This window comes from Camellia sinensis, chromosome 12 (assembly GCF_055761805.1).
Source record: "Camellia sinensis isolate YWXY chromosome 12, ASM5576180v1, whole genome shotgun sequence".
NCBI classification, from domain to species: Eukaryota; Viridiplantae; Streptophyta; class Magnoliopsida; order Ericales; family Theaceae; genus Camellia; species Camellia sinensis.
Window position 1 is genome coordinate 66,543,187 of NC_138972.1, and position 72,089 is coordinate 66,615,275.

The window sequence follows — 72,089 nt, forward strand, 5'->3', positions numbered from 1 at the left end:
CTCTCTTAAATATTGTAACAGCGACGATGGTAGACAGTGATAGTATGAAACTTCTGAAAAAAATGATGGAAAGAAAGAAGATTAAAAAAAATTGATAGACAATAATTTAATGAGATAACATATATATTTAAAAAGTATTTAAATCTAATTAATGGGACTAGTGAGTGATTAACCTTAGTTTTTTTTTTTTCATTTATTCAAGGAAAAACCCCAAAATCAAAGGCTATATTTGGTAAAGTTTTTGAAGTTTAACTTTGCCTCTTAGTTTGAGTGTGTTGTTTGGTTACAGTTTTAAAAAATTAATTTCACACACACTTTTCAAAACACTTTTCAAAACATCTACTTTTCAATATTATATGTTACATTACTCAATTCAAACTCTTTTTAAAACTCATAACAAAATAAATTTTCTATAATTAAATCATAATTTTAAAACTTACAAACTCAAAATATAATTCTATTACCAAATAGTCCTACCAAACGCAACCTAAGACTTCTTAAAGACGGATAAACAAAAGAACAAAACGCATATCCTACACAGTGAGGTATGTCTCTCTCTAGATCTTTTGAATAAATAAAAGAAGAAAACAAACAAGAACTGGAGGATAGCAGCATGCGTTGACTGGTTGGTAACCACAGATTGTGAAGTTAGATGTGGTCTTTCAAAAAAGCAGTTTCAAAAAATAAAATAAATCATATATTTGATATAAATATATTTTAATTCACATAATTTTTTATTTTTTGTTAATTTTTTGCTAGTCGTGATTCATGTCATGAAAAAAAAAATTATCATATTTTTTCTCTGAAATATATATTTTCTATTGATTATTTAAATATCTACACAACGTCTACATTAATTAAAAAATAAATTATAATTATTTCAAATTTATAACACATTATATTTTCTTAGAAAGAAAAAAAATTGAAATTACTTAAACATGGGTCCCACTACAACAACTATGTAGGACAGAAGTAATGGGTAGAGAGACCACACCTGGGATAAAAATTTAAAAAGTCATTATAAAAGTTAATTTTGATTTTTTTTTATTTTTTTAAAATATATAAAAAATATAAAAAAATGATGTCATCTAACCTCCGGTAAAAAAAGACATTATTTTTTATATATATACTTTTATAAAAAATTTTAAAAATTATTATTAAAATAATCTATTCTCAACTATGGCTTTAAAGTGTCATCACGTGGCTCCAAACTATTTGTGGACTACAACTGAACAGTAATAAATAGGAGTGAGGATGGATGAAATTGGTTGCCTTTTGAAGTAAATTAGAAACAAATAATTATGGGCATGATTATACAAATTTAAAAATTATATTTAATTTATGACAATTAATTAGGATATTTGAGGCAAAATTCTTTCTTATATCTTTTCAATTATCAACTAATTATATCACTTATATATCATTGGTTCTATAAAATGGATTTGGAAAGTAGATTTATATATCATTTTTCAATAATAATTTATAGTTTCATAAAATTTGGAATCAAATTAATTTAAAAAAAATTAAAATCAAATCAGATATGAACCAGTAAACCATGGTTCGATTCGATTTGAAGTCACAATTGTTAGAAATATTGTTATCATTCACAACATAATTATAAAATATTGTTCATATCTTATAAATTGTTGTTTAGAACTGATTTTACTACTATACAAGAACAAACTTGTATTTATCTAAACAATCCAGTGCAGTCCCAAATCGAATTTGTAATTTTAAAATCATGAACTAAATCTTTAAGTACAGTTCATCTACTTTAAGAATTAGCACCGAATCATACATTAAGAAAACCAAACCAAACCAAACTATGCCGTTTGATTTAAATCGGATCAATTTATGATTTTTTTAATTTTTTTTACTCAGCTCTAAGTAATAAAACAATTGAAGAAATTTAGATCAAATTTATAATTGATAATTGGGAAAATTATATTAAAAAAAATCTGAATTTAATCCCAATAACAAATAAAACCTTAATTTTTTTGATTGTTTCAATTTAAACTATGAATTTTTAAAATGGTATCAATTTCAATCATGTATTAGTTATGATTAATACAATAAGGACAATTTAAATAATAATCACTTTTTTGTTTTTGTTGGTGGTGTTAGAATGCAACAGTGGCTATAGACTAGGGCAATAATAAGAGAGGTCGTAATGGGCTAAGAAGAAAAAAAAGTTGCGGTGGATGGGAAAAATGAATGAGGTGGTTGCAGTAATTAAGGAATATAGGGGGTGATGGATGATGGTACAGGAACAATAATGAAGGGAAAAGAAATAGTTAAATTGTCAAAATTGTCCCATTTCTGTTAGTTATACAAATAGATTGTTAAAATTAATATCATTTTTAAAATTTAGAATTTAAATTGATTAAATTAAAAATATAAGATTTAATTTATTGCTGACGTCATATCTTGAGATTTTTTTTTTTTTTTTGTAATTTTTACTTTAGGGTAAATTACATTGATTTCTATAAAATTTGATGAAAATATAGTAAATCCTTTAAATTTAACATAATTATATTGAACTATCTTAACTTTTTGATTCACCTAACATTTACTATTATTTTTATTAACAATTCATTAATCAATGTATGAAAAATAATATTATATTTTTTACAATAAAATATATATTTACATTATTTATCTTTAACAAAATGCTACATCCCGCAATATTTCTCCACTAAACTTCCCCGATGATGTGGCATTACTCTACCAACCAAACAATCTACCATCATCATTAGTTTCGATCCTTTATCTTTTTAAAAAGAAAGGTCATTATCCAAACAATCTATCATCATCATTAGTTTCGATCCTTTATCTTTTTAAAAAGAAAGGTCATTGTAATTATATTAAAGAAGTCAAATTAATCATATTTTGTTTTCTATAAATCTCAAGGTGTATCAATATAATTTATTCTTTTTAAAGTAATACAAGTATATTTAAAGAAAAAAAAAATAGCTTAAGCTTAGATTATTTATTTAAGAGAAAATTGTTAAAAAATCTAATTTAGAGAAGTTATAAGGAATTAGCTCTCATGAGTATTTTTCTTTAGTGAGAAATCCACCACTTGTAAAATATTAAGATGAGAAGTATATTTTATTATTTTGAATGATATTTTATTTCTAATTTTACCCCTTAATTTATCTATTGACTTTTTCTATTTGTTATCTTTTATTGACTATTTGTTCAAATTTATATCTAAATGTTCAAATTTATTCCTATCTGTTCAATTTTATATCTATATGTTCAACTTTTTTCCCTATTTGTTCAATTTTATATTTCTCTGTTTAATTTTTTTCCTTATCTGTTCAATTTTTTACCCTATCTATTTAATTTATGATCTTTTTAATTCAAATTTTATTCCTATTTGTTCAATTTTTTTACCTTGAATTTTATATGTTGAAATTCTATCTGTTCAATTTTTTTTAAAAATTTTCAATATGTTGAAATATCAAGCCAAAACAAATCCTATCTATTCAAATATTTCTTCTCTCTATCTATCTCTCTTTCATTCTAACTCATATGTTCAAAATCATCATCAACAACAAAAAATCCTATATGTTCATCAATAACATCAATACCAAATCTTATCTGTTCATTATCACATCATCATCATCAACTATAATAATATCAAAAAATTAAAAATAAATAAATTAAATTGTATCCATAGTACACAACAAGATCAAACCGATCCAAAATCACAACCAACCAAAGTAAATTAAAACATTATGTAACGCTCCAAAATAATTCAACATGAGCTACCCATAAATAATCAACATTTATCCAACAATCACAATAATGTGCCCATCTTTACATAATTACTAATGAGTCTTTGCAAAGGTTTTACATGCGGGTATACATTCATCAATACAAACATATGAATCTATAGCATGTAAAGCATCCATTCTCAAAACAATACAATGCCCTTAAGGGCTTACATCTTCTAAGGCATAAGCATGGTTACATAAAAAGATGGTTTCTGCAACCCATACACATTAGCCATTGGCTCAAAAGAATTACACAAAATAAAAGAGCTATGTACTCTTCTTAAAAACATCCACACCCTTAGTTCGGCGGGATCACCACATCTTTACCTGCACCAAATCCCATTGGGGTGAGCATAAAGCCCAGTAGAGAATTCTTGCAAAGTATATACAGTTATGCATACTCTCTAAAACAATGCAATTGTTAATGCCATGCCATGCATTTTTATAAGAAAGTCCATTTCATGCACATTGAAAAGTTTCTATCTTTCCAACAATTATTTACAATCTCAACATTTTTACCAAAACTTCCAATCATTAATCAATAGGGGCGGTAAATACGACACTGGTAATCCCTAGGCTGGTGTCTGCAAGTAGACTCTACGAGTGCTACCAAACTGTCATTTTTACCGGTATTAACCGGAAGGCTCGACACCTATCCGCGCGATTTTCTGGTCTTTTACCAAGGGCACTCAGGCTAACTTATCGAATTCAACTACACTCCCTATTCGGACTTACCACGTATTTACCCCATTCACATTTCCACAATTCTCATTACAATATGATCTTTCTCAAAATAAATGTCCTTCCAAAACATGTCAAGGTGCACAATAATAATAATAACTTGAAATATGATGCAATAATTACCATTCTCAAAATATCTCTACAACAATGTCAATCAACCATTTCTCATTTCTTCCCTTCAAGTCATTTCATAAAATGCCCATGTGCCCACCATTCCTCACAACAACAATTTACAACAAACAATCCCTTCAAGGCAAACTACGTTCTCAATACAATTTCAAGATCTTACGAAGTTTCATAAACATGATACAAAATCATTCATCACTCCCAACAACGTACACTTTCAACATTTTTAACAACTTTGCAATAATATCATCTCACCCATTATCATAATACAAAATAGTAAAGAGTTCCACAAATATTTCCATGTGTTTTCAAAATCCCCCAATTTCTAGGGCTTTTATCAAAAATCTAACATCTATCCACTTCAAGGTGAAAACCAACCCCAAATCACATCTTATGAGTCAAATGAAAAGAGAGTCCCTTAGGAAAAACAAAAGATTTGAGATTTTAGAAACCCAATTTGAAAACCCTCTTTCTCTTTCTTCATTTAGTACAAAATTTAAAACTAATACAACTACTTCATAGCAACTTAAAGTCAACATTTTGTAGTAAAACATATATATATATATATATAACTCTAGAATTCCCTAACTAAAAGTTGGAGTCCAAGGAGAAGGGCTAGACAAAGGTGAAGCTTCCAAAAATGGCAAATCTCACTTCTTCTTAGATGGAAATGAAGATCTTGAAGAGTTCAACTTTTTGTCTAAGGAAGGGAGGGTGAGAAGATCACTAGATCTAGGTCAAATATATATATATATATATATATATAGAGAGAGTATTTCTAGAGAGAGAAGCTCTCAACTTAGGGTTTGGATGAAAAAGATATGAAAAAGTTATGTAAAAAGTCGCTTTTATGATCTGATATACGCGAAGTCCGCTTGAGCAGAGAGTTTCACGCTCGAGCGTCAGACACAACAACAACAACTCACTCGAGCGTAGATTTCACCCGTCCAGTATTTCATAGATTGTAGACAGCCGCTCGAGCGCCAGAAGGGCCGCTCGAGCTCAGACACGCTCGAGCGTAAGAAACGCCGCTCGAGCGTGAAAAACACTCTTGCATCACTTTTGCAGAGACACTCAATACTGATAGGTTGCAAACTCCGCTCGAGCGCAAAAAGTCCTGCTCGAGCAAAAGACCAAAATTTTGGGCAACAAAATTGTAGACCGAAAGGCAACCAACCTGTTCTAAACACGCTCAAGTCCTTCCAAAACTCAAATTCTAGAGGCATAAGGAAGAAAGACATAACTGGCAACATCAAACAAGAATATTCAGATCCAGAATACCATGACAGTCAGGTAGAGACCTGGGGTCGCTATACATTAGCACTATCAATCACTATTTCCTAAAAACTTTAATCGTAGATATGTAAAAAACAGAGAGAGAAAAAGAGAGAGAGTTGATGAACAGATCTCGTTTTAGATCTTCTTTTCCATAGCACATATACATATATAGTTTGTAGCGATGATATTGGTCAATTGAGACAACTCCAGTAGCATTATTAGCTTCAATTCCTAGATTCAAAGACTCATAATCTTATATCCAAAATTAAAACAAAATATCAAAGAAGAAAAATAAAAGTAAAAAAGAGAAACAATACGAGATAATACATATATAGAGGACGATACATATATATAAATAGATATAGAAGAAGTATGTGTGTATACGTGGAGTTTGAGTGAAGACGTCCCAGATGTTAAGGCCACGACCGTCCTTGTTGGCCATTCCTTCGACTGGGTAAGTTGAAGTCATCGTTCCGAACACGAAACCCTTTGGAAATGTCCCAAATATTTTAGATCTAGATATAAATCAAGATTTGGATTTCACGATGGTAGTGCTGGATTTGGATTTCAAGGCCGATGATGGTAAAGCTACAGATCCGGATCTCGCGACAGATGAGGGCAGCAAAACAACGATAAAGCGGAGAGAGAGTGTGTGGAAGTTAGGGTTTGAAGAGAGAGAGAGAGAGAAAATAAAGTGATTTTTTATTCTTACCTCCTCTAAAACCCCCATCTCCACTCCATCATCGAAAGCTGAAACGTTTTGGTTTTCACTGGAGACAGCCATTGTTTCTAGTGAAAATAGACGACAGCAATAGGCTTGGCGGGGGAGATGACAAAGTAAACGGATAAGGAAGAAAGCGATGCCGGTGGTTGAAAAATGCGAAGGGAGATCGGCAGATGAGGGAATAGAAGTGGTCATATCGAAGAGAGAGAGAGAGAGAGAGAGAGAGAGAGAGAAGAGAAGAGCAAAGCGATGGAGAGGTTTCTAACCCTTGGTAGGTATATACATATAGTAAGGGCATTTTGATCATTTTATCTACATTTGTCATTTTGGATAAAGTATTGCTTGAACCTTTGGCTAAACAAAATTAAGATTTGGATTTATGAACTGAGCGCCCTTTATTTAATGGAATTGAGTCAAGTTTAAAGTCAAGATTCTCAAACTCAAGATCAATTCTTTAAACTCAACTTGAGTTAACTTAAGTTTAAACTCGATTATTTTTTAACCTATTGGGGGACTTGCGGACCACGATACAGCAAAAGAACAACACTTTATTTTTATTTATTTTTTATTTTTTATAATATATGGTGCAAAAGTATTGATAATAACACATTGGGAAAATTACCACCAAAAAATAAAAAATAAAAAAATATCAAGATTTGACTCTTATTATAACGATTCTAGTTTAGACCCGACCCATTTGTTGCTTTCAGATCTGAGAACCCGTGTATTTAACTATTGTTCAACTCATTTCTATCTTTTTGTTTGTTGTGTTTGGCCACTGAGAGTTTTGATTGTGATTGAAACAGGTTTGGAAGTTAGTTTTCAAAGAGTTGTTGCCTAGAATTTTCCTTGTTCGCTTGAGCGACCATTCTTGCGTTCGAGCAATCGTTTGTAGTCTGCAAAACTACTGAGAGTTTGAATTCTTCACTCGAGTAGTCTTTGTTGCGCTCGAGTGAACTTTTGCAGGTCTAAAACTACTGGAAGTCATTGTGTGCTAGAGCGGTGGTTTTGGTTGCTCAAGCGATGTCTTTTTTTTGTATCTGTCGCTTGAGCGGTCTGTGCGTATATCAGTTCGAGCGACAGCCTTTTTCAGTCATTTTTTCATCTCTTTCTCTCTCTAAACATTCCAAAACCCTAGATCTACTCTCTCTTTCTCTCTCTCTCTCTCTCTCTCTCTCTCTCTCTCTAGTTCTTGAACTTTAGCTCCAAATACTCTCAATCTGTGAGTTTCCTTACCCTAGTCCCTTGGAGAAAAACGTTGAGCAGATCGAGCGTTTCGTTTTAATTAGAGCATCTAGTGGTTTTGACACCATCAAGTACTATCCATCTTTTCGTCGTGTCTTCTACTTTGGAGTAGGGATTTCTTTGACTCTTTTATATGATTTTTAGCTTAGTTATTTGCTCTTTGAAAAAGCTTATTTATTTGAAAATTTTTGGTAAAACCTAAGATTTGGTTTGAAATCAAAAGATGGGTTTTCTAAATTAATTCTTGAAATGGTTGTGGGAATATGGTTGTGGATGAGTTGTCTTGAAATGGTGGAACTCGTTTCTCAAAATTGATTTTGAAAGAAAAAGGGGTTTGCCCTAATTTTGGATATTTGAATATATAAAAAGAGAAATGGAAAATGATGTTAGATATTCTGGGATTGGAACAATTATTATGTTGATGATGATGGTGGAGTTAGATATGTAATACCACACCTATTGTTATTGACAGAAATGTATTTTTTGATTGGAATTTATCTATTGAATAGAAATATCTGTTTTCAGTTATTGGTGGAGGATAGTCTTGTTTGTTATAGACATTGCATGAGGATTAGGTTGAATCGAAACTAATTTCCCATCCATTGTGCATTGTGCATCATTATACATTAAACATTGTAAATGTATTGGTTTTGAGAAAAAGAGGTGAATACCTTGGTGAATCTGGTTAGGGGATGTGGTTGTGGTTATGATGTTGGTATGTGTGTCCTTGGTGAAAGTCCAGAAACCCGTGCAGTTAGGTGCTTATCATTCCAGTTAGTACCGGTAAAATGGCTTTGGTAGTATTTGTATAGCCTACTGGCAGACACATACTTAGAGATTCCCAGTGTGTTGTATCCACTGCCCTGTTTTCTGTATAAAAGGATTATTTTCATGAATTGATATATAATCTGGCATTGCATTGTTTTTAGATGGAAAAATGATAAATGTTTGGAAAATGGCATGCATTGTGCATTCACCTTATGATTTTGCTAAGATTCATATACTGTGTTAGAATATTCCTATTGGGCTTTGGCACACCCTATGTAGAAAACAACTTTCAGGTACTGATGATATACCTTCGCCAAGGACATAGCTTGAGAGGACTCGGAGCCTAAGGCTTCCTTTTTTGTTTCTTGATGTAAATATTTTTGTTCAAGCCTCGAGCTTTACTTATATTGAGTTTAAACTCATTTGTTGTAACCAAGTATCTTCTTGGAAAGTTATAAGTCATTGGGGTATTTCTTTATTTGATTTTAGTTTCCTTTATACTCTTGTATCTATGTCACATGCTATAGATTTAGAATTTAAGATTTATGAATATATATTGTATATGTTATCTTTTGTAATGATCAAAGATAAAATGAATGGAAATATGAGATTATTGATCAATTACGTCACTATTATGAGTTGAGTTAGTGTTAATTATTTCGGGGCATTACACTTATAACAAATAGATTTTTAATTTTTAATATTGAATAATAATCAACATGTTCGGTTCTAGAAAATTGAATCAACTTTTTAGAATATTAAATTTTTTGTTTTCCATTTTTTTAGTGAATTTTTTAAATATTTTATGCAAATTTTTTATTTTTCAGATATACCTAATCGAAATACACATAAAAAGTATAATATTTGCAAAAAAATAAACTTTAAAAAATTCACAAAATACAAAAAATACAAAAATAAAAATAAAAATAAAAATTCAATACATTTTTGTATTTTGTTGTATTCAATAAATTTTTTTTAAAGATTTTTATAAAAAAAAAATTACTTCTTAAGTAAATTCAGATTAAGTAAATTAAAAAAATTATAAATATAAAAATGATTCGAAAACTTTGGAAGGGATCATATTTGATTAACATGGAATAATTACCTTATCATTATGAGTTTTCAAAAATATTGGGTCTATACCATATTATTGTTTACACGTTTTAATGATTTTGAAATTTAAATTTTATATGATCTGGTATGTGAAGAAATTAGAGGTGTTTAATTTATTTAGTAAATCGAAAAATTGAACCAAACCAACCTCTTTGGGTGGATTGGTTTCGTTTTTGAGTGCATTGGTTTGTTCTGAGTTTTCAACCATCAAGCTAATAGAATTGAGTTGGTTCTTAATTTAGCCCTTGCCTAAACCGAACCAACCCGAAAACCGAACCTATATATATTTTAAATTTTATTTATATTGACATGTTTTCACTTTATTACTTTATTACAATGGACTTGATTACACTTAATAATTTTTCATATACAAAAATTATTGGGTAATTGAAGGAAACACTTGAAAGCTTGAGTCAAATTTTGCAATTTGTTTAATTTATATTGATTATATTTTTAAGCTTGAGTTTAATTTAATTTGTATTTGCTTGTATTAAACAATATTAAATATTTTGTTTGTGTTATGTTTAAATGTTAAAGACTTATTTATTTTAATTATTTATTATTATTATTGATTGATTTGCATATTTTAATATAGTGGAACCGTATTCCAACCCAAGCTACATTCGGTTGGGTTAGGTTGGGTTGGGTTGGTTCTAGTGCATGATTAGTTTGGTTCTAGATCTAAAAATTTGAAACCAATCATAATTGGATTGATTCAAAATTTAGTGTCAAACTGAACCAAACCGACTTATGAACACCCTTACTAAAAATGATAGAAACTAATTCAAATAGTATAAAAACACGAGTATAAATAGTAAAAAAATATTTTTCAATATGAAAGAGATGATAATATCATTTGTCCATCTATATGACTAACGAATTATTGATAAAAATGGAAACTAAGTGTTATGTAAATTAAAACCTTAAAGTTGTGTTTGGATCATAATATTGATTAGTGATTTAGAAAGGAAAATAGAAAAAGTGAGGCAAATGTAAATGATATATAGATTAAATTTTTCCTCATTTTTTTTTTTTTACTTTTTCCAAAATCCTATGAAATTCATGTTTCAAATACAGCAAAAAAAAATTAAATGTAATTATGCCAAATTTTGAATCTTCTTGTATTTCATTTTAAACTTTGGGAAGTCACTATAATTTCCCCAAAAAGAATATAGGAGGCAGCGATGGTAAGATCACTACAATATATAAGAGTTTTACAGATTAAATTTTTTGGTCTTTAAAAGTAAAAATTTTGTTGCAAAAGACATTTACACTTTGTTTGATTAGAGGATTTGAAGAAGGAAAAAGAAAATGTGTGTGATACTAAGTGAAATATAGGTACATTTTACTAACATTTCACTTATCTTTTTCATTTTTCTTTCCAAATCCCCCAACCAAACTGTAGATGCGCTCCCGGGAACTCTCCGACATCCGTGCGCCTGCGATGGCGAGGCGGGGATCTCGTTTTGTTCTGAGCTGCTACAGTTCGGACTCAATGTCACGGTTCTGAATTTAATCTCGCAAAGTGCAATGCAAGACCGATAAATCACCAAAGAGTCAAAATCCGGCAAATCGTTTTGAAAAATTGATTTTTAGAAAGAAATGTCAAACATGGACTGCTTTGCCAGATACAGAGTCACCACCTAAATATTTTATTTTATGAGAAATTTGGGAAACCCTGACTCGTGCCTAAGGCCACGTGTCCATCATCACCAAAGTTGCCTCGGCTCGGGAACTTGGGTATGAGAGGGAAAGGTCATGCAATGAGCACCCCCGCTCGCCCGATCAAAGATCGGCCTGTACTAAACATGATATTTTGTTTTTGAAAACATATGTGTTCTTATTCCGGTTAATTAGCTAATCTTACTACGTGATGCGCACAGCATACAAGTATAGACTAGATCGCCTAATTTGGAACAAAACATTGCATACTTGTTTGAAAATGGTTTGGAGTTTGCTACTCGTAAGTAGGCTAAATCAGGGATTTTAATGAATTATTCCAATTCAAGTAATCCAACCTTCACCCATAGGCATTCAAGCAGTTAATCAACTAAGCAGGTAGCCTCATGGCAAGCATGCTTTCATGGCAACATTAACATACATGCAGTATGCTAAAGCGTAAACACTCACAGTGTACTCCAAGCCAAAATAGAGAACTAATTAGAAATCATGCATGATCCTAGTTCATGTTAAGATGGCTAATGCAATACATGCGAGAATGCAATTAAAATAGGCTCTGCTATTCTAAGATGGCATATGAAATGCAACTAGGTACATGTATTCAAATAGGAATTGAAATACAATGCTGTTAGTATGATGTGCCGAGCCTGGTGCATGCAAGACGGATGAATGAATGCACGCATGCAAGCATAAGGTATGCTAAACAAAATATGCCCTAAAACTAACCATCGTAAGCGGTTAAGTAAAAGGGAAAAAGAAATGGGGGTTAGAAGACATGCATCACACACATGTACGCTTATTACAACAGTGTGCCCTCTTGAGGGAGGGACCAAATAAGAAGCTAACTAGCAAATCTAAACTAATTAAACTAATTATTACAAAACAAATTAATTAGCTAATCCTAGTTAACTAATTATTACACAATAAATTGAAATAGCTAAACGCATTAGCTATTAAAGTACAAAACAAGGCATAAGCTAGCTATCTAAGCATGGCAGCTAAGGAAAGCAATAAAACAGGAGCCTCGAGGCGAGGAGTTTATGCATGCCCAGTTGCTTCGTTCGAAAATTCAACGCGATGCCCCAACTTGCCTCTGTTTGCAACTGCTCTCAGAAACTTGCATCAAGCTCCAGAAAGCTTTTAACACACCTTGGGGGCCTGTGGGAGGGAGGCCGACAAGTTGTTGCTCTCTCCAGCCACTGGCTGACCACTTTTTACTACTGCAAACTAGAAAAAGTGGTCGGCCAGCTAGTTTTTCTGGCTGGCTGACCAGTTGTTGTTGCCAAACTCCAATTTTCTGCAACAGAGAGCAAGAAAGGGCATGGCAATGTATTTGCAAAGTATGTGTGCACAACCACCCTCCCTATCATTTCATAAGCTCAAGGAAGTGTGGTTCTCGACCCTCGGGCCACCAATCGCGCATTTCGATGCATGATGGCCGAGAGGCGAAGTTGCACAATTCAATATGAAAATGAATGCACAAGTAACACATAAAGCCTAAAACTCTATCATGTAGGATCAAGAGCGTCGGCGACCAAGAATTGAGGCACGTTTCATCACTTTAAGTATGAAACATCCTTCATTTCCCGTGTTTGGACTAACACCTATTCCAAACACAATGCAACACAAGCATAGCATACACAATGCGACTCAAACATGCAATGCAACTAGAGCATGCAAACATGCAATGCAATGAAACAAGCATATGAACAATATGCAAGGGACAAGCATGCAAACATGCAAGGCAACATAACATAGCATACTCAATGCTCGATGGCATACATGCTCAATGCAAAGCAATTTTAGATTCTAAATACAATGTAATGCATGTATGCACAATGCAATGCAACAAGGGCAACTTATCAATGCTAGGGACATGTATACTCAATGCAAAGGACTACTTGGCATACACAATGCAAAGAACTACATGGCATACACAATGTAATGTGGCAACATGGCATACTCAATGCAGTGAACATGATCAACTATCAATGCTAAGGGACATGCATACTCAATGCAAACAACAACTAGCATACACAATGCAATGAACATGACACATTCAATGCAATGTGACCTAAACATGCAAATAATATGGCATACTCAATGCGATGAACTACATGGCATATACAATGCGAAATCAATCACGCAAACAACATGGCATACTCAATGTGATGGACCTCATGGCATACACAATGCCCATTGGACTTAAACCAAAATGGATAGACCTTGGTCATGCCCAAATTAGTGGCCAAAATGCTAGAATAAAAGCACAAAAGGGCAAGGCATGCATGCACAATGCATTGGCCATTCAACTAGGCCTAAGAGCACAACTATCAAGAGGGCTCAAGGAGTGATAAACATGGAAGTGTAACCACATTAAATGCACTGAAATTAAGTAAGAAATGATGCCAAATCATTCAATCAAACACAAGTATAACATGCAAAGGTCCTAGAGCATGAAAGCTAAATAAAAGGACTGCAAAGGAGGCATGCAATACATGGCACAAATACAGGAACCAATCATGGATAGAGCTCAAGTAGATCTAAACATGGACCAAAACATGCTAGGACAGAGGCTCAAAGACCTAGGCATGCAAGCATACAAGCTAAGCCATAAACTAGGCAACAATGCACAACACTTAAAGGCATTCAAAGCATGAAAGAAGTGGGAACATGGCAATGCTATAAGCTCTGAAATGAAGTATTAAATGATGCCAAATCATCTAAATAGCTCAAAGATAGCATGCATGAGTCAACAAAACACAAAGCTAGCAAGGCCAATTACACTACAGCTATACAAAGCATGAAGGATATGGGAAAGGAATTCCAAAACAGTCCTAGAACATGTTAAAATGAGTCTAAAACATGCATGGAAGGAAGCCAAAACAAGCTAGCATGAGGGGCATGAGGGGCATAAGTCATGATGCATACAAGGCAAATAAGGTGGATTACACTACACCTATTAAGACCAAGCATGGGATGACTTAACCAACCAAAATCAGAGTTATGTTATGGCAAAATAACCCCAAAAATACATTGAAATGATGGCTCGCAAGCTAATGCATGAAGGCATACGCAATGATTCATGTTAAGGCATAAAGGGGCAAACCCTCCAACGCATTGAATGAGTGATAAATGCAAGTGCATGAGCATAAAACATGGACTGAAATAACATAATAAATGATGCAAAATCATTCAAATAGTCCAAGTAAAGCATGCTAATGGACTTGGTGCACAAAGCTGACAAGCTAGATTGAACTATGGCTATACAAAGCAAGTCATGCATGGCCAAAACAACCAAAATTAGAGCTAAAGCATGTTAAAACATGGACAAAAGCTTCATGAAGTTAAGCCAAAAGCATGCTAGAATGACATGTCAAAGCATGATGCATGTTAGGCTATTTCATGGAATTGCACTACAAGTGCATGGAGCTTGCAAAGGCTAACTAAACCAAACCAAAACAGAGTCATGACATGGAAAAACATCACCAAAAAATGCTGAAATGGAAACAAAACAAGCTAGAATGACATGCTACTTCATGAAGCATACAAAGGCTAGTTTGTGTGATTTACACTTGTAGTGTATTAGGTATCCATGGAATGACTAAACCAAGCAAAAACAGTGGTAAGCCTCAGCAAAATAACCACAAATACATGCTAAGATACAAGCTAACACAAGCTTAACAAACATGCTCACACATGAGGCATTCAAGACAAGTATTGAAGACACAAGGAGAGGGGATGACCCTCTCCTTTTTGGGGCCTCAAAACACCACCCCCACCACTTAAATTCATCTAGATTTCAGTGGTGAAAAGGCCAAAACAAGGTGATCCCAAAGCTTAAAAAGAAAGCACAAAAGCAAGGCCAAACAAGGCCTAAGAGAGAGGAAACAACCCCAAACACAAAAATGACCTTAAACAAAGATCTTAAGCATACAAAATCAGAACTTTTTGTAGTTTAGAGTTAAGCTTAAAACAATAGGCAAAAGGGTCCAAAAGCTTAAGCAAGAATGGGGGTTTAAAAGGTTAAAGGCTCACCCTTGAAGAACACCTTCAAAGCTGCAACTCCAGCAGCTTCTTTAAGCTCAAACAAGTCCAAGAACTCCAAAAACAACCCCTAAACACCTCAACAACAAAGAGAAGGTGTTTGAGTGTGTGTTTGTGTGTTAAAGTAAGACAAAATGACACTTTAAGGCACAAAACAAGAGCCAAAAGAGAGATATAGATACAAGATTATATGTATAGCTCAAGGGAGATTTTTCTGAACCTAAAGGAGGGAAGAGGTGGTTCTCTCTTATAGAGAACCAAAAGCAAAGCTTCTTGAAGAAGCTAAGGTTCAAGGCCATCCCTCCATACACGTATATGGAGGATGGTTCTGGTGCCCTCCAACTGTACCAGCTGGAGGAAAATATCTCCAAAAATGTGACAAAAGATGGCCGACCACTTGAAGTAGTCTGCCAGTTACTTTAAGTGGTCGGCCGACCACTTTAAGTGGTCTCCCAAAAAGACAACTAATCGGCCATGGTGGGAGATGGTCAGCAGCATGAAAAAAATGCAATGGTGTGGTGGCCGACCAGAAAAGATGGCCCAAAGACCAAGGAGACCAGTTATCAGACCAGAAAACTAGCTGGCAGGAAGAAAAGTGGTTTGCAGGGAGAGAAACTGGTCTTCCACCCTTGGACCACCTTCCAAATAAGGAAAACAAGATTTGTATAAAAAACAAACCAAAACGGATGCAAGACGAAAGTTCGGGAGGTAAAGCGCGCAGCCGGGAGCCTCGAAAACTAACTGTCAAGCACCAAAAGTGGTTTACGACCACAAAAGTGGTCTTCCAAACCACAGTGGCCCTCTAGGCCAAGGAAACAAGGTGTGGTTCAAAAACCATGCCAAACGGAGAACGTTAAGCGGTCCCGAGATAAGGCGCGCGACCGAAGGCTGCGAAAATCAGAAACTAGTCTCCAAACGGGAAAAGTGGTCTATGATCACAAAAGAGTGGTCTACAAGACCTCTCCCTCCCTCAGGCAAGGAAAACAAGACTTGCTCCGCAAACCGAGCCAAAGCACAAAGAGTTCAGAGGCCCGAAGGCAAGGCTCTCAACCAAAAACTCTGAAATCTCAAAATGAGCACAACATGCGCAATCACCAAGTGCTCAATCGATGACATCTGAGTCTTAAGGTCGGGCAAAAATGGGGTGTCTACACAAACACAACATTAGAGACCAATTACTATCGTCTTGAGAATAGTCGTTAAAAGATTATCTCGAAAAGTCAAAAACAATGCTTTTAACTACAAATTTTCAAAATATCACAAATAAATACACTTTTAGAGACAAAATAATTTGCTTCAAAAATGATAATAATTCGTTACTAATGTCTAATTTTCATTGCTAAAAGTATCATATCGACATTTTTTTGTAATAAAAATATTTAGTTCTTAAAAATAGTTTTATTCCCTAAATTTTGATTTCAAAAATCTTAATTTTTTATAGTGAGCGGTGGACAGAGAGAGAGAAGTGAAAATGACTGAAGGTGGTGGAGGTAGTTAGGAATGGCAACGAGCCGAGGCCGGGGATTACACTTCCCGTCCCCGCCCCTGCCCTCGTCCCCTAACCGGGATCGAGTTTCCCTGACCCTGAAAAATCCCTGATCGTTGTTTTTTTTTTTTTTTTTTTAAATTTTGTTCAACACAAGAACAACAAATAAATTCAATATGTTTCATCATCATTATCATCATCAACAATCATCAACAACCATCAACAACTTAAAAAAAAATAAAAAATAAAAAATAAAAATCTGAAATTGCTATGCACACATATATATGTGTAAATTAGTGGTAGATCTGTTCATCAACAACAACTAAAGATTTGTTTATTACACACACACACACACACACACACATATATATATATATATATATATATATATCATATCTAAGAAAACCCTAACAACAAAAAAATTGAGCAGACCTTAACCAAAAAAAAAAAAAAATTTGAGTTGTTTAGGGGTAGTGAATTTAAATGAAATTGGTATTTCAAAGGGTACTGGTGTTGGCATTGGTATATCAGCAAATGAAAATAATTTTGGATTTTGGAAGTACAAAGGTTCAAGGTTGTTTTGTTTTTCCCTACCAGATGATGCCTTTAGAGAGATTGCTTGAAACAGTTTCTCAAAGCATAAGATTAATTTAGCAGTTCTTAACTTCTGATGCTGCAAAACACTAGCTAAGATTTGAAAAGAACAAGTTTTAGGGTAGCTTTGCTTCTGTTTGTAGAATAAAGATACTGCTAAATGCTTGTGTCAACTGAATTTGATCATACCTTCGGTGTATAATATTATCTTCACTGTAGATACTCAAACTTTAGATCAGATCTTCAAAATTTCAAATCTTATAGCCGAAAGTGGTGGTGGTGGTGGATCTGAATCTGGATCTGGATCTTACAGCTAAACAGCTCTGGCAATGCAGGTTTAGTTGGTGGTGAGAGAGATCATTGGATTCAATGAAGATGAGATAGGCAGTTGTGCGTGTTCGGTTCAAAGCAGAGAAGATGAGGTTGCAGAAGCAAAAAGGAGATTGCGGCTGCGAAGGTGGTAGTCGTGGCGATTGGGCGATTGAGGGAGTGGTGGTTGGCGAGAAGAGAGATAAAGGGGATGAGGAGAGAGACAGAAAGACAGAGAGAAACCAAGAAATCGAGAGAGAGATGAGACTGTCTAAGGCTTATGTGAGGCTGTGTTAGGGTTTGATTTATATATATATATAGAGAGAGAGAGAGGGGGTATTATAGTAATTTCAATTCAGGAAAATGGGACGGGGATGGGCCGGGGTTGGAGAACGTATTACCGTCCTTGGCTCGAAAATTGTGGAGGATTCATTTTCATATACCATCACCAGCATATTTCACCGTTCCTGACTTAAAAATTGTCGGGGATTCATTTTCGAATACCATCACCGACTTGTCAAAGGTATTTTTTAAGGAAAAATTATTTTAATCGGGGTCGGAGGGTCTAGTCCCCGTCAGGTCAGGTTCAAATTGCCATCTCTAGAGATAGTATGGTTATGATTGTGGAGAAAGAGGGATGTGATGGAAGATGGCCAACCCATGCATAAAGCCACTAAAGCATGGGCTTCAGGGCCTCATTTTAGAAAAAGTCATATAATTTTTATATCAACAATGATTCATCCCACTAAAAACATCACCACTAATAGCACTAATGCATTAAAAAGTAAAAAAAAAAAAAAAAAACACAACTCCAAGACCAAAACATCACATCATTAATGGCGGGACCCACTGCCACCTAATTAGTGAGAGCACTAATTAGTGCTCCCAAGTATTTTTCTTTTTATATTATAATATTATAAATAAATTTATCTTTTTCTTCAAAAGGTTCACTTTGGAAAAGAGTTCCACAATTAAAAAGGAAAAAGGCTTTTCGTACGAACGTAGTACACATTTTATGTATTTTAAATGGGCTTTCAAATTATCCACTCTATTATTCTCAATAGATCCATTCTGGATTAGGATCAAGACTCACTTTGAAAAAGACTACTAATTTGGAATAGGTTCTATTTTTCACTGCTTAAATATTCTACAAGTTCAGTGTTTATTTATTTACTTTTATAGCAGTCTTCATTTTTTTTAATCTGTAAATTTATTTATTAGATAGCTTATTACAATATACATTTTGTGACTTTTTCATTCTATCAAGGAAAAGATAAATTTTACATAATGAATTATAATTTAAAAAAATAATAAATATTATTTGAATAAAAGTCTCCACTTTGAGCCTCATCCAGGCTTACCCCTTGGGTGGAAGTAGATGCTGACATGGCTTAAAATGACAAGTTGCAATAAGAAGGTGATCGTCAATACTAATTAATACTCTTTTTTTTTTTCTTTTTCTTTTTCTTTTTCTTTTTTTTTTTTCTTAAATTTAATAACTTGGTTTGTGATTATTGTTTTATCAATGCACCGTGTAATTGATAATTGGCTTCTCTACACGCCAATACCAAAAATAATATGGAATTGCAATTACCAGAAAAAAAAACTACTTAATTTCTCTATAAATTAATCATTGGTCTACCGAAATTGTTTAATTCGAATTTATCTAAATGAGTTTCTTCTTGAGAAACGACCTCAGTGTGCGAGCCTCTTCCCAAAAAGAGACTCATACAGACGAATTCGCACTAAACAAATTCAATGGATATAGCAGTGCTGACTTCTAAAACCATGAGAGTTCAAGTACTCTATCCCCATAAAGTCCCATTTTAACAAAATAATTTCACTAGCACCATAAATAAGGAAATTTCAAACTACATTGCTTTATTATTGAATATACTCTTTATCAATTCATTTGTATTTCGTGAAATATAAAAATGTGTGCGACCAATCAATATTATTATTTTTTCAAATAATAACGGGATATTTTCAATTTTTAGTCCTGTAATTTACCGACTGAGCTATCATATGATTGTACATATCCATTATATATTTTTCTGCTAAAGATCCTATATTTTTTCAAATGCAGCAAAAAATAGAAGGCAAAAAGAGAAGGTACAATTAATAAAAGATTCTAAGGCGAATAAGAGCCTTTTTCACATATATAGATTTGACAATAAAAACAACAATTATTTAATTTAAAATTGACAAACTAAGTAGAAAATGTCCTCCAAAACAAAAAGAACACATTGGGTTTAATACACACACAAACAAACAAACAAACAAACAAAAAAATCTCACAAATTTTGTGGATTAGCACCGGGTTGATCGGGTTCCACAAACCACTTGTTAATCCGTTTTTTAGCAATGGATACCTGCAAACATCAATATAAATGAGAACTCAATCTTTTTCTGATAAATTTAGAAAAAGGGGTTTTCACAACGCGTAATGATAAGCTCAGTCATGGGGTTGCCCGAGTTAATTATGAAATTAACTAAGAAAGAAAATTGTAAGTTAAGCACATGAAATTGAAAACACACCAATATTAATTACCTGTTTATCCCAATCAGTTCTGTAAGTGATTATGCTGAGAACAATAGTTTGAACAAATGTGCCAAGTAGCATACCAATCCAAACACCCTACAAAACAAATTTCCAAAAATTAATTGTTAATCGATGATTATACTAAAAGTGGGCACACACACGACGTGTGTTGACAGTTATCTAGAAAAGTTAGATCTAAAACAATTGAATTTGATAATGACAATTAGTTGAAGTGGTTAGATAGCAGTTACATGATGAAGAGTTTTTTGGAAAAACAAAATCTGTGACATCCACACCAACTCAAGAGTTGGCTTCATATAATAGATTGATAGATTTGTTAGAAGGTTTGGAAAGGAGTAGTCATGTCTACTGATGGGAAACAGATCAAGGAGGCAAATAATACAAGTATTTTGTTAATTGGTATAAAAAAGGTTTGAATTAATTAAGGCTCCAATTGCATATATAGTGATTCCAATTCATGTATTGAAACCCTAGGTTAGGGGTGTAAACGGTTCAGTTTGATCGGTGTTGAGGGTATATTTAACACCGAATCGATTCTTTTGATTTTTATGATTGAGAAACTGATACAGACTGTATGCTAGGGTTCAGTTTTATCGGTTTTGTCGGTTTGATGTAAAAGAGAAATTTACATAAAATTTTAAAAGGTTTTATAGTAGATTATAGAATTTTACATTGAAAATAAATGAAGAAAATATATGAAAATTGCTCTATAAATGTTTTTCTTCCTAATTTTTATCACAAAAGTATATTATATTAGTTACTTCTCATATAATGTTCAAAAAATTATAATATAAAAATATTTAAATATAATATTCTACCGATTCGGTTTGCATCGGTTTAAAAACTTTCAAAACCGAAACAGACTGTATGTTATTAAAAACAGACCAAAAACTAAAATTTCTGTCGGTTTTGATTGGTTGGCTCGATTTTATTGATTTTTCTTACATCCCTACCCTAGGTTCCAAAAATTGACAACAATCATTATGTAATTGTTTCTGTGATCATTCACTTATTACAGCCACTATGGTTGTATGACAGAAATTCACAACCTTAATAATAGCCATCACCATCACAGCACAGTTACAGTAGTTACGATTGCTACGCTTACATTTTCAACAAAATTGGAATATAAGACCAATTTTTTTATTTTTCCTTTTTCGAGTTGTTAAAATTACAAAAACTACTTATAGAACTTATGCATAAATTTTAGATCTATGTGTTTTGAGTGTCCAGTTTTCAAATTCTTTAATATTTGAGTTGCTATCAAGGTTAGATGAGCCTAATTTTCTCTCTTCTCTCTTATTTATATATTTATTTTTGTTGTCAAACTTTGGTCACTCTTTTTTATGGGCAAAACTTTCATTACTCTACCACATTAAAAAATCTACAAAAACTCACTAGAAAATGAGGAATAAAAATAAAATAACTCACTTTGACTTGCATATTGAGTACATAACCAAGAACCACTCCCACAGGAATCCCAACAAGGTAATAGCATGTAATGTTAACATATGCTACAATACTCTGCCACCCTGCTCCAACAGCAACACCTGCACATATAGGATTAGCAATTGAAACTAATTTCACCAAATCCAATCATTGCATTCTATAAATTGTTGTATAACAATGTTGTGATATCAGATTCTGAAATATGTAAAACAAAAACAGAATTGAAGCATTTGGCAAGACACGTCTACGACGCTATCTCCAAGATACAATGCCTAGTATTAAGACATTTAAAGACGTTTAAGGAATACAACCTTAACTCCAAAAATGAAAAATAAAGAAAAGAAAAAGCAAAGACAAAAAACCGTTGTGTGTCTATGGCTTGTCTTGGGAAAAAGTTCACAACCCTTATACAAAAAAAGGGTTCGAATAGACAATCTCAAAACCCTTCTTATACACGTAACGAATGAATTTAAACTAAAAAATTAACCATTAAACGGTTAGAGAAAACCTTGAAATTTCAAGTCATGGATATTCTTGTGAAAGGAAGGCTCTTCTAGATCAACAAAAATATGCTCAAGATTCCTATGTGGGAACCAAGCAAAAAGCTTGAGCCTAGGTGTGTTTGGAGGAAAAGTGAAATTGGATTCTCACCAAAATCTGAAAGTGAAAGTGTAGAGAAATTATTGTTAATAAGTAAATAAACACTAACACCTAGTAATTTACTGGCAGAAAGAATCATATGAGGAGAATTAAGCTTAATAACCGGAAAGAACTGGTTGAATGCTGTTGAGAAGTATGGAGCAGGCCAATAGAGGCGATAAATCTGCTACTGCAGCAGCCACCTCAGAACTTTCTGTAAATATGTATGCAAGGCGCCCCCGAAAAGAGAGGAAGAAGATGAATAACACCAATCCAACGGTGAATGAGGTTAGCACTATATTCAAAATCGAGAACTTTGCAGCTTTTGAGCTCCCTGCTCCCAGTTCATTCGAGACCCGTACGCTAAGCAAGTTTCCAAAAACAAATGCAACCCAAGAATAAGAGTAAAAACATCCTAGTACCTAAACATGATCATCCAAGAAATGACAACAATGAAATCATCAAAACCAGAAGCCATTTATATACCTTGCTGCAGCCAAGAAACCAAAAGATATCATCATTTCCCAGCCATCAATATTGAGGCTGCAAATTAAAAGGCAAATTATTAAGTGATCAAATGGCCGAGATGATGTGAAAGGCAGATTTAAAGTGAAGAGGGAAAGGACAGAGAATTTGCAGAAGAATGGAGTTATTACCAAATAGAGAGAGCATCTATGGCAACCTCAGCATTCGCCATGTTTCCTGTTAGGAGAACCAGTATGGTATTGTACCAGAATTCAAGACTGTCATGGAAATCGTATGTTTAAATCAATTAATCAAAATGGAAGCAATAAATATCAATAATTTCACCTACAAAACAGATTTATAGAAGTAACTAAAAGATAACTACACCCAAAGGCATTACTAAAGACCTTACTTTGGGCTAGAAAAACCATCGCACTTCACCTTAAGCTTTAGTTCACAACCTTATAACCTATGAAGCACGGATACTCCAAAAATAGTGCCGTACAAGCACCGGGTACTTACCGGGTGCGGGTACGCGTACCGGTACAGCTACATGCGTACCGGGTACGGCAAAAAGTAGTCAGGTACGTCTGCCTCTATCGGGTACGGCTTGGGTACGGCATGGGTACGCCTTTGGTGCGTTTTGGGTACGGCGGGGGCAGAAATCAAATTTTTTGGAGAATTGAGAGGTACCGGAGCAATATTAAGAAAAATTTAAATAAAAAAAGAAAAAATGATATATACGAAATTACGAATGAAGTTTGTTTTGCCCTAATGTCATCACTCTTGCCCTAATCTCATCAGTCGAGCAACACAGCACCAAGAGGTGACATCGAAGCAAAGAGGCGACGGCGACCCAGCCATTCCCTTCCGGTGACGGCGACGCAAGGAGTTCCGGTGAGTCTTCTTTTTCTTTGTCTTCGTCTTCTTCTTCGCCTTCTTCTTAGCCTTCTTCTTCGCTGTTTCATCTTCCACCCTCGTCTCTCATCTTCTTCGTTTCTTCTTCTTCATCTCATTTTTTTTTTTTTTTTTGCAGAGATCAGCAAGCATCTATTTTCGTCCCCTGCACTGCATATCAGCCATACCTAGCAACCAAGCAACTGGTCAGAATCTCTTCATCTTTATTTTTTTTGAATTTTTTCTTGTTTCTTCTTTCTTCTTCAGAGAGGTATAATCTGTTGTAGAACCAAAAAAAAATTAGAGAGGTATAGAACCAAGTTATTCAATCATATTTAGAACAAAAAAAAAAAAAAAAAATAGATAAAAAATGTTAATAATTAATCTGCTGCAAGTGTTAATAATTATAATCTGATGTTAAAAAAAAATTAGATCAAAAATGTTAATAATTATAATCTGATGTTAAAAAAAAATTAGATAAAAAATGTTAATAATTATAATCTGATGTTAATAATTAATCTTCCTAAATAAAATGTTAATAATTAATCACAAATATTATTTTTAATAATCAAAAATATTATTTTTTATGCTTATAGGAAAATGAGTTCATCAAGCGGTTTAGGTTCATCTGCTGCAAGTGCTTCTGCTCCTTCCATTGATCAATCTGGAGATGAAAATGCTCCTCTTTGGGGCTATGTTACAAAATTAGTTAGAAGGGGAGAAGGAGGAAGTGGTAATACAAAATTTACAAAATTAGTTTTAATATTTAATTTCAATTTGTAGGTTGGATCTTCTAACCATAATAAAAAAAAATAAAAAAATATTGGCGTACCGCAGCCGTATCCGTATCCTACTTTTTTGGGATTTTGGCGTATCGGCGTACCCGCACTTGTACCCGTATCGTACTCGTACCCGCACCCGCAACCGTGCTTCTTAGCTTATAACTTTTCCACTTTGGTATAACTAGTATGAAATTTGTCACGCTTTAGTGTCTGATGTCATTCAAAATCAATAACAGTAGGAGTGTTTTCATAATTTTACATAAAGCTTCAACAAAATCAAAAAGGCCAATACAAATAGCCCCAAAAATATGCATTTTGGTCCACAAAGAATGCATTTTGTTCCATTTCAGTCCTTTGTTAGATTCTGATCTCCAAATCTTTTTATTTTGTTGTTTTTTGTAAAAATTCAAAAATACACCCCCCCCCCCCCCTCCAGTTATTGATTTTGAATGGCACTGATACCAACCACTAAAATGTAACAGATCATAAATTTTGGGATCAAAATACAAAATTAAAGAGTAACATATTGCATTCTTTTGAGACAATTAGTACCATTTCCTTGCTTTTCCTAATAACTTGCAATAGATGAAATAAGAATTACCAGAGCATGGCACCAGATGACAAAGAAAGCTTGATGATTGGCCATAGATCTTTGAAAGCCAAGAATGAAAAACCTTTCCATGTTTCTGGACACCCTCCACATATAACAAACGCGAGCTGACCAATATTTGGAATCCAAAACGCCAGAATTGTAGATATCATTGCCCCGGGAATTCCATACTTACACTTCACTGTCAAGAGCCATGAGAGGAGCACGTGGATAGAAAGCGAAAATGCTGCCAAGTATGCAATGATCATGTTCTTGCTCTGTGCTTGTAGGAACATTTGGCATGTGAATGATGGGATGAAGGAGAACACCACTGGGATTGACCATCGAGCGATTGTTCCCGCCATTTCTGCAATGGAATCCTCCTGGCCCAATGCTTTCAAAATCGGAGTTGCGAAGATGAATATGGGGAGAAGACAAATTGAACAAATGAACAATACAATCCATGATCTTTGAAGATATACACCGAGCATGTGGTATTGTTTTGCACCGTATGCTTGACCGCATAGAGTCTCTAACGCACTCGCCATTCCCAACTACACAATCAAGAATTCAATGAACCAAATTTGTGAAATTTCCTCTCTTTTTTTTTTTTGTTCTAATTTTTGGATAAGCAACCAAAATTTTGAAATTATAAAGTCCAGAATTTGTGTAGCTCTTTTTTTTCTTTTTTGATCCTTTTTGATGAATTTGTTGCATACATGTTGAGATCTTTATACCATCATCTATTTAACCCAAAGATGGCTAATAAGTCAGCTAATAACTGTCAAATGTAATGAAATCAAATGCCCAAAAGTCAGCTCTACTTGCAAATTAACCATGAGTTCAAAATGAAATCAATCCTCATAAGAGCTTTAGGTTTTTTCTTCTTCTTTTTTTTTTTTTTCGGTTGATGATCCGTGGTATCTCCTTCCCAGCCTAATTGTACTTGAGTTACCTTGTATCTAGACAATCAAGAACTAATCCCTCGTATCTAGACAATTGAAAACTAATCCCTAAAAGCCCTAAAATTAATGACCGGACAAATATCTACTGGCCTGTTGGGAAACTAGAACTCGGAACTTTAGATCTTATTCTCAGGTATATAATAAATAGACCTCTTGGAAATCAAACTTTACCACCAAAGGATTCTTCAAATCTAAATTTGTTCAGAAACCACAAGGTTTAGGTCTTACATTACAATTTCATCTGGGTGAAAAAAAAACATTATTGCAGCCATTGTAGCAGCATAAAAGTGCAAGTTCATCATGATAATCACTAGATATATATAGTCCTCAACTTCAGTCATTTTTCTCTCATGGATTTCAGTTTCAGCAACTGTGTTAATGACCACCTTTTTTGCTCTTTTTATTTATTTATTTATTTATTTTTTTTTTTTAACATACCAACTTTTTAAGTATCTATTCATGTGATGTGAGTCACACTCACAGTGAATATGATCCATCTACTTTTTTTTCCCATTACTTTTCGAAAAACTTTTTCGGTTGTTTAGCTCTAATTCCTTGCCAAAATGATAATTATTAGGGTTAATTACATTTTTGATCCCCAAAGAATGAGTCTTCTATTATTTTGGTTCCTAATAGTTGAATTGTATCAATATTGGTGTTTCAATTTGGTTTCCAATATTTTACTGAGGTCAATCTAATTGTCATGTTTAAAAAGTGTTTCATTTTGATATATAAAGCAAACATCCAATGTTATGAGAATTATATCTTGAAGCTCTAAAGATAATAAATGGTGAAACACTTTGCTAATATAAATATGAATAATGTTATATGAACCAATTAATATACTAATTAATATAACAAATGATATGACATAATTTTAAAGATTTTGACTATTTGTAATTTGTATAATATGTGAAGTTAGTAATAATGGTATAATATTAATTGGTACACTAGTGTGTACATTAATTAGTGCATGTAGTACCACCGTATAAATATATCGACGGTGTTATATGCTAGTGTACTAACTAATGTACTAACACTAGTTATGACATTATTAATGATTCCATTCATTATACAAATTACAAATGCTAAAAACCTCTTAAATTAGGTCACATCATCAATTGGTACATTAGTTAGTACACTAATTAGTACATATTATTTTAAATATATAGAAATTATCTTGAACCTACGTCATTATTGTTGCTACCAAAATAATATAATGATAGTTCTACATGTACCAATTAACGTACACACTAGTGTACCAACTAATGTTATATTATTATTATTGATCTCACCTATTATACAAATTACAAATAACTAAAACTTCTAAAATTATGACACATCATCTGTTAATATATTAGTTAGTACATTAATTAATAGATGAAACATTATTCATAATATAAATATGATTGCTGCTAACAAATGCCCCATGATAAGGTGCATTTAATGGTGCATTAATTTATCTTGAGTTTAGTAATTTTTTAATGAATAATGTTATATGTACCAATTAGTGTACCAACACTAGTTATGAAATTATTATTCACCCCACTCATTAATTACATTACAAATATTAAAAACTTCTTAAATTATGCCACATTATCAATTGATACACTAGTTAGTATACTAATTAATATACGAAGCACCACCGTTTTTTAATTTTAACTTATTAATGTGTATTTAATGTTATATTAAATTGTCTTCAATTTAACAACTTTCTATTTTTAAACTATTAATTAAATTAAATGCATTTAATAGTTTTTTTTTTATTTTTAACCTATTATTTAAACGGTGGGCTACATGCACCAATTAATATACTAACTAGTGTATCAACACTACTTATAACATTATTATTGATTCCACTCATTAATCACATTACAAATCCCAAAAACCTCTTAAATTATATCACATCATCAATTGATGCACTAATTATTGCACTAATTGATTCATATAGCATTATTCTTATTTAAAACTGAACAAAGTTCCAATACTTGTTAAATAACGCATTATTGATTACTCATTATTAAGAGTCCTACCTGATACACTTGTTAGCATGATCATATAAATATATATGTACATATGAATAAAATAAAATAAAAAAACAGATAGAATTAGAGAATCTATTTCATATATCTAATTGCACAGAGAATTTTCACCATATGTGATACAGATTTTTTTGTCTTACTATCCCATTCTATATATAAAAAAGAAAATTGCTATGTGTTTATAAAACAGTCATTTCAACGACTTAATTTGTTCTTGAAATTACTATTTATGGGATCTAAAGAAAACAAATTAAATTGTAGAGATAGGCTATATACATGTGTGTATATATATATGGGTTTATAGAATAGAACATACCAAGATGCCATTGGCAAACCTGAAGAGGACTGTATACACAAGAGCATAGCCAGCAAGCTCAGTAGGACCAATGTGCCCAACAAATGCCTGGCTAATTACATTAATACCAAAGGTTGAAAATCTGGTGAATATTGCTGGAGCAGCCACCACCCACATTTTCTTTGTCTCTCTCCATATCTTCTCCTTCAATGTTTCATCTCGACCACCATTACGTACCCTCTCTTCTTCTTCAGCATTCCACAATAGCTTCTCATTTATATCACCCTTCATTTTTGTGAACTATGGGCTCTTCTTCTCTTCTGCTTCTGTCAATATACGCTGCAAAAAGAAAGAGATGGATGATGTGAAACAAGCACAAGTAAGCAAGTATACTTTGGTAATTTTGAGAGAATAAAAAGAATGATTATATTTGTTGGCTATATATTTTGTACAATCTTATGGCAGCCTAACACGTGGATCATAAAGGTTAAATTGGGGAATTAGTGAAAGTCTCTAATCATCAACAGACGTGTGTCAATTTATAACAAGGGCAATAGATCCGCGAGACATGAGGACAGTTAAGATGCCCAAGGTGACGTGGCCAAAACGGTTGCTTACGGTTTAAATTCAAAATTAGGAGGGAAACCCAACCACGAGAGTGGAATAGTGGAAGCAAACTGTTTAGAACCACACTCAATGATCATGGAGATCATTTCGGTAGTTATCAGCCACTTCGATGGTAATCTTTAGAGCCTATAAATAGAGGAGAATATTGATGATGCAAGGACCCAGAACTAGATCTAGAAACCAGTTTGTTTACTTTATATTTTCAGTTATTTAAATTCTAGTCTTTACATTCCTATACTACACTTCAAATTCCTACGATTAATTCTAAGTTAGTCTGTTGCTGTAATCCTCTTCGAAGCTGTGAAAGTATGAAGGTACTATTGTAAGCTCTTGTTTATTTAATGAAGTTTGATCTCTGTAACTATTTTGCTTCTTCCATTACTTTGATTAAGTCTTCTTAAATTTCTCCTAAAAAGTTAAGCCACCAGTAAAGTCTTCTTCATTGAGGCTGAGAGAACTTCGAAGCAATCGTCTGACTAATTGGCTGGTATTTATTGACTTCTGTAAAGACTTATTGATCCCTACTAGTACGCTCGAATTATATTTCTAACCTTCGAAAGCCAAAAAAGCTAACATATATTTTTGGCACGCCTAGTGGGACTCGAATAATGGCTAGAGGTAGGAGACAAGGAGAAAATGAAAGCCTGGGAGAAGGTGTAGAATGAGAGGTAGACGAACTTAACCCAGAGGATAATGCAATATCACATCCTATGGATGTGCCTGTCTCAGCAGATCCTTCACAAATGATTAAACAAACCAGCACTTCAGGATATAAAACACATGGACAGGGCCATGAAACTGGACCATCAACTGCTCCCTCTATCCAACCAATGAATCCATGGGGATAGTTAGTCAATGCTATGAGACAACAATTTATGTGTACAATGGTAAGATGGGCAACATCCTTTTTGGATTGAATGTACTCTCATCAACCACCTATTATAAGGCTGACTGAAATTTTCTTCAACATAGATTGACTTGAGATAAGCAGCCTATGCAAAATAATGGACAAACTAATGATCAGACTAGTGGTCAAACTAATAACCAAAATCATGAGAGGCCATCACCTGTGCCTCAATCATGGTACGAAGCTCCTTCTAGACCACTGGCAAGTCAAAATACACCGTTGTCTACCAGCGAAACCATACAAATTAGTGGGTCTGGGCTGACACAAGGAAATGGCAAGCAAGTGTTTTCAAATCCTATTTTTGAACCCATGCCTGGCACATGGTTGTTCACTAATCTTGTGTTCGAATTCACACCCGGGGGGTTAGAAAGATTTTTTGCGATTGGAAAAGAAACAACACTTGTTCCTCCTCCCGTAGTTCCCTTCACAGCACCTTTCATAAGACAAATGCCTGCCCTAAGAGGCAGCCATACCCTCAATATCAACCAGTACAATAGGGACAACTAGTCCCCAATGCGCCTTTGCATAGGCCAAAAGGGCCTCAAACACATGGAGTTCCTTCAAACCCTGCATTTGTTCTTCCCATAGTGGCCCAACCAGCAACAAATTTGGTACCTAGAGACCAAATTGCTGACATTGTTAGGGAGATTTGTGGATCCATGGCCTGGAGGGTCCAGACTCCTGTTTACAGAAACCCTTACCCAGAATGGGTAAATAGGTTACATGAATACCCAAGGGGATTTAGGATACCAGACTTTGCCCTCTTGTATGGAAATGGAAACCAGCCAACTATTGAGCACATTTCCAGGTTTACAGGCCAATGTGGTGAATTCACCAACAATGATTACATGAAGTTAAGACTTTTTTTGAACTCTCTAACTGGGACAACTTTCGTATGGTATATAAACCTTACACCTAGTTCTATCTAGACTTGGCAACAAATGGAAGAGGTATTTCATGCCCAGTTTTTCTAAACAGAGCCTGAAGTGTCCATGGAAGACTTGGCAAGGTTGAGCCAAAGGCCTAATGAGAAGGCTGCTCAATTCATTGCCAAATTCAAAAGGGCATGAAACAAATGTAGGGTTGTACTACCTGAACCTGAATTTGTAAGGTTGGCCCAAAATTGGCTAAAGTTCAGGCTTCGAAAGAAGTTTGACTCAACAGAGGTCCGAGACCTAGTAGAACTAAGTTATAAAGTTGCTAGATATGAAACTCTCCTTGAAGAAGAACAGAATCGAAGTAATGCATCTTACAAGACCTATTATATGGATCCTAATTTTGAAATTGATGCAGCAGAGATTATAGGACAAGAATCTATGATCTGTGAATCATTAATTCAGAAAGATAGCACCATCGATCAATAGTTTAAAAAGAAAGATCATCATACGAAATATTCTTTCGATATATCAAAAGCAGATGACATAGTTAATTATTTGTTAACAACACAGTTTCTGGAATTGCCTAAGGGAATTAAGATCCCAACTTCAGAAGAAATAAAAGGCAAAATGTACTGTAAATGGCATAATTCTTGGTCTCATTCAAGTAAAAATTGCATTGTTTTTCGAAACAAGATTCAAGAGCAGATTTGGAAATGAAGATTGAAATTCCCAGTCAAGTCAAAGAAGGCAATGAGGATTGACATTGATCCATTTCCAAAAATCAAAGAAGCAACGACCAATGTTGGCATACCAGACTTCCTTGTTCAAAATGTGGAAAAGGGCATGTCTTTGAAGGAATTGGATGAGGTCAATATGCAAATGCATGTGGCTAGCCAGGCTGCCTTGAAAAAGAACATATAGTGTTCCCCAACCAGTGGGCAAAGCTTCGAAGGCTAGGGAAACGGCTCTAATGAAGAAATGTTAGATGATGACTCCCTCGAAGCAGCTATCATCCAGCGAATGTGCCCTAGGTGCAGGCTGAGTTACAAATGGCTGAAAGGGCTTCCAGTGATCTGCAAAGAGACCGTCGACCAGTCAATACCTACAACAAGGGAGCGTACTCAAGGAACCTTACCCAGCAGCCATCCTTAGTTAAACCATCAAATGCCAGAAATCTATCGAAGGGCAAAAGACCCTGGTATGAGACTAGGCCACCAAACTACTACAGAATGGCCAACAAGCCTATAAACAAGCTTGAGCTTGGCCCAAAATAGGGGATCAAGGCCAATGATTCACCTTCGAAGACAAAAGCAACAGGCCCAATAGTCAACTTAGTGAGTTCATGGGCGCCAGGAGTACCAGATTGGTTTGTCATGCAAAATAAACCTAAAATAAAACCAACCCAAGGGAAGGTTTTTGCAAGCAGGGATAGGATGATTAAGCCTCCTTTTATGGCCCCAAACAACTTGGTTTTACTCAAAAATTCAAAGACAAAAGAACCAGTGTTATCTCTTGATCTTAGAGGAGAAAAATCCAACGAAGGTTCATTCAATACCAAAGGGATCTTAAGGGAGCTAGTGAGGGCACCTCTTTGGTGCAATCAAGAGGTCAAGTGGAAAAGGATTCAAAGCCTATTCCTAAGATCAACAGAAATGCCAGCAGAGAGAAATTGGTTAAGGTTCATGCTGAACTAAAAACCAAAGAAAGGTCAAGTTTGGCGAGCCTCGAAAAGGCCTTAATGGAAAGTAATGATGATGATAAGATAGACGAAGGAACTAAACAAGGCCAGGAACAAGTATTGGCTAAAGAAGATGTGTTCGAAGCCATCATGGCTGAACAACCAGTGTTTGTATTCAAGACAGACCAACAACAGACTGCTGTTAAGGAGCCCATCAACTTAGAAGTTCCAGAATTTAGTATGGAAGATGCATTCCAGGCATCTGGCCAAGCCAACATAGAAGGGGAGCAGATACAGTCAGTGGTACAGTTAGGTTCATTCTCCTCAACGCCAATCAATATAGTGTACGTACTCCTCAAGAATTTCAGGCGGAAGAAGAAAATCAGCAAGGGTATGAGGATGAGCCCATAGAAGTTTCCAACAGAGACTCACAAGCCAGCATAGTCCAAGATGAGTCTGAAGTTGCCAGGCCGATGGAGACTGATGAAGAAAATAAAGAGGTAAGCATAGTCACCTTATCATACCTCTTCAAATATCCCACATCATCAATGACTCAATATGTTAAGCCTTTATACATTAAGGCATACTTTGATGGGATAGAAATGAACAGGGTACTAGTGGATAATGGAGCAGTAGTAAATCTACTTCCTCATTCATCTTTAAAAAAGTTAGGGAAAATGAATCCCAGGTTGATTCCAATAAGCACAACCATTGCTGATTTTGCTGGGGACAAACAGATGGCCCAAGGCATATTACCCATTAATTTGAGTGTATGAATAAGAGATTGTGTGACTGCCTTTTTTGCCATAGACAACAATGCCAAATATAATCCTTGGCTTGGTAGAGATTGGATCCACACCAACAAATGTGTGCCCTCCTCTTTATATCAGAAGGTGATGATAGTTTTGAGCAATGTGGAGACAGAGAAGATAAATGCAAGCCCACAGCCCTTCATTGCTTATGCGGATTTCACAGAAGCAAAGTTGTATACCGAAGGGTTGGTTCCACTAAGCATACTAAGGAAACCTGATGGAACAGTCGAAGTGATGGCTGATGAAGAGTTAGCACACCTAAAACATTTGGTACAAGAGAGTGATGATGATGAATATGACTACACTATCAACGATACCAACAATTCCTGGTTGTAGACAGGAGGATTAAGAAGCCAGACCTTTGGCTTTGGTAAAGTTCTTCACATTGGACATTAAGGCAATAGTCTAGAAGGTTCAGAAGGAAAAAAGAAAAACCATGATGATTGACTGTTGCAAATATGAGCAACAAGAGGCCAAACCGTGGGCTCTAAGCAAATATTGTGCATTGGACATTGAGACTAAAGTCCAGGAGATACAGGAAGAAGAGGCTCTATGGACAGACTTTGTATATGAAGAAGAAAGCAAAGAGGCTGAGCTAGGAAAGGTTGTGATAGATCAGGATGAAAGGGTTGTTTCAAAGCCCGCAGAAGCTGAAGAAGAGACAATAGTAAGCACTCATATGCAAGATCCATTAGAGGAGATCAATCTAGGCGATGCATCAGTACAGCAGCTATCTATATAAGTTCCTGGTTGGATCCTATAGCCAGGAACCTGTTATTAGCCCTGTTAAAAGAATATATAGATTGCTTTGCTTGGTCCTACAATGATTTGCCTGGATTGGATAGGTCATTAGTCGAACATAGACTTCCAATTAAGCCAATTTTAAACCATACAAGCAGAAGCCTAGATGAATGAGTCCTAAAGTGATTCAAAAGGTGACGGAGGAGATTGCTAGTCTTCTCAAGGCAAGCTTCATCAGAATCACCAAATATGTTGAATGGTTATCCAACATAGTGCTTGTGATTAAGAAGAATGGCAAATTGATGGTATGTATTGATTTCAGAAATCTAAACTTGGCAACTCCAAAAGATGAGTACCCCATGTCTATAGTGGATTTGCTGATAGATAGTTCAGCAAGACACGGGATCTTGTTAATGATGGATGGCCATTCTGGCTACAACCAAATATGCATAGTAGATAAGGATGTTCACAAGACAGCTTTCAGGTGTCCTGGGAACATTGGGACCTTCGAATGGGTTAAAATGCCATTTGGTTTAAAGAATGCTGAAGCAACATATCAAAGAGTAATGAACACCATCTTCCATGATCTCATTGGAGGATACTTGAAGTGTTACATTGATGATATTGTGGTAAAATCTCAGTCTATGAAAGAGCATTTAGTCCAAGTTAATTTCTTAGAGTGTTATTTGCAAAAATTTCTTGGTCAGGTTAATTTTCTTCGAAGGTTTTTTCTAGCACTACTGGGAAGACTAAAGCTTTTTCTTCTTTGTTGAAGTTAAAAAATGAAGAAGACTTTAGGTGGACAGCAAAGCCTCAAGTTGCTTTCGAAGGAATAAAAGCCTACTTAGCCAAACCTCTAGTGCTGATGTCACCAATAAAGCACAGACCTTTGAAGTTATACATTACTGCAATTGAAGAATCATTATGAGTCTTTTTAGCTCAGGACAATGAAAAAGGCAAGGAACAAGCAGTATATTACGTTAGTAGGTTTTTAAACTCTTGTGAATGTAAATACTAAGTTGTTGAAAAGTTGTGTTTACCCCTGTACTGTGCAGCAATAAAATTGAGATATTATCTTCTATCCACTATTGTCTTGGTAATTGCAACCACAGATTTGGTTAAACACATGTTATCTAGACCTATATTAAGAGGAAGAATAAACAAATGGATTTTGATTTTGTTAGAGTTTCATTTGGAATATGTTCCTCAAAAGGCAGTAAAATGACAGGTATTGGCTAATTTTCTAGCTAATCATCCATGCCAATCAGAGTGTCAAGAAACAATGGATCTTGATACAGCAGATTTAGAGCCATGTCAAATGTGGTTTGATGGATCAAAGGCTAATGGTCTAGTAGGAATAGGTGTTATGATTAAATCACCCCAAGGAATAGAAACCACACATGGTTTCAGAATTGATGAAATTACTTGTTCCAATAATCCAGTTGAATACAAAGCCTTGATTATTGAACTTGAGATACTTATTGGTTTATAGGCTCATGCAGTTGATATATTCGAAAATTTTCAATTGGTAATTAATCAAGTAAAAGGAATTTTTAAATGTCAAAATGCAAGTATGTTGCCATACTATGTTGTTGTTGTACATTTGCTCTCTCATTTCCAAGTGGCAGATATGACTTATATCCTAAGATTCATGAACCACAGGCTAATAATGTGGCCCAGAAAGCTTCGAATTTCAAAAGAAATGATAATGGTACTCAAATAGACATGGGCCAAGCAACATATCAGAAGTTGATACCACCTCTAGCAAAATGGGGTTTATTAGTAGAAGCCAATCAGAATAACTTAGAGGAGCAGGATTGGAGACATCCAATCATCCAGTATTTGACTGGCCTATTTTCGAAGGCCAGCAGAAAGCTTAAGTTACAATCTATGCAATTTATAATGTATGGAAATGCTCTTTACAAAGGAGGGGCAAATGGTCTCTTATTAGAGTGTTCGGGAACAAAAGAAACATTGACTGCCATGACTGAGATACATGAGGGCATTTATGGTGCTCACCAGCCTGGGGTTAAGATAAGATGGCTGCTTTGAAGGCATTCTTATTACTAGCCAACCATCCTTAAAGATTGCATAGAGTATGCAAAAGGTTGCCAAGCATGCCAAATGCATGGTATGATAAGACATATTCCAATAACTGATCTACATGTAATGGTGAAGTCTTGGCCAATTAGAGGATGGGCAATGGATGTGATAGGGAAAATTTACCCATCTTCTTCAAAACAACAATGTTTCATTTTAGTAGCTACAAACTACTTTACAAAGTGGGTTGAGGCTAAGCCCTATAAAATAGTGGATCAGACAGAAGTAATTGATTTCATCAAAGAATTGATTCACAGGTTTGGTATTCAACAAACCATAACTGTGGATAATGAGACTGTGTTTGATGGAAAGCTAGTAAAAGCTTTCACAGCAGAGTTTGGGATTAGTCTAATTAATTCCACCCCTATTATGCACATGCAAATGGCTAAGCAGAGTCATCGAACAAATCCTTGAAAAAAAGAATACAGAGGGTTGTTGAGGACAATCCAAGAGATTGGCATAATTTACAGTTAGATGTATTATGGGCTTATAGGATTTCTCAAAGATCAAGCACGAGAATTACCCCTTATGCCTTGGTATATGGGCATGATGCAATATTACTTGTTGAAATCAATATAAATCTTTAAGGGTCAAATGTCAGGATCATCTAAGTACTGATCAGTATCATCAAAGCATGTGTTTGAAATTGAAAAATGTAGATGAGACCATAATTTTGGCACTAAAAAACATCCTTTTACAAAAGAGGAAAGCAACCAAAAGTTATAATAAAAGGGTCCAACACCTTAGTTTTGATAAAGGGGACTTGGTTTTTAAAACAATACTTCCAGTGGACATTAAAAGCCACAAGTTTGGCAAGTAGTCACCTAATTGGGAGGGGCCATACCAAGTCCATAGAGTCTTGCCTGGGGGGGCCTACCATTTGAAGAACCTAAATGGATATGTACATCCTAGAAAAATTAATGGTAAGTATTTGAAGCATTATTACTCAACTGTGTGGGAAACACAAGGAGTATAGGATCATCATACAAAGCATAAACAAGAGATAATAACACACTTAGGTAAATAAGAATATTTCATTTCATAATGAATCAAGTACATTCTACCACAATTTGGCCCAAAATTCATTACAATGTCTCTACTGTTCCCTTGCAATGAGTTCTTTACTTCTAAGGACTGGGAACAGTTAAATGGCAATGTTCATCTCCTACCTGCGGTTGGATAGCCCCTGGTGAGAGGAATGTAGTTTCTGTGCATTCTGCTCCAAGGCCAGGTTGACTGCTGCTAGCTCCTTCTCTAATGTTGCCTTTATGTGTAGTAACTGAGCTTGGAGCTGTGTGGTGGAAGAGTGTTGTCCCTTCAGTATTGAAACTTTAGAGTAAACATAAGAAACAAACTCCTTGTCCTTTGGGAATTCTTTATTTGCAACCTTGGCCAGTTGATGGATATTGACATAGAATTTGATGGTTGCTGCTGCCTAAGACAAATGGCGTTTGAAGAAAACATTGGTCTGCTCAAAGAATTGGCAGCATTTGAGGAACCCGTTCTTGATTGTTGGTTTTGCTAAAGTTTCGAATGAGATCCATGGAAAAGTCCCAATCAACTCCAAACAGACATCTAAATCCACTTGAGGAAGAGAGATGGTGGATTCAGTAGCGGAAGAGCCTCCAATTATCTCCAAAAATAAGTCAGCTAGATCCAAGGGCTTAGCCTCACTACTAGATGGAAGCACTGGTGTAGATATGCCAAATAAGCTTACCAGTTGGGCTTCGAAGATGTCCATCTCTTCCTCTGACAAAGGTAGTGTGGAGGAGCCACTAAGTGGATGCTAAAGTGATTGTTGGAGGAGAATGAGAGGAGGATGCCCCAGCAGCATCAATGGTCTTAGCTACCAACAGGTTCAAAGACTGGAGCAGGGCATTAAAGAAAGTGTTAGTGGGGTGCCAGTGCCATCTCTAGAGGTACTAACTGATGGTCTAAAAGATGGAGTAACAGGTGTACTCTCATAAGGTAAAAGACTGGCTAGGACCATAGGAAGTGTGGAAACAGGCAAAGGAGAGGAAATGGTCACCAGAGGCTAGTTAAGAAATGCGACAGGGTTAGGAGAAGAAGAAGAAGAAATAATGATTGGCAAATCAAGCTTGAAGGAAATCAAGGAACATGCCATAGGGAGTGTAGAGACAGGGATTGGGAATATCATCTGCAATGGCTCTACACTTATTGGAAAGTCGGTATCTGCTTTCCCTTTTCCTTTCAAGGTCCTCTGCAAATTTGCAGAGCTCAAGAATGGTCCATCGGTGTTTAGTGGAGGAGAAGCAGAAGGCAGCAGAGAAAATATAGGCAAACTAGCTGCTACTTATCAAAAGAAAAAAAGTATAAAACAAAGACGAAAGGGTAAATCGAAACTAGAAATGTTGACAGAAGCAAGAAGAGTTACCAGTAGTTGTAGTAATGACAGTTGGAGAGCTGGGAAGGGTGTGATGTTCAGCAGCTTTGAGCTTCCTTACAACCTCCTATTGTGTTGCCCTGACAGCAGCAGCCTCTTTCTTTAAAATTTTCTGCTGCCTCTTCTTCTCAGATCTTTTAAATACGAGGACCTCCTTGGCCTGCTCTTGTTCTACTGCCTTAGCAGTTGCTTCATGAACCGCATCTATAGGAAGTTGGGTAGTAGGGGAAGGTGGCATTTTCCTTCTCTTCAAAGGGGCTTCTTCTTCTTTTTCTGTTTTTGAGGGGACTTTAAGGGCTTCCTCCACATGCTTGAGTCTAATATGGGCCTTTCTTTTCTGTCGCTTGCCCTTCAATGTGGCCAAAATTTATGCCCTTTAAGATAATGTCTCATACGAAGTCCTTGTAACAATAAAAGGAGCTTTAAGTAAAAGAATAGTATAAAGGAAGGAAAAAAAAGGCAAGAAAAAGGACAGCCTAGATACCTTTTTTTGCAACAACCCTAGTAGTTCTGGGTGAGAGGGTTGCAGTGCGAGCAGAAGTAATGGTGATGTTAGCCTCTTTGGATTTGGCTTGCCCACCCTGGGATACCAGATCCAAATTCTGTAATAAATTCAGGGTGAGGACAGCAAGCTACATCTCCATGTTAACAGACCACCAGTTCTTGAACCTGATCATGGCCCTGCTATAGCTAGTGAAAGGCACAAATTCAAAGGTGGAAAAATCTCTTCTGAACTTGACTATTGCTTCATCCAGCCTAGATTTTGGTACCTTCAAGTCTCTGGTGTCAAGATCAGGGTTGAAGCAGCTGCAGAGTGGAACAGAAATTCTTTGGCTAAGCCCAAATTATCTTGCAAATTGGGCAAGGCAGTTGGCTTCGGAGATACACTTGTAAGCTCTGGGATTCAAAGTCCCAATAAAGAGTTTCCTCGGCAGTAGAATGGAGGCCCACATGTCCTTATGAATAGGCTACGAGCAAATGGAGTCAACCAAAAAATCCCTCAACCATGCTGGCCTCACAGCAGCATCGAAAGGGCAAAAAAATGAGGGCCGAACAACTAGGGGTAATTGATGAAAGAATAATAGTATACAAAACTGGATAGATATAGAGACACTCTGGCATATTTCTCTTCGTAGGTAGTAGGATCTTGTACCAGAAATCTTAAGCTACGGAAGTGGAGGTCAGTAAAGTATGCAAAAAGCCAGAGTTGGAGGATCTAAATTAGACCCCTTGATTAGGCTCTAGAAGCCTCTTACAAAATTGGGAATAGACCCTGTATACGTGGCCCAGAACATAGGGAGCCAAGGCTATTCTTTTCCTCGAAGCCAGAGCCTTGGCAAGGGGACAAATTTAGGCATTATCATTCGGGAAAAAGTGCAAAAAAGAAATTTACAGAGCCAGTAAAGAATGAAAAAAAAGAGCTCACGATCGGTCACAAGACCTTCCTTCTTATTTTCATAAGTTATGAAGTCATTATAAGAAGAATTAGAAGGAGGAATGGAGAAGGAGACCTTAAGGTCTGGATAGTAAGGGCCAAAAGTGCCACCAACAGGTGAAAACCCTAGAAGATGGCACATGTCAAGAACGGTGGGAGCCATCATGCCACACCGAAATTGAAAAAAATTGAAGGCAAGATTCCAAAAGCAAAGAGCAGTGGGGATAAGGAAAGGATCCTTAGGAATGACAAACCTTGAGAGTCGAAGGACATCAAGAATGCGGAGGTTAGACTAGTTCCCGAGCTCTAACTACTCTGTCATATCACTCTTCCCACTCAGTCTTCAAGGTGGGCCAGCCATGGTGAGGTCAGTTAACCCTCCAACTTTCCCAGTTATAGCTTCATTCGTAGAAGAGGTAATGTTCTTCCAGGCGTGGTTATAATGGAGGAAATGTAGCATGGGCCTCCTTGAAGATGTGGCCAAGAATGTATTCCCCTCGAGCATGGTGACAAGGAACGAAGATCTGTCCATCAATCACACTTTGATCCTCTGGTGCCTGGTATTTGGTTATCTCGTCATTGATACATCTCCTTAAAGCCACTGAGGGATGTAAGTGCTCAACAACTAGTACTTTCAAGGAAGAAAAGGTCATTAGTGAGAGATTAAAAGGTGGGTAAGGAGAGTGGGTATGAGAAGGGCAAGAAGTTGAAGTTAACAACAATGGAAGTAAGAGCGAAAGACTGGACAAGCGAATAGGTAAGAGCGCGAGAAATTGGGGCTTTAAACCTTTCGGTCCAAAATTACTCATTCAACCTAACTGGTCAAGTAGGCCCAAGTTAAATGATTGGTTATTTTGACCCATGTGGGATTAAGACCTTTATTTTAAAAACACAATAAAGAAAGCTTCCTTCAAAGCAGCATCATGTTACCGTATGAGAGAGGGAAATATGTTTCAAATTGTTCAGTTGGCTTCGAAGCCACTTGCTCAAATTTTGAAGTTTATGCCTTAAACTCAAGTGGAGTTAGGACTTGTCTACTTCGAGAGTTTTAAAAGTATGCTCCTAGGCTTTCTCTCAAAAAAAATTTCTCTCGAAGGAGTATTTTTTAGTACTCTTTGATTAAAGGAAGTAGAGGTTTTTTACTTGGTTTGGCTTCGAAGTAAGCGGGCACTATGAGGCCAGTAGTTAATGAAGTGGTATGAAAGTTTTAAAGACCAAAAGACTTACCCATATATGAAAGTACTTTTTTCTTTTTTTGAACTTTCTACTAAGACAGAGCCCTTCGAATGAGGATATTTTCACTTTTAAAGGGGAACTCTATGCTGCGAAACACTTAAACCAGGTTTCGAAACAAGATTGGTTACTTTGAAGCTGCTATTTATAGATTATGTGAACAAAGTGAAGGATAAAGTCAAATTAACTATGCAATTGGAATATAAAAGCCCAATTTTATTGATGTACGCATTTACATTGGGAGAGCTTATTTGGTTACATTCTCAATTTCATAAAAGTAAGGAATGGACAAAGTTACAAGGTCATCAAACTTTATCCAGTAAAATTCAATAAACACATATTCCTTTTCTAATCTTTCCTCTATCCTATCTAAATTTGGTTTATCTAATTGGTAAGCCCTTATTTGGTAGAAGAGTTATTGGGCCTTCATCTCAAATTCTGTTTGTTTAAAGGCTTTCTCCACTTCATCCATATCACCCATCCCATGCATACCACCCATATTGGTATCTTCTCCGTACTCTGAGTCCTGGTTCTTGAAGTCTTCATACTCTTCAAGAAGATTCTCTACCTCATACTGGGTTTGAATGCGAACACCAGAGATCTCCTCTAATGATTCACTACTAGCTGAAGCATTTTTGTGCCAGTTAAGTAGCAGGGGGAGCTGATCCAAGAAAGTGTGGAGCTCTGCTTGGGCCACAGGGTTAAAGATATGGCTTCAAGAAACAATATCACAAGCCCATAAAAAGGTACTTGTAAGGGGTGTGGTCTCGAAGGACTTCGAAAGATAAATGAGAAAATGCAACAAGTAAAGTCTGGGCTTTGTACTGCTGATAAGTAGTTAAAGAAACTGGAGCCTGATAGGGAGCGAAATGCTAGCTTTCGAAGATAGTGAGTTTTAATTCCTTAATCCAATTAGGATTAGGAGGAAGAGAATGAGCAGTTAGGTCCCCTCCAAAAAAAGATGGAAACTGAGGCTCATTTACACACTCTAGCCAATCAGAAGAGCAAAGTTTTGCATTCTTGGCTAAGAGTGAGGGGCTCATTCCCAAAGCCTCAATAGAGTGAGGGGTCTTTCGCACTATTTTTGTCGGCAAGGTACAGGTATACCACGTCGAAAGCAAGTTGCCTTTGAGGTAGCGAAGACGGTCGAATGGGATATATGGATATACCACAGAGCTGTGCGAAGATGGAGGAATCACAGTAGGGTCATCGAATTTAGCAAATCGGTGGTGCATTTGCTCCCTTGTTTGAGGTTGGGTTGGTATTGGCCAAGCATTCTAACCAGTATTCCCAGTAGAAGAGGAGGCAACTTTATCCCATGCAGAAGGTTTTTGAGCAGAGGAAGAGCTTCCAAGATCCATTTGCGCAAGTTTTTGGTCTAGAGGCTCGTTTTTTGCAAAAGCCTCCATAACTTGTATAAATGGAAGAGGATAAATATGGCCAATAAAATGCATGGAAGTTCTTTTGATCATCATTGTCCAAAAACTTTTCATATGCTTGATCAATGAAAGAGAGAGATGGATTCTCCATCAAAGATGTATCAGTCCTTTCGTTTGCACAGATAGTTGAGGTAGATTTTAAGCACAAGAGAGAATTAAATAAAGTTCAGTGTTTTGAACATTGCTTGGAAACGGTTACACTTTTAGAATAAACAAATTCCATGCACGTCCTAGGACATGGGCAAAACACATTGATCCACTAATATTACCAAGAATTAGCTATATTAGTGCGGGGCGTACTGTTGGCTACATATTTTGTAGAGGCTTATTGCAGCCTAACACGTGGATCATAAAGGTCAAATTGGGAAATTAGTGAAAGTCTCCAATCATCAACAGATGCGTGTCAATTTATAGCAAAGACAACGGATCCACGAGACATGGGAATAGTCAAAATGTCCAAGGTGACGTGGCCAAAACGGTTGCTTACAGTTTAAATTCAAAATTATGAGGGAAACCCAACCACGAGAGTGGAATAGTGGAAGTAAACTATTCAGAACCACACTCAGTGATCATAGCGATCATTTTGACAGTTATCAACCACTTCGACGGTTATCAACCACTTCGACAATTATCTTCAGAGCCTATAAATAGAGGAGAATGCTGATGATGCAAGGACCCAGAACCAAATCCAGAAACCAGTTTATTTACTTTATATTTTCAATTTTTTAAATTCCAACCTTTACATTCTTGTATCGCACTTCAAATTCCTAGGATAAATTCTAAGTTAGTCTGTTGTTGTAATTCCCTTCGAAGTTGTAAAAGTGTGAAGGCACTATTATAAGCTCTTGTTTATTTAATGAAGTTTGATCAGGCAACTATTTCGCTTCTTCCATTACTTCGATTAAGTCTTCTTAAATTTCTCTTACAAAGCTAAGCCACTACTAAAGTCCTCTTCATTGAGACTGAGAGAACTTCGAAGCAATCGTCTAATTAATTGGTTGGCATTTATTAACTTCTGTAAGGACTTATTGATCCTTGCTGGTATGCTCGAATTACATTTCTAACCTTCGAAAGCCAAAAAAGCGAACAATATTATTAGTACATATATGGTTTGTTTGGCTTGTATCTCAAGATATAATTTTTGAAAAAAAAAATTTTAAATTTTGTTTGGTTCAAATTTTTGAAAAAAAAAAAATTTAAATCACTTTCTCTCTGTCTTCTCTCCTTCTCAATAATTTTTTCTCTCACACACATTTACTCAACTACAACAAATTATCAAATCATTCCAAAAACTCCAAAACTATTTTCAAAATGTACAATCAAACAAACCAAAAAAAAAAAAAATTTCTAAATTCTCTCTCCAAATTTTTTGTTGAAAAGTTATCTCAAAACACAAATCAAACGCACTCACAGAAAAGAAAAGTAGAGATTTCCCATCCTCTTGTTGGATAAATGAGGGAGAAAATAAGGAAAAAGAAAATGATTTTTTTCCTATTTTATTTTATTAAACTACATAAAAGTAAAGAAAGTAAATTATTATATTTAATATTACCAAAATAATCATTTATGAGTGTTAAATTTTTTTTATTTCTTTCTATATATAAAAGGGTAATTTTGGTATTCATAAAATAATAATTTGTTGATTTCTTTTCTCTCTCTATCCCTCCACTTCTGAAGAGATTTAAAATGAGTTTCTTTCTATTTCATTCCATTCCTCTTCTCTTTATCAATCCAAACAGGTGATTTGAAGCAAGAGAATTTTTTTTCCCTTGCCCAATCACTCAATCCAAATGAGTCGCTAAATGTTGGATATAATGGTCACGATATCAATTAATTAATGAGAGATTTTACATTGTAATAGTAGAGACTGTACAATTAAATTGTTGGATTAAATGTGACCACATCATAATATGGTGTGCCTCTTCATACTTGATCATTTCCAATTAATAGGTGTATATCTTCCCGCAAGAAAACAAAATGATCTAGTAAGTCAAATTTGAACTCAATGGGTGCATTGTTTCCAAAGGTTATGACCTTTAGCAAACGGGTGCCATTGTGGTTATAAATACCAAGCTGAATGTTTTCATTTGATGCATTCAAATCTATTGTAAAACCAACATTTCAAGACCCAGACTTTGTTTCCGGATTATTTTGTCTTGCGTGATAAATACTCTCACGGGATCACCGTTCACTTAGCCATTGTAAGTTTATCTTTCAGTGGTATCAGAGCAAGGTTACATATTATTGCATATGTCGAAATATAGTCCGAAAGAACAAAAATTTTCCGAACTCTTTTTACCAAGAATTTAGAAAATCATTGATCGTCAATCTTTGGCATTGGTTAATTCAGTTTGTTTATTTAATCATCACCACCGTATTGTATTTCCAAAAAGCTATCCGAAGAAAATAATTGTTGGTGGTGCTATTGTTCCAAACCTTGCCGAAAGTGAGTCCGAATTACACCGTTGGAAACAATTTTATAAAATATATTTCAGTTCAAATTGGGTCTCCAAATTGGCACCATCTTGTTCCTCACAGAATTTTGATCATAGTGGTGAAATTCGTTGTGAAAAAGGGTGAAAATTTGATCTACAAAGTTCGAATTTCAGTGTGTGGTCGCCGACTCCTATCACCGGAGAAGACAACCTGTGTAATAATACTGTAGAAGACACAATTCAGGAAATTCAAATAGTTGGGCCAAAAACAAAATCAATTAAAAGGGGCCCAAAAATAAGAGTAACTACAAGAAAATCAATTCCTTTGGGCTGCAAAATTAAAAAGACATTTTTTGGGCTAATCCAGGAATCAGCCCAAGTCAGTCAGAAGGAGCCCAGCAGCCCAAGGCCTCAAGGATCACCCAGCCCAACGACGCAGCCCAAAGCCGCGGCCCAGCGTCTCGCGCCCAGATCAGCGCGTTGACCCTCTGCACCCAGACCCGCTGCACCCAGACCCGCATCCGTCTGCTCTGCTTGACCCACATTCTGACCTGCGTGTTGACCCGTGCATTGACCGGCGGTTCACGTTGGTTCGGTCTCAGCCGGTCCAGCACAGTACTTAGACCGGCAGCAGCCTGGTCCAATTGGTTTTTTGGCTCGTTCTCGCTCATTTCAAGGTCGTTTTCAGTCATTCAAAAGCCAAAATTTCCAAAATTCTTCTAAGAATTTTTCCGTGGATCGTTGTACTAAATTTTCTGAAAACAAAATTCAAGGAGGCTATCCAAGGGTGTTACCAAGGAAAACATCCAAAGACACATTGTTTAAAAGGCACCATTGTGTTCCTTGGGCTCATAATTATTATTACAATACTCATAAGCAAAGTGTTGGGTTTAAAAGGCTATTGGGTTTTCATCATTCTTCTTACTCAAGGCAACAGAACCGTTCTATTCCTTCACATCATCTTCATCACAGGGGCTGATTCAACAACTACAAGGCTTATCCTTATTAAGACCTATTGTTGTCTTTATTTTTGCTTACTTTTAATTTTTATTTTAGTATTGTAATATTCACATTTGAATTTTCATATTCACATTTGAATTTTCATAGTAACACATTTTGTTTTTAATATGGCTATTAAAAATACCATGGATTCTTCAAGAATCGAGATGCTTAATGCAAATAATTTCCGAGCATGGAAACGCCACATTTATTATCTTCTTACACATGAGAAAACATTGCATACTTTATCCACTTCTAAACCAGATGATGATTCTAGTTGGTTCCAAAATAAATGGATAGAAGATGATGCAATGGCAAAGGCAACTATGTTACATAATATGAAAGATAATATTATTTCACTTTTTGAAGAACATGAAACTGCAAGACAACTAATGGAAGCACTAGAAAGTAAGTATGGAGTTCGATCGGATACTCAAATTCAATTGCTCTTGGGAAAATATAATAACACTCGTATGAGTGATAATGATAGTGTTGGTGATCATGTTAATCAAATGGAATTAATTGCTAAAGAATTATCCAACACTGGTCACGCTTTGTCGGACAAGATGCAAGTAACTACCATACTTAATAGTCTTCCATTGTCTTGGGATCATGTTATCACATCTCTAACTCATAGCGGACGAGAGATTTCAATGGTAACATTGCCTGTATTCTTAGTTTTGGAAAAAGAAAGAATGAAGCGCATGTATAAAGAAGGATTGTCTTCTAACTTGTTGATGGCACAATCTTCACCACAACCACAGAATAATACCCACACACCATTCAACAAGAAAAAGACGACTTCTTTCAAGAAAAAATGGAAGAAGGGATTTCAGAAAGGATGAAAGAAACCGCCAGAATGGAAAAAACAATATCACAAGCATCAGATAGGCCCATGTTACAAGTGCGGTCAAAAAGGTCATATCAAAGCCAATTGTCCTCAGAAGAAGCAGAAAATGGATCATAACCCTGTTGCCATGACAAATTTTGAAGCAGTGGTGCTTGAACCTTCATCAAATTCATGGTGGATTGATTCTGCTGCAACTAGGCATATTGTGCAAAATAAAGACATGTTCGTGGAGTTTACTGAAAAGAAGGTTGGTGAACACAGAATTTACATGGGCAACAACTCCTATAGTGATGTTTTGGGCATCGGCAATTGTCAATTCTCTATTAATGGAACTTCTATTGTGCTTCATGATGTGCTTTATGTACCTACCATTCGGCGAAATTTAATTTCAGTTCCGGTGTTAACTCAAAAAGGTTTTGAGATTACTTTTAAGTTTAACACAGTATTGATTAAGAAAGGAAGTGTATTAGTGAAAGGTGTAAGAGTAAATGACATGCACTCTCTTCCTATTGATAATAAAGTATGTATTTCTGATTATTTGCATGTTTCTACTAGTAATAGTTCTTATTTATGGCATTTAAGGTTAGGTCACATTAATAAAAATAAAATGTCTTGAATGTTTAAAAGTGGCTTATTGCCTAAAGTATGTTCTGATGATTTTGATATATGTGAACAATGTATCAAAGGCAAAATGACTAGCAAGCCATTTTTTAAATATTGGAAATCATCAGAATTACTCGAAATAATTCATTCGGACATTTGTGGGCCTTTAAGAACTAAAACTCATCGAGGCATGGAATACTTTATTACTTTCACTGATGATTATTCAAGATATGGACATATCTACCTTCTTAAACACAAATCAGAAACAATTGAAAAGTTTAAGGAATATAAATTAGAAGTAGAAAAGCAACTTGGTCGGTCCATTAAACACTTGAATAATGATAGAGGTGGCGAATATGAAGCTATGGATTCTTTCTGCAAGGAGAATGGCATAATACATTTGTTTACAATGTCATATACACCACAACAAAATGGGGTCCCAGAAAGACGAAATCGTACTTTCATGAAAATGACAAGGTCTATGATGGCTCATGCTGATCTTCCTATTCATTTTTTAGGGGAAGCCTTGTCCACCGCTGCGTACATATTAAATAGAGTCGAAACAAAAGCCAAACCTCTAACTCCTTATGAATGCTGGCATGGAACTAAACCAAATATTCACAATCTCAAAGTTTGGGGATGTAAGGCACATGTACTTATTCCCAAACCTTTAAGGGATAAATTGGGAAGCAAAACTTGGGAATGCAAGTTTATTGGTTATGTCGAAAATAGGAGTAGTTATCGTTTTTACCATCCCGAACGTGGATTGATAGAAAACCGAGATGTTATTTTTCTTGAATCCACTGATCTTGTTACTCCTATTGAACAAATTGAATTGCTCTCTGAAGTATCTTAGGATTCTTCTCTTCCTTTTTTGTCACACAGTCCACATATTCACCTCGAACCATCAAATAATGGAAGCAAACACAAATTACCTGATGTTGTTTTACCTGCTTCGAATTCTGAGATAAGTGGGAGTAAGAGAGCAAGACGTCTATCTACGGTTTTGAAAGATTATTATGTTTTTCAAGTTGAAGAACTTAATAACTTAGTAGATGATCCTACTAGTTATAATGAAGCAATGTGTAGCAGTGATGCTACACAATGGCTTGAGGCAATGAATGAAGAACTTGACTAGATCAAGAAAAATGATGTTTGGGAATTAACCGATCTTCCGAATAGAAGAAAACCCATTGGTTGCAAATGGGTTCTTAGAAAGAAATTCAAAATAGATGGAACTTTGGAGAAATACAAGGCCAGGTTAGTAGCCAAGGGATTCACTCAACAACCTAGAATAAACTTCGTAGATACATATTCTCCTGTTGCAAAATTTGCCTCAATAAGGATTCTAATGGCGGTAGTAGCCAGGATGGATTTGGAATTGCATCAATTAGATGTTAAAACTGCTTTTCTCAATGGAGAATTAAAAGAGGAAATTTATATGAAGCAACTTGATGGTTTCCAGAACCAAGGCAACAAGGATAAAGTCTACAAGTTGAAGAAATCTTTATATGGACTTAAACAATCTTCAAGACAATAGTACTGAAATTCCACCAAGCCATTTTAGAAATAGGCTATGTTGTAAGTCCATTACATCACTGTGTTTATATCTGGAAAAATGATGACAAGTTAGCAATATTGTCTTTATACGTGGATGACATATTGTTAACAGGAAATTGTCCAGATATGGTTATAAAAACCAAAAATTTCTTGGCATCTAGATTTGAAATGAAAGACATAGGTCTTGCAACCTATTTTCTAGGAATTAAAATTTCAAGAGATAGAAATTCAAAATTATTATATCTAGATCAAGAGAAATATCTAGACAAGGTGCTTAAAAGATTTAATATGGATAACTGCAATTCTTTAAGTACGTCTGTTTGCAAGGGACAAAGTCTTAGTAAAAGTATGAGTCCTCAAATTAAGTCTGATGTTGAGGAAATGAGAAATGTCCCGTATGCCCAGGCAGTAGGCAGCCTAATGTATGCTATGACAAGCACAAGACCTGACATCTGTCATGCAGTCGGATTGGTAAGTCGGTTTCAATCCAATCTAGGTAAGGAACATTGGCAAGCAGTTAAAAGAATATTCAGATATTTAAAAGGCACTAAAAATTTGAAATTATGTTTTGGTTTGTGTGATTTAGACATAAAAGGATACACTGGCGCAGATTTTGCAGGAGATATAGATGATAGAAAATCTACTAATGGTCATGTGTTCTTGTTTGGTGGAACAACAGTTTCTTGGTTAAGTAAGAAACAGAGTTGTGTTGCAAAGTATACTATGGAAGCTGAATACATAGCTTGCAGCACAGCCGTTAGTAATGCGGTCTGGATAAAACGATTTGTTGACAGTTTACAATTAGGTATACCTGCCAGACCTGTCAATATGTTTTGTGACAATCAGTCTGCCATCTCATTAATAAAAAGTAGAGCAAATAGCTCTAAGGGAAAACATATTGATGCAAGTTACCACTATATTCAGGACATAGTGGAGAGAGGTGAAATTAAAGTCAGTTATATACCCTCAGAACAGATGGTGGCTAACCCTATGACCAAAGGGTTGTCTTTGGAATCAGAGAACATGTAGCTAATATGGGATTGAAAAATACCTAGCTAGATGGTTTAACTACTTATATAAGAGCATAGTCAGATGACTCTGGGGACGCCTAGATAACCGATGTTTTGCAACTCTATCTTGCATGGAAACATGTGTTTGGTCAGGTAACAAGATAGAGGAACTGACAAGGTGCGGATATCATAGTTAGCATGAGATGTAAAGTTCATAATATGCAATGTGCTAACTAGATGATATTGTCTGCTTGATCAGAAAAAAGTCATTGATAAGGAGTGTTAAGGAAAACCTTCAGGAATGGGTCTTAAAGGAAGTACTTAACAATAATTTCAGTGCAGGTCGACACATGAAAAATGTGTACGGCTGAAGTCGTCAATGGTGATTGGGTATGGACTATGAACCTATCACTGAAAATTGATGTCGTTCACTTGTTATATAGTGAATTGAAGTCATCTGAAATGTGTTGTCAGTGGGAGAACACATTCGTACGGGTGCGGTCAGATTGGTGACAAAAACGTGGGCACGTATGGCCAAGTCACACTCAGACGTCGATTTATGAGGTAATTTCATAGATGAAAGTTGACATGAGGCAAAATTTTGGTACCAAGGTAAACATGCTCAACTTAGGATTTTTCACCTCATTAATTCGGTAATACTGTAATAAATGTGAATGATGGTGTGTGGTAATATCATAATAAATGTGAGTGAAGTGACGAGAAAGAAAAATGATGGTGGAAATAAAAATGAAAAATTCTATTCATTTATAAACATTTATACAAAAAATATCATAAAAATGTTGTGATAGTGATGTTGTAAATATAAATAATATTTATCGGTATTTTGTTTTAAAGTAAAAGGTCACCATTAAGCTATATCATTATGTTTATAAATTTTATATAAATTTTATGTTTGTATATCATCACTCAATAAGAATATGTTCAGGTAGAATTTAATGATGAAAAGTTGTAGAATGTAATCATGATGATAAGAAAAAGAAATAGTATAAAAAAGGACAAAATGGTCATTTAAAAATTTTTAAGGCATGACATCAGCAATTCATAGAGCAATTTGTAATGAGATTACAAACCTCATGGAGGGAAATGTAATTTTTCAAATGTAAAAGGGAAATCTGTGTCAAAAAGAAACCTTAGGGGGTGTCAGTGTAATTTATATTAAATTTTTTCTTCATATAATTTTGTTCTAAAATTTAAATATCATAATACCCTATCATCTTCTATTCAAATCATAATTCTAAAACATGACAACCATTATCCATTACCAACGTCATCCCTCCTCCACCATCCCCTCCAGTTGTCTCTTTTCTCCTCTACCTATGATTACTTTCCACTATGAACCATACACTTTTACAAGCTCCTCGTCGTGAACCACTCACTTCAAGGTTAACTGTTGAGGTTTAAGATGGAAAGGAATGAATAAAGGGTGGTGGTAGCAGTGGCAATGGAGAGCTAAGAGTGACAGCAACGGCGGTGAAAAATGATGGGTGGATAGAAGAAAAATTAGGATTTTAAAATTGAAGATGAGGGTATTATTAAAACAAAGTGATATGTACTGAGATTTTTATTTTTTAATATGTATAATGAGAAGGTGTTCATTAAATATGTTCATTAAGATGAGAGTATTATTTTTTTGTGTATATATATTTACCTTTGTATTTTTTTAATCTATTTTTTCTTTGTCTATTCTCACATGCTACTATCCATTGCTACTATTGGCAACTCCTTGAAAAAGTCATTTATGGCTGACAACGGTGAGTTACAGCGGTGGACACGTGGACAAATAAATGAGACTAATTTAATCTTTCAAATTATTATTGTCATTTTAAACGAAAAAGAGTAGATGTTAGAGACAATTCCCCCCCAAAAAAAAAAATAATAATGTATGACTTTGAGTGCATACTTATTTAATAAATATAATTATTCTTACATTATAAAATAAAATTATCAAACTTTTATCCCCTTCATTACTCGCGAGTGCCAGTCTTACATTTATCAAGAAATTACTCTTCAATATAATGTTGTAAAAATAATTTCAAATAAATAGTAAACTTTATAGCTATTAATAATTAAAGTTATATATTTTTCATGAATCTATAATTAATTTATGGAAGAATCACTAACATCTAACTTCTCCTAAAGTTATGGAGGAATTACTTAACAGTTTAGCAAAAGAAAAAAAAAAACACACAAATACAGAAGGGTAAAAGTGAGACTTGCAACTCTACAAATTTTTATTTGCATCTCACTATAAAACCAGTTATACCACTTATATATTTATAATTTTTTTTTTCTCTACTGTGTTTGGCAAGTGGGTTTGCAGGCTTTTTTGGCTATTTTAGCCACAAAAAACAAAATAGGCTATTTTAGCCATAACAAACAAAACATCACATCCAATCCATAATCATTACATTCTTCTCTCACAAAAAACTCAAAAAAGCCAAAAAGCCAAAAAGCCCTTCCCAAACCAAGCTTTTAAGCCCAGGCTAAAAAAGCCAAAAAACCAACCCACTTCCCAAACGGAGGCTAAGTAATTTTTCCTAAATTTATCACCATAGGATCAGTTGCTGATGATGGTGAGGTTCTGAGGTCAGTGTCAATCTTGAGTTTGATAAATTGTGATTTGTGAAAGCTAATTATAAAAATAAAATATTTGATTAAAAAAATCCAATCAAAGACTTGGATTGTTATTTGGGTAAAATGGAGGTCCGCAAAATAGGTGGACATTAATATTAAAGAAAAATGCCTTAGACTGGTCACCCTCACTGTTTTTCGATTGGTACATAATTTTTTTTTGTTTTTCACTTGCTGCCTCCACGTGTATGTGGGGTGTTGGAGGTCACCCCAGTGCGGTATGGAGCATCACTAAATATTAATATTAATTGTGAGTAAGACAAAAATGGCACTATTTTTGTGGTGGAGGAAACAAAACACGGCAACAATTAATCAACGAAAGAAATTTATAAAATTACAATGTGTTAACACAAATTTTATTTATTTTTAGATAGGCATATATTACACATTTTGTGAGTTAAAAATATTTAATAATACCATAAAAATGAGCAAATTTGTGGAGGATTACAAACACAACCAAAAAAAAAAAAAATGAAAATCCAACCCAATACCCATACAATTATTAAAAAATTAAAATCTCTCGAACGTTCGGTCGGTTGATCGGAATAATGTTTGTGTTTGTTTTTTTTTTTTTTGCACCTGTCATTTTTATATTTTAAATAAAAAATATTTTGAGAATTTTTTTACTCCTTCCGTCCCAAAATAATGGTCTCTTTTGGAGAATTTAACTTTTTTTGATAGTACAATTATTATACTTTAGAAAAATTGATTTTCTAAACTTACTCTTTGATATTACATTTTTTTGGAAAATATCAATGTCATAATTGTATTTTTTATGTTGTCAATGAATTTAAAAGAACGGCAAAATAGAAAATTTATATTATTTTTGTACTTGATTTTTGAAAAAAACTAATATTTTGGAGCATTGAAAAATAGAATAAGGAACTAATATTTTAGAACGGAATGAGTAAATTTTTTTTATGAGCTTCAAATAAATTTTTTTGATTATATTTTGTTATGAGTTGTAAATTTTTAAATCAATCAAATATCATATATTACATCACTCAATTCAAAATTCTTTTTAAAATTTATAACTAAATAAATTTTTCATATTTAAATCATAATTTTAAAATTTACAAATTTAAAATATGACTATATTATTAAATCATAATTTTAAAATTTTATCAATCGTAACTTAAAAATTTCATTGATTGTAGTATATGTTTTTCACGTGATGGCTTACGTTACGTCCCCTCGTCACGGTCACTGTCACTGTCCTGGTCCATTCGACTCCACATGTGCGAATAATTATTAGGTTGTCCTGTTCTCGTTCTGCAACGTCGGTTACCTTGGATTGAGATTAAATTAATTATTAAAAAATAAAATATATTAAAAAATTAATAAAAATAAAAATATATTAAAAATTATAATTATTAAAAATAAATTATAATTATTTTATTTTTTCTTTTATAAAAATAAAAAAATAACTTAAATGAACATTTCTATTAAACTAAAAGAGTACTCTAAAAAGTGAATGAATTTTTTTTTTTTTGCCAAACCACAACCTAGCTATTTTAGTTGGCAATTTTTATGAAAAAACGTAATTTTCTTTCTTTTTTTTTTTATAAAAATGATATGATAAAATATTTTATTTTATTAACTATTTTAGTTTGAAATGAGCTATTTTATCTATCCCAAACATTTCTTGGTTTGTGATTTGCTTATTTTTTAACTTATTGACTTTTACAAAAAAATAAAAAATAAAAAAAATCAATTAGTTGGCATTTTTTTACGAAAAACGTATTAAAAAATAGAGAGAATAATGTGATAAGGTATTTTAATTTATTGATTATTTTAATCTAAAATAGATTATTTTAACTCATCCCAAACACTTACGCTTATTTTTTGACTTATTAACTTTTTCTTTTTAAATGTATAAAAAAGTAAAAAAAAAAAAAATCATGTAAAAATTTGTAACAAATAAATAAATAAACTTCTTATTTGGGTGATCTCAAACCAAAAGTCTATCTATTGTTTTTATATCTCATTACAAAAATTGTAGGTTCTATCCTTTTCATTAAGACTATAAAATCTTGCTTAATCAATTAAATTTGTCCAATTCATATCATTATGCTTGTCAATCACGAATTGATTTGATTCATGATTTAAAATTTATAATCAATTTTTAAAATCATTCCGTTTCACCATAATTAATTACCTCCAATTAATATCAAAGTATAAGAGAGATGAGATGTAAAATTTATTTCAAATTGATGTTATATAAATGAAAATATTATACAAATTAATACTATAGATTATGTAAATGTTTTATAATTATTTTAAGATTATTCTCCAATCAACTAATAGATTGAAACCGTCCAAATCGCAATTTGGTTACGGATAGCAAATTTGTCAGTCTGTCATCTACGGCTTGGTTATAAATTTATTGTTAAATCACATTGAATTGCACTACCCACACCCTTACTTGTCACCAATCTAAACACTTTTAAGACACCGCTTAACCGTGTCTCAAGACCACTGAATAACGACTCCTTGTGTGGGGAATCCAATTCCATTTACACATCAAAATAATAAAATAAAAATAATAAAATCATTTTAAAAAAATGTCATTATCAACTAAGGGATTGGCTTCCCTCCAGTTTGATCACACAGACTGGAGGGTGTTGTTGGACTCGTGGTGGTCCACTACGGGTCCTGTTTCGACAATTCAAACTGTTCAATATGTAAAATTCGTCGAGTACTAGATGCTTACAAAAAATCACATTGATCGGATATTGATAGCTATTTCATCGTATCAGATTTCTGTCAGCCGTTTATTTTTTCACTATCTATTTTTTTTTTATACAAAACTGATTTGATCACAAAATTATTGATATCTGATCAACATGAATTTTTACAAGTGTATAGTATTCAACGAGTTCTACACATTGAACGGTTCAGATTATCAAAACAGAAACCGTGGTGGACCCCCACGAGTCCAGCAACACCTTCCAGTACTGAAGGGAAGCCAAACCCATCAACTAATTCTCATTAAAAACACTCCCAAAATAAAGCATTAGTGTTGCGAAAGTCACATTTGTTTGTCCAGCGTCTCAAATTAGTAAAAAAAATGTTTTTTATTATTATTATTATTATTATTATTATTATTATTATATTGATTGATTTCTCTTCAATCCACATTCTATAATTCACTCAGTCATCTTTTAGATCTCTATATATAAATTATTCATATAAAATATCATATTGATAAACAATCTTAGCTACCAAATTTTATTATTTTAATATTTAAAAAATAAATGATCTAATTTTAAAATTACATTTTTCATCCATTATTTTAAAAACAAAAATGATAAAATGATAATATATATATATATATATATACGATTATCAAATCAATTTGTTATTTATATAAATAATTTATACATAAAAATTTTAAAAAATAAACAGCATGAATTGTCTAAATAGTAATGAGTAAGAGCTCTAAAACTAAAGCTCTAATAATGTGGCATAGAAAAAAAAAATTTAAGCAAGCATAAATATCATATCACATGATTGGTTCCACTATTAGAGCTCCTCCTAGAATTCTAAAATTAGAACTCTCAATAATTTTTGTTGTCTAAATCAGATATGTGATCATACATCTTGCAAATAAATGAAAGCAAAAGGTAAAATGATTAATGACGCAGCTGTGACATTGTCACACTATTATTGAAAGGGAGAACTATATACAAGTAGATCTTCCATCTTGCAAATAAATTAAAGCAAAAGGTAAAATGATTAATGACGCAGCTGTGGCATTGTCACACTATTATTGAAAGGGAGAACTATATACAAGTAGGAGTTAGAGAAAAAAATAATCAACACATGAAGGGATGCAAGTAACACTTGTATTCCCATAACTTTTTATTTACACTCCACTAAAAACACACTTGTATCCACCATGTGTTAATAATTTTTCTCTCTTTTTTCTACCGGCGTGTAATCCCCTTATTGAAAAACTCCAAAACCCAAGATGAAGAGATTCTCTCAACAAATTTCTGAGTAACCAAAGAGTACTAGTTGATACTCCCATAATGTGTTATATTATGACTTTAAATAAAAAGAAAAACAATGTTTAAATAGTATATATTAATGTATATTCAAAATAGAAAAAATTGACTACACACAAAATTTAATAGTAGACATTAATGTGTATTTGAGAGGAAAAAGAAGGGAAAGATTGGGTACATACCTAATATTAATGTGTGTTTAGGAGAGGAAAGAAAAAAAAAGAAAAGAAAATGGTAGAGACCCTAAATGTTTTACCAAACAGTAGTACTATATGTACCAATTAGTATACACGTTAGTGTACTAACTAGTGTTATATCATTGTTACTGACCCCACTTATTATATGAATTACAAATACTCAAAACCTCTAAAATTATGCCACTCATTTGTTAGTACACTAGTTAGTACATTAGTTAGTACATTAATTAATACATATAGCATTATTCTTTACCAAATGTTACCAAATATTCTACCAAATGTCTCACGTGAGTGTAGGACCCACACCATGTGGGTTCCAAATTTATGTGAGACATTTGGTAAAATATTTAGTAAAAAATTTAGGGCTCCTAGCATTATTCAAAGGAAAAAGATTAAGTACACAACTAACATTTGGCATAATACACAAAGTGATTATTCCCAAACTTGAACCATAATTTCAAGATTATAAGGTCAAAATTTTACCATTAAATCAATGTCACTACTTATGACTTCAAAAATATAAAAGTAAAAAAGAATATGAAAAAATATAAATTAAATATTTGTTTAATTTACTTAGTTTTTTTGTTTTTGAAAATTTTTATTTAAATTTATAATTCAGACATAATTTAAAAGAGATCAATGATGGACAAAAATAAAAATAAGAAATAAAAAATAAAAAATAAAAGAAGAAGAAGAATAGAATGGCCTCAAGACAGACACCCTCCCCAAAAAACATTTCGCTCTGTTTCAGAGAGATTTCCTCTCTACCCATTCAATCCATTCAAACAAGTAGTAGAACAAAATATGCAAAGCCCATATACAGTCTACCCATTCAATCCATTCAAACAAGTAGTAGAACAAAATATGCAAAGCCCATCTACACACCTGTATATGGTGTTATAATAGATGGTGAGATTGGTTCCTCCAGGGCCGGATGCTGAGTTTTTAAGTGTTGTGAACTAACCAATAGGATAATGATTAAATTTCTTATATGCGTGTTGAGTCATAATTTTGTGAATCTCACATTTATATGAAATATTTAATCATTCATTTACTAAAAAATTTAAGATATATAACATTTTCCCTAACCAATATGCATATTATATGTTTGCCACCTAATTATCAGTATTAAAAGACTAAAAATTTAATAAAAGTCCATATTTAAAACAATTGACATGTATAAAAAAGGAGATATGGGAGAACATTTGAGAAGAAAGTGGACTTACAAAGAAAAGCTAAGACTTCTTTGGCTGATGCTGCGTTGTTGGTCTGATCTTCTTCTTCAACTTCTTTGGATAGAGGGGGAGAGAGAGGAAAAAGACTAGTACTATTAGTAGAAATGGTTACGAGAGAGAGAGGGAGAGAGAGAGAGAGAGAGAGGTGTAGCCACAGAGAAAAAGTGAAAAGTTTTATTAATAAAGTTATTTTTGTCGCCTAGGGAATGAGTGAGGAGAATTTTTGTCGCCTACGAAATAAGTGAGGAGAGTTGGCTTTTGTTTGGGGGTAGAATGTAAGTACACTTGTTATTTTTTTTACAATAATGCTTGAGACCACTAAAAGTGGTGCTCTAAAAGCACCACTAGTGATGTGACAGAGGACGGGGCCTACTGCTTGTGTCTTGTTTTTATTTATTTATTTATTTAAAATGCTTGTCAACTCATTAGTGGTGCTTTAGAGCACCACTTTTAGTGGGATGTATCATTACCGTTTTTTTTAAGTCATATTATTTTTATATATCTTTTTATTAAAAGTTAAAACATATATTTATTTAAAGATTTTAGAAAGAAAACAAAAGAAAATGATAAATTCATTTTCTAAGTTTAATGAAATGTAAAAAAGATAATTCACTGATATTAGAGAAGATATAATAAAATAAATTATTTTAAAATTATGATAGACCAAAATTATTGATTTTAAAAAGTTAATCTAATTTTTAAATTAAAGTAACACTTTTCAAAAGAAAAAAATTCTACAATCAAAATATAAGGGATTATAAAACATTCATAAGAAGATTGTTTTTATGATCGGTAATTCATTCTATGATCTCTTTCTGTGCATGTAAAATCATTGTTCGGAATAAATTGTCATCATTTTAATTATATGGTTGTAATGGAAATTTTCTATTATGAAGGGAATGGAGGTGTTGTTGGGAGTTAGGAGACTCGCCACTACTTCAATAAATAGAATTGTTTATTTTATTCGATTGTGTTTACAAATCATTTATGAAAAAAATTAAAGTGATTCAATTATTATAACCTATGACTTTATTAGATTTATCTATAAATAAATGAATAAAAGACAGCTTTAGTACATAAAGAATGCGCTCTTTATCATTTTAAACTCTCAAGTTTCAATTTTGTTATTTTAGTCCTCAAAATTGTCAATTTTAGTCAATTTGATCTTATCTCTAACGTCCACTTACATTGACAATGGGAAAAGTATTTTATCTTTGGATAAAAAACTGTTTTAGTCCTTAAAATATGTGTTTCTTGTCATTTTAGTTCCTTAAGTTTTAAATTTTGTCATTTTAATTCTCAAAACTATCAAAGTGATTCAATCATTATAACTTATGATTTTATCAGATTTATCTATAAATAAATTGATAATCTATTTTTAAAATTATATTTATCACTCATTTTTTACAAACAAAGCATCATCAAAATTTGTGGTTATAATTATCAAAGTAATATAATTTTTTCATTAATCATTTACACTCATAATAGAAAAAATAATAATAATTCAAATTGTCAAAATGAAATTCTTGTTAAACTTATGGCCGCAAACAAGAGAGAAGTCTCTCCCTTTCTATTACACCATAACTTCATCAATAATTGTATCAATATTTATTGTACGAGTAAGAAATAATCTTCTCATATAATCCTGTTGAGCAAGTCTGCGCTCCTCCAAACGTCGTCGCTTTACTCCCTGAAAACACAAACGTGAGCTAGCCGGCGGGTGTGTGCGGGATACCTCTCCGATGCCTAAGTCAACAAAATAGACAAATAGACAAAAGCTCTGTGTATTCGAGAATCAAAGTTGTGTTACCTCTCCATAGGTGATGTTGTGAGCTTTTATAAGTTCCATGTGGCATAATCCTAGTAGGACTCTTATTTCTCCATGCAAAGTCCTCTTAGGAATTACTCTCCTAAAAGATAATGATTATCCTTCAACACTCTCCTCACTGCTTAAACCAAGTGAGATGGTCCTAACTCGGTGGCATGTCCAAACAACCGAGCTAGCATTGCCATGGCACAATGACAACGTAACCAAGCTAACAATACTCATGTTACATTTATCCCGGCGCTTTATGTGTAACATGTACCTCGGCTTCGCCTGTAGACCGTGCTAACCATAGCGTACTTGGACCGAGCTACACAATAGCAAGGTCCTGAGTAGAAGCCAAAAATACCTCGGCTCAAGTTTGACCGAGCTAACTATCATCGCACCGACTGTGGTGACCGAGCTAACCGTCAAGCTCTTTCGGACCGAGCTATCTGCAAGGCTCCTCTGGACCGGACTAATTACAAGGCCCTTTTACTCAGCCCTTCTTACTGTGGCCCACAGAATGGCTCATTACCCAGCTTGACCCAATTTACATATAAATTACCCTCTCATTTATATTGATTTTTTTTTTTAATAATTGTCTTTCTTTTTTTCCAAATTTGAGAGGAGATAAGTGTAATTTATCAAATATTACAAAACCATCTTTAAATTTATTTTTACACCTATTTATTGTATAACTTGTATATTAAGCATAAATCTTTACACATAAAACAAAAAAACAAAATTACAAAAAATATATATATATATATATATATTATAGGATTTAACCTTTATAGTAAAATAAGTTCTGAATTTTTAATTTTGTTAATTTAAACCCTAATCATTTTATTTGTTTTTAATTTAAGCTATCTACTTATTTTTGTTGAATAAAATTAAATATATGTATATATATATTAGTTATTAAACTCAACTAAAAATGATATTATAGATATTTTATGTATACTTACATTAAGTTTAATGACTAAAATATAAATTTTTTTGTCAATTTTACTTAATAAAAATAGATTAATAATTTAATTTTAAAAAAAAATTAATTTAAATTGATAAAATTAAAAAATTAAAAATTTATTTTGTTATAAAGTTCAGATTTTTTTATTATTATTGTTTATTTACTTCTCCCTTAAAAAGCTAACGTGGTGTAATTAAAAGGTCCCCACAGAACGACTTTAGGAATAGTCCATTAAATTTTGTAATGGTTTTGTTCAAGTCGATAACCAATATTTTAATTAAAAGTACCTTTTTTAAGGATACTTTTGCACGATGGTCGACCTCGAACCACGCCACACAGCACCACCCCCGGCGTCCTAGGAATGTAATAATGATTGAGTCCGGTTCATTCGTAATTGAGTTCGGGTCGGTTCGAGCGACCCCGTCCTAAAAATGTAATAATGGTCCGGCCTAATTCGATAAGCGAGTCTTGTCGGCTATTTCCTTTTTAGTAGGCCGGGTCAGTTTATGGACCAAAAAATGGGGCGTAGGCCTAAGTTCAAGTCCAAGTCTAAGCCCAAATCCAAATCCAAGTCCACTCATAATAGAGCCTAGGGCTTGGGCCGCAGGCCGGGTTTAATCGGGTCTTTTTTTTTTTATTTATTATATTAGGAATAAAAAAAATTTAGTAAAGTATTTTAATTAAAATTACTGAGATGTTTTGTTGGGTTATGTTTCATGATGATATTTAAATTTAATTATAAATGACTTATATTTTTTTAATTATGAACTTATAACTAAAAAAGTATGCAATTATGTAATTTTTTTCTTTCGAAATGAATAATTTTATATTTATGAAAATAAAACTTTCAATATTACAATATTAAATTATTTATATAACATTTATTGAATGAATAATTTTTATTTCAAAATGAAATAAAATATTACAAATTGATATTATTAATTAAAATAGGTGTAGATTATTGATGATGGTAGAGCAATTGCATCACTATAGGTCAAGTACATCCCAACTAGGTTAGCACCTACTAGCCTACCAATTATTTGCATTATACTCTACCTCAGTAATCTAATACAAAAAAAAAAAAGGAAAAGAAATGAAATAGTAAAAAATAAATTGTTGATCAATCATCGGAGGAGACAAACATTTCAGTCGCATTGCTCGAAAATATGTCAACCAAATCATTTTGAATTTGCTCATTTTCACTATAATTTTGCCTTCTTGTAAGCGCATGTATATGATCTCTGGATATCATCAGTGCCTTAACCATTTGAGGTGAAAGTCTGCTTCGATAATCGCTTGGCACCTGTCCACCTGCACTAAAAGCTGTTTCCGAAGCAACTGTAAAAATAGGAACGGTTAGTATATCACGGGCCATCTGTGAAACCACAGGCCGCATAGTTTCATTTTATTTCCACCATTGCAAAATGTTAAAATCATTAGAATCATCCATTGACGGGCTTTCCAAATAACGTTGTAATTCAGAACTATTTACACTTGTTATGTTGAGATATATTCTTCTACTTTTTATTGCTAAAAAAACACTTAATCTCCCGCCTCGAGATGAGACTGCTAGTGTGGTGTGTGTAGGTGAATTTACAGATGCAGTTGCTCTGTATTTTTCAAATAATCTATTGCATGTTTGCATAATAGAGGCAAACTATGTTTGATCAGCGAAAAGACGCTTTAAAAATTATTGTAAACCAATTTCTTAACACATAGGATAAATTATTATGGCTAAACCTAATAGATGAGGCAAAAGATCAAAATATTTATTAAATTTTTCTGTCATTGAAGTAATAATGGTTACATAATATCCATTACCAATATATTTTAGAAAACTTTAATTATTTCTGCTAGCATATGTAAAACAAATGGTGAAATAAGAATACACACACATATATATATATATATAAGAAAATAATTTTGTTGAAGTATCGAAAACTTTTAAAAAAATCTTTATACAAGGTAACTTGGCACCAATTAAGTTCTGTAGGAGTCAGTCCTCCTCCTATTGATGTTGTTGCAGAAAATAAATCTATTGTTCTTCTTTGTTTACAAGCTATTTTTAACATATTATATGTTGAATTCCACATACTATCTACATCTAAAATTAATTTTCTAAATGGTATATTTTCTTGTTGACAAATTTTTTTATATTTCGAAATTCGATTACCAGAAGACATAATAGTAACAACTGCATTTTTTATTACAAGTACAAAAGTCTCGTATACATGCATAACTTTTTTAATAATCAAATTTAATATATGGGCACAACAACGAACATAAAATAAATCACCATCAACAAGTAATTGTAAAGTTGATTTTAAATGAGTTACAGTTTGATTATACTATGCTGCATTATCTAAACTAATCGTAAATATTTTATTTTGTAAAGCCCACTTATATAATACATTTCTTATTTCTACACCAAGCAAATGACCAGTGTATGGAAGTTCAACTAATTTAAATGAAATAATTCTTTTATTTAATTTTCAATCATTATTAATAAAATGTGCATTGATACATTGATATTCAAAACTATTATTTGACCACAGATCAGATGTTAAACAAACTCTTCCATTCAATTTTTTAAAGATGTCAAATAATTCACTTTTAACATCTTCAAATTTCTTTAAAATCCTATTTCTAGTAGTATTTCTTGAAAAACTTTGATATTGCGGTGCAAAACTTTCGTGAATCATTTTGGTAAAATCAAAACATTCACTAGTAGTAAAAGATTGTTCTTTTTTTTAACAATATAATCAACTATAGAATTTTGTGCATGTATAGGATCATATGAAAATGTTTGCAAATTGCCAATTGATGAAGCCCTTAATTGCATTTGACTTCGAATATCAGGTTGTTGACTTTGTAAATGTTTGTTAGTATATCTTTTTAGATGACTAGTACCCCCTGTAGATGTAGCACTAAGTAAATGTGTACAATATTTACATTTTGCTTTAAATATAATTGTACCATCAGGATTATTTATAGATATTTTTTCAAAATGTTCCCAAACACTACTACTTATGCTCCTAGAAGATGATCTAATTGTTGGATGATGGATATTAGAAGGAGAAGCAACAGATTCATGTTGTGTAGTATATGTAGAGATGAAACTATATATCGACCTATAGGGGCCTTGGCCCCCCTCCTTTGCACAAAATGCTCTGCTGTTATATACAGATTATTCAACACACCAACAACTTCTCCTATGGGCCCCCTCCCATCTTATAATTTTAACTATTTTCTTTAACAACTCTTTATAATACAATAATAGTATAATATATATATATAAAAAAATGTTATTATAAGAAATATATGATTTCTTTTTTAAGAAAGTTTAAAATATTTGTACTGTTATGTGTAGTAAATGTTACGAGCAATTAATTTATGGTGTGCATTTCTAAAGTGAAAGTGAAGTTTATGAATTATTGTAGTTACGTTATAAGCGATAGAGTAAATCTTACGAATTATTTGTGATGCAAAATGTTACAAACTATTTTGGTGAAAAAAGTTGCAATTTGTTATGGTTATGTTGCATACATATATTGTGATAACGTGTATACAATATACACATTTTAAAGAGTGCACACCATAATAACTCCCTAACATATTATGTTCTAAAATATATTTTTAATTATATTATTCACTTTATAAATGAAATGAAGTTCACAATTTTTGTATCTCATTAGCCCAATCATTATTTATCGCTACTGCAATATAAAACCTCATTGATTAGTGATGCTATAACGTAATATTAATGTTACATCAAATATTTAATAAAAATAAGAGTATACCCATTTTCAATTAATAGCATGAAAAATCACAATTGTTTATTGCATGAAAATCCATTGCTTTAAATCTAACCTCACTTATCTTCCTATGTTTGTTTTTGCCCCCCCCCCCCCCAAATGATCAAATTATGGGTGTGTTCTTGTATCAACATCAACATAAACATTAGGAATATTAGGATCCATAGTAATGTAAGTAAAACAATATATAAGAATTAACAATTAATTTAAATAATGTGTAGATACAATGAGTAAAAAATAATAATTAATATATGTACACAAATAATTAATGAAAAAAATGAGTAGCTAATAAATTTAATTAAACTAATTAATGTTACCGACTGGAAAATATGATACAAAAATTAGCTTCTTCTGATAAAAGTTTCTTGTTGCACAATTATAATTGTCACTTAGAGATGACACTTCAAAATTAAATGAGAGTTGAGAGAGATTGAGAGTTTAAGAGAGAGAGAGAGAGAGAGAGAGAGAGAGAGAGAGAATGATTTATTTGTTGTGAGATTTATTTTGAAAAATGAAAGATATTTATAGTAGTTTTAAAGAGTGAAATAAATTTATAAAATATGTATATACATATATTACTGTTTCAATTATGACCGTTTGTATATATATTACCATTTGAATTTTTTTATGATTGTTTGTCTCTACTAATTTATGGCCATTTGATTTATTTTTTTTTTCCATTTAATGAATGAAGAAGAGTGTAAGTTAATTGATTAATGAGATACAACAGACCAGAGTAGGCTAGGCTAGTAGGGGTGGGGCAATGCGAGCAGACCCTTCTTTTTTTCAATGCAATGTCATTTCGGTTGCCAGTGGATCCCACTCTCTCTCTCTCTCTCTCTCTCTCTCTCTCTCTCTCTCATCTCTTGTTCCATTATTTCGGACGGCTGCTAGCCTATAACGATTCCGGTTTTGACTTGACCCTTATTGTATTCTAGACTCGGGTTTCATGGTATTGTATTGTTGATCTTATCTTGTTTCCTTTGTGTTTTTTTGAATTTGGCTATTGGGTTGTTGTGGTTACGTTTGGGACAAGTTGGCTGCTTAGTTTCCAAACTTTTGTTGTTTAGATTTTTGCTCCTCCCCTTGAGCGGCACTTCTTGCGCTCGAGGGGGCTTTGCAAAATCTCAGTACTTTTGCTGGTTTGCAAAACTACTGGGAGAGTATATTCTACGTTCAAGCAATTTTTTCTGCGCTCAAGCGAGCTCAGCTTGAGCGGCCTTTTTTGCGCTCGAGAGTTGGTCTGTTGTCTGCAAAACTACAGGGAGTGTGCATTCTCCGCTCGAGCGTCACTTCTTGCGCTCGAGGGGAACAACTTATTGTGTCTGACGCTCGAGCATCACTTATTATGCTCAAGCGGATTGCACGTATTTCAGTCCATAAAAATGACATTTTACTTCACTTTTTCACATCTCTCTCTATTTTTCAAAAACCCTAGATCTAAAGCCTCTCTCTCTCTAAAACCCACATTCTCTCTACATTTTCACCTTGATCCATTGGTTTCTCTACCTGTGTGCCCTTGTTAAAAAGGCAGAACGTCTTAAGAGCTCCATTTTGATCCGAACAAGATTTAGTTTCAGCGTCTTTGAAGTTCCTCCATTGTTGTTTTGGTCTTCTAAGGCTGAGGTAGGGACTTTCTACACTCTCCTACAATTTTTAACTTAATTATTTGTTGGTTGTGTAAAGAATGTTGGGATTTGGAGGATTTTAGACAAACCTAGGGTTTTGGTTTAAAATCAAAAGAGGAGCTTTTAGATGAAGGTATTGAAAATGGTTATGGGTATGGATATGAGGATGTATTGTGTTAAATTTGTTGATTTTGACACATGGGTTAGATTTGGGAGAGAATGGAGTTTTGCCTTGAAATGTTTCAAATAATTATTTTGTATAAATAATAAAATTGGTATTGGGAATATGAAATTAGATGAATGTGTATATAAATGGCGGAGTTGGACGTTTATTTTCTCTTACCTATGGAAATTTGGATAATTTATCTGTTTTGGAGATTATATATCTGTTTTGGGCTATCGGTGGAGCATAGCTATGATTGTTGTAGAAATTGTATAAGGATTAGGTGAATTGAAACTAATCTTTTAATTGTAGTCATTGAATATGACCGTGATTCAAATACATTGCATATGTATGATATTTGGAAGGAGAAAGATGATATACTCCATGTTTGGGAGAAGAAAGGGAATGGACTCCATTGAATTAAGTTGGCCTGTGTGTCCAGGATGAATGTCCCGAAAATTGCATGTATACATGGATGCCGATTTCTGCAAACGAAATTTTCGTAAAATGACAAATTGAAATGTTTGTGTAATGGTTAGAGAACTACTGAGTTGTAGCCTCAGTTGGGTTGTCTGGATAATAATGAATTTGACTCATGAATTGAGGTGAAATGAGTTGACTTGAAATGAATTGCGATAAAATGGATTGAGTTATAGAATTTGGTATATTATGATTTTATAGAATACGAATGATTTTATTACAGGCATTGCATATGCACATTATACTTATATCTTTGTTAAGATTCATATATTGTGTTAGATTGTTTCTACTGGGTTTTGGCTCACCCTATTTGGGAAAAGCCATTTTCAGGTGTTGGAGATATGCCTCCGCCAAGACAGTAGCTTGGGGAGATTTGGAGGAAGAGCTTCTTTTTTATTGTGTTTGCTTTGTATAGCCAAGGACTTAATTGTATTGAGTTTAACTCATTTTTGTTGTAACCAACCAGTGACTTGGAAAGATATAAGCCTTTAGGGCAGATGAATATTTGTTTAGCTTTCATTACTTTTCACTATTCGTAACACATGTTGTAGATTTTGGATGAACAATTTATGAATCTATATCGCATGTGTAACATTTTTTGTATATTAACTCTGATTAATGGAAGTTTCTTATTGTATCTATATTACTTTGTACTGGCGTTTGGAATTGGATTATTGTAATTATTTTGGGGGCGTTTCAACTTGGTATCAAAGCGTATTAGGTTTGAATGCCTTTGGTACATGGGAAATGGTTAGTACCACAATGGATTTATCTCGCTTGTCAAAGATATTTGAGTATATAATAGGTTTCTATGATAACAAGCTTATGTGATTATATGGGTATGGGATTTAATTTCTAGGATATTGATTGAGTCTACAGGTTTCTAGAAGTCCCATTAGAAGAGCACTTGATTACTGCTGTTTCTAACTGAAATTCTGGCAACGTCGCGAGGCGGTCATTATCTGAGAATGAAATTCGTATGTGTTTACGTGACTATGTGCTTATGTAGAGTGAATTATTGTTGTCCATCGCATTAGGACGTGAGTGAGTTAGCTTCGGTACATTTGCAAATGTGTTAATCTCTTTTGTTACCTTCATTAGGATGTTAGGATGTGGACGTAGTAGTGGTAGGCGTGGTAGGCCTAGAAGGCATGACGTGCCTTTACCAGATAAGATTCCGACGCAGGAAGAAGGGGTTAGTCAGGCCAATATAGCCGAACCAGTTGGTCAACAGGCCATGGGCACCTTAGCTTGCGAAATGACCGGAGCATTGTGAGAATCCATGGACATTCTTAGAGTTGAGGATCAAATCCAAGCCTAGGTAGCTGAGGCAGGGCCGTCGTTTTTAAAGCGAGAGTTCTTCCAGTCGAATCCGGATGAGTTTGTAGGTGATCCCAAGGAGCCACTAAATGCACATGAGTGGCTAGAACAAATAGAGAAGACGTTTGAGATACTTGGCATCGAGGACGATTAGTTAAAAATGACCTTGGCATCTTTCCAGTTGAAGGGAGATGCGGGTCAATGGTGGAAGTATGCTCGTGGGTGCATTGGGATGACTTGGGAGGCTTTCGTCAACGCCTTCCAAAACCACGGTTAGGGAGAAGTTGAGAGACCATTTCTCTAAGCTGGTGTAGTTGAGCACTCCGGTGGCCAAGTTTGAGGCCACATTTACTAGCCTCTCTAGGTTTGCACCAGAGTTAGTGGCAACAACAGAGCACCATTGTTTGGAGTTTAAGAAGAGGTTGAGGACCGGGCTCATGTTCAAGATGGCCGGGTTGATGATTAGGGATTATGGACGCCTAGTAGAGGTGATGACTCATCTTGAAAACATAATGCAGATGGAGGAGGATAGGATGAGGGGCTCCAGGAGTAGTCAGGATGTTCAGAGGGATAGTAAGAGGCAGAGAGGTCTTACCCTACAGCAGTCCCAAGGAGCATAGTCGAGATCTACATTTTCAGTGCCGAGTTCGGGTGCTGGGAGAGATGGTTAGGGAGATTTCACTTGTTACACGTGTGGCCAATTGGGCCACAAGTCTCTAGCTTGCTCGCAGAGAGGAGGAGGGCAACGGTCTGCATCATTTTCGGTTCGTTCTCAGAGCCAGAGTCAGAGAAGAGGCCAGCCGCTCACTTGTTATCAGTGTGGGCAGGCGGGGCACATGAAGAGGTTTTTCTCTCAGTTGGGCGGCACATCTGGTGCGTCTAGTTCGAGGTAGACACAAAGCCACTAGCCGACACAGTTAGCACAAGCCTCAAAGGCCAATCAGGGATCCTCTTCGGCTCAGTCAGTGCATCAGACTTATGCTCCAAGGGATGAGCAGGTTGAGCATCGACCTACAGGGTGTGTGTATGCTATTACCGTGCTAGATTTAGTACCAATGCCTTCGGTAGTGAAAAGTACCTTCTTGTTTTGCAACTCAGTTGCTAATGTGTTTATTGATACGGGTGCATCCCATTCATTTATCTTGTCTGCATTTGCATCGGTTTTGGGGTTAGAGTTGGCTCAGTTAGCATCTCCTATCTGTGTAGAATCACCTATTGGTGGTGAGGTTATTTTGAAGCAAGGATGTCGGGGTGTGACATAGAGGTCGCCGGTATAATGATTCCAATTTTGAACCGTCACTTGTTGTGTTCCGGACTCGAGTTGTTTAGTTCTGAATAGTGATTCATACCTTATTTCCCTTGTCTCCCCTTTATTTTGGTTGTCGGGTTGTGGTTGTGTGTTTGGAACAGGTTGGTTGCGTGTCTTTCCAAACCTGTGATGCCTAGATTTTGGCTCTTCCGCTCAAGTGGGCATTCTTGCACTCGAGTGGGCTTCACAAATTTTGCTCCTCTACTCGAGCGGCCATTCTCGCACTCGAACGGGATTCGTCAACTATCAGCATTTCTTTTTGCAGGTCTGCAAATACTAGAAGTGTGCATTGGACACTCGAGCGTCCAGTCTCACGCTCGAGCGGGGCCCTTTATCTGCAAAACTTCTGGAAGTGCGTATCCTATACTTAAGCGCCACTTTTCACACTCGAGCAGAACTTTGTGTCTGACACTCGAGCGGGGCTTTCCACGCTCGAGCGGACTACGTGTATAACAATCCGAGAAGATGACATTTTGAATTACTTTCTCTCTCTCTCTCCCTCTAAAACTTTCCAAAAAGCTTGTTCTTGAGTCTCTCTCTCAAAAATTCACCTTCTCTCTAAGATCTTATCTAGATCCATTGGGATTTCCACCCTAGAGCCTTTGAGAAAAAGGTAGAGCTCGTCAAGATCTTCATTTTGAACCGAATAGAAGTGGGTTTTGGCATTCTTGGGATTCCACTCTTGCTTGACTCATCTTCTCTCTTTGAGGTAGGGATCTTTCTACACCTTCATATGATATTTAGCTTAGTTATTTGTCTCTTGTGTAACATTGGTGTGATTTGGGGATGTTTTAAACAAACTTAGGGTTTGGGCATAAAATGGAAAGAGGGGTTTGGGGTGTAGGTGAGATAAATGCTTGTGGGGTTTGAAAATGATGTTGTGTTATGTTTAATTTGATGATTTTGGCACTTGGCTAATAATTGGAAAAATAGGGGAATTGCCCTAATTGAATCAAATTATTATTTTGTACAAATAATTGAAATTGGCATTGAAAATGTGAAATTGAGAGGGTATTGATATGAATGGTGGGATTGATTGTGTATTAACTCATTCTTTTGGAAGTTTTGAATAAACTATCTGTTTGAGATTGAATATCTAGCTAAAGATAACTATATTGGGCTATCGGTGGAGGATAGCTTTGACTGTTGTAGAAATTGCATGTGGATTAGGTGAATTGAAACTAATCTTTTGATGGTTGTCACTGAATATGACCGTGTTTATATACATTGGATATGTATGTTTGTTTGGGAGTGGAAAGATGATGTGCTCCATGTTTGATTATATGTTTAAAAACATTGCATATGTATGGATGATTGTTTGGGAGGAGAAGGGGGGATGGATTCCATTATAATTAAGTTGGCCGGAGTGTCCTGGGTGAAAGTCCCGAAATTATACATGGCTGCCTAGCATGCAGACGAAATATCCGTAAAATGACAATTGTAGTGCTTGTATAGTCTACGTTTACATGGGTCTCGTTTGACGACTGCTCGCGGACGAAATATCCATGAAATGGAAGTTTGAAGTGTTTATGCATATGTGTTGTATGATTTGAAAATTATTGAGTTGTAGCCTCAGTTCGGTTGTTGAGAAATAACGAAATTGACTCATGGATTGAGACAGATAAGTGAACGAAATATGAATTGAAAGTAAATGGATTAAGACCTGAAATTGATATCTTATGAGTATATAAAGTTGTGAAAAGTTTTATCACAAGCATTGTTTATGCACTTGTACTTATACCTTTGTTAAATTTCATATACTGTGTTAGATGATTTCTACTGGGCTATGGCTCACCCTATTTGGGAATAACATTTTCAGGTAATGATGGCGTGCCTCCACCTAGGCAATAGCATTGGAGAGACCTTTGGGAAGCAAGAGCTTCATGTTTTGTTTATTTTGTATAGCCTAGGGCTAAATTTGTATTAAGCGGAGCTCATTTTGTTGTAACCAAGTCAAGGCTTGGAAAGGTGTAAGCCAAAAGGGCATCTACTTCTGTCAAACTCTTTTGTATCATTAACTTCATGTAATGAAAAGACTATTTACTCTGATTCATACGTTTATTAATATATGTTTTGGGTTGTATCTATTGTGTATTTTGGGGGCGTTATAACCGGTCACCGACTCCTTTTTGCATTTGTGTTAATTGATATATCTAATTTTGACGTTATATTGGGTATGGACTGGTTGTCATCATATCGGGCTGTTATAGATT

At 34.3% G+C, this 72,089-nt stretch overlaps 2 protein-coding genes across 4 annotated transcripts; one reads left to right on the forward strand and one right to left on the reverse strand.

Annotated features, from left to right (window-relative positions):
- Positions 1–20,011: 20,011 nt before the first annotated feature.
- LOC114292872 (protein DETOXIFICATION 21) lies at positions 20,012–58,514 on the reverse strand. Of its 3 annotated transcripts, none has more exons than XM_082898851.1 (10): positions 58,376–58,514; positions 28,601–28,918; positions 25,762–25,831; positions 25,290–25,671; positions 23,201–23,287; positions 23,031–23,087; positions 22,669–22,907; positions 21,888–22,006; positions 20,445–20,531; positions 20,012–20,265 (listed from the first exon to the last, which is right to left on the reverse strand). In XM_082898851.1, exons 2-10 carry the CDS (start codon positions 28,868–28,870, stop codon positions 20,188–20,190), a joined length of 1,389 nt encoding a protein of 462 aa, XP_082754977.1. In that variant the 5' UTR covers positions 28,871–28,918; positions 58,376–58,514; the 3' UTR covers positions 20,012–20,187. The 3 variants fall into 3 exon arrangements, with proteins under 3 accessions (XP_082754977.1, XP_082754976.1, XP_082754975.1); XM_082898850.1 differs by adding an exon at positions 54,126–54,230 and having other exon boundaries at positions 25,290–25,831; positions 58,376–58,512; XM_082898849.1 differs by having other exon boundaries at positions 25,290–25,831.
- On the forward strand, positions 36,392–36,736 carry LOC145803634 (uncharacterized). Its single transcript, XM_082896953.1, has one exon. The coding sequence runs from the start codon at positions 36,392–36,394 to the stop codon at positions 36,734–36,736; it is 345 nt and encodes a 114-aa protein (XP_082753079.1).
- Positions 58,515–72,089: the final 13,575 nt, after the last annotated feature.

Coding starts and splice junctions, on each gene's coding strand:
- LOC114292872 (XM_082898849.1), bottom strand. CDS start 28,870: ATGAAGGGTGATATAAATGAGAAGCTATTGTGGAATGCTGAAGAAGAA. Junction 25,832..28,600: donor GGTTTGCCAATGGCATCTTG/GTATGTTCTATT, acceptor TTGATTGTGTAG/TTGGGAATGGCGAGTGCGTT. Junction 23,288..25,289: donor TCATCTGGTGCCATGCTCTG/GTAATTCTTATT, acceptor TTTCCATGACAG/TCTTGAATTCTGGTACAATA.
- LOC145803634 (XM_082896953.1), top strand. CDS start 36,392: ATGGTGAAGTCTTGGCCAATTAGAGGATGGGCAATGGATGTGATAGGG.